The sequence below is a fragment of the Hibiscus syriacus genome, unplaced genomic scaffold, assembly GCF_006381635.1.
Source record: "Hibiscus syriacus cultivar Baekdansim isolate YM2019G1 unplaced genomic scaffold, ASM638163v2 tig00111215_pilon, whole genome shotgun sequence".
Lineage (NCBI taxonomy): Eukaryota > Viridiplantae > Streptophyta > Magnoliopsida > Malvales > Malvaceae > Hibiscus > Hibiscus syriacus.
This window is the reverse complement of record NW_024063023.1, coordinates 248,967-315,035: the sequence shown is the minus strand read 5'-3', so window position 1 is coordinate 315,035 and position 66,069 is coordinate 248,967. Positions and strand designations below refer to the sequence as shown.

Here is a 66,069-nt window from a genome sequence, read left to right as displayed (position 1 = left end):
AAACAAAGTTTAATAATTCTACACCAAAAAATATTTTACTAGTAATATTCTTTTGGGTTTGAACTCGAGGGTTCGTACGTTTTAAAGTATAAAATTGGGTTTAATTGCAGAAAACGTCCCTAAATTATAACCTAAATTTAATCCACACTTTCAGCAACCTATAGCTATCATTTCAGGCATTAAATGTTAGTTGAACTTATTTATGTACAACTTGGATATGATAGGTTAAAAATACTTAACTAAAAAATAGACAAATTATCTTTCTTGACAAGTTAACATCCAAGCGACTCAAGTGATAGTATTAGGGATTGACATTTGATTCGAACTCCACAAGTTCTAACATGATCCGATAGAATTATATTTATTAATTCGGGTTTGGGTCGGATAGGTAAGGTGAAAAATATTTAATATGATCCAAACCATGAATAATATATCAACTATATAATTAGGGATATTATTATAATCATTCTTTGTGTTTTTTTCAATTAATTTTACCTATAAAAGTAAGAATTTTTATATATCTATTTGTATCTAGTCAGATCATGTGAGTTTTTATTCTCAAAAATTGAGTTGAATTTCGGATATAATGAAACTTTCCTAAACATATATTAGATCAAGTGACAGGTAAAAGAATGTTATACTTGATAAAGTTCAAGTAATACAAAAACCCGACTTGACCCATTATCATCCTCGCGTAACATACTATTATTTGTAGTTTAAACCATATGTTTAAATAAAGGGTAAAGTATACAAATGGTCATCTGATTACAGACATGCTTGTTGATCCTCGTACTATTAAAAGTTAAAAATTGATCATTTGACTATCCCTATGTTCTAAACTCTCCTTTTTCGTTAACAATTTGACAGTCGTCTGAGCTGGACATTAACCTGATGACTGAGATATGATAAAATATGATCCCATAACCGTTTGAATTGTATATTGTGTATTAACTCTCCATTTACATTATGCTGTACAGCCAGTGCATAAAACATTATGTCATCGAGTTAGTGCTTGAAAGCAAAGAAACTACCAGTAGACATCATTACAATATAATTTTATTATATCTCAATCATCATGTTGACGTCCAGCTCAAATGACTGTCAGTTTTTAAAGGAAAATGATAGTTTGGAATATATTGACTATTTTGAACTTCTAATAGCCGAAAGACTCAATAAAATAATATATAATTAAGAGACCATTATAACCTTTAATAGTTGGAGCCTCAACAAAATAGTGTATTATAATCAGATGACGAACATTTGTGTACTTTACCCTTAAACATATCATATGGTACATTTGAATCGGCATTTAACACCCAAACTAAAGGTGAGAAGAAACCATTAATGGTAAAATCAAAATCACCCCCCCCCCCAAAGATTATTTTCTCAATTCCGACCCCTAATAGAATTTTCTAGCTTTGTCTCTAACGGCGAGGCTAACAGAAGGATTAAATTTATAAGATATTTATACTTAAGGGTTCAATAAAAGATTCGAAATTCAAGGACAAATTTAGAATTTATGCTATAGTTTGAGGACATACAATTAGATTATCCATATTATTTTGTATAAAAAATTCCTGATCGGCACGAAACAACTAAAAAAACAGGTTATTATTACAGGACACTGCTTGTTGAGTCCTCGTACTATTAAAAGTTAAAAATTGATCATTTGACTATCCCTATGTTCTAAACTCTCCTTTTTCGTTAACAATTTGACAGTCGTCTGAGCTGGACATTAACCTGATGACTGAGATATGATAAAATATGATCCCATAACCGTTTGAATTGTATATTGTGTATTAACTCTCCATTTACATTATGCTGTACAGCCAGTGCATAAAACATTATGTCATCGAGTTAGTGCTTGAAAGCAAAGAAACTACCAGTAGACATCATTACAATATAATTTTATTATATCTCAATCATCATGTTGACGTCCAGCTCAAATGACTGTCAGTTTTTTAAAGGAAAATGATAGTTTGGAATATATTGACTATTTTGTAACTTCTAATAGCCGAAAGACTCAATAAAATAATATATTATAATTAAGAGACCATTTATAACCTTTAATAGTTGGAGCCTCAACAAAATAGTGTATTATAATCAGATGACGAACATTTGTGTACTTTACCCTAAAATATCATATGGTACATTTGAATCGGCATTTACACCCCAAACTAAAGGTGAGAAGAAACCATTAATGGTAAAATCAAAATCACCCCCCCCCCCAAAGATTATTTTCTCATTCCGACCCCTAATAGAATTTCTAGCTTTGTCTCTAACGGCGAGGCTAACGAAGGATTAAATTTATAAGATATTTATACTAAGGGTTCAATAAAGATTCGAAATTCAAGGACAAATTTAGAATTTATGCTATAGTTTGAGGACATACAATTAGATTATCCATATTATTTGTATAAAAAATTCCTGATCGGCACGAAACAACTAAAAAAACAGGTTATTATTACCGTTTCCTCAACAAACCAAACCTAGAACCCTAAAGACAAAAATATTCTGGAAAAACAACGAAAAAATAAACATTATAAATCTACCCTAAGCTATAAAAACAGGCTGTTTATTATAGCCATTAATGGGCTAAGTCCTCCTTGTGAGATCGACGGATCCTCCATGATACACGGCGGAGGTCACTGAGTCATCCGTGGTTGTTTTTTTCAACGTTTAACTCGATAAGAAAAATAGATGAAACATCACTGTTCCACTTAATTAACATCATAAATAAACACAGTGGCATGTTGCAGGGAATTTATGTTACCACCCAACAACAACAAATCTTCCTGTCCCTATGGGTTTTTCTTACATGTTTTTGGGGTTTCTTTGCTTTGTCACAGGGGGTTTTAAGGACAGGCATAAGGGGTTGATTTAGGGTTTCCATGGCAATGGCAGAGATCACATGGGGGGAATGATCTGTGTCTGGTTTTTTTCAAGTTGCTTTTTGAAGAATTCATTAATGGCGGATTTGCTCTTTTGGGAACTGAACTGCATGTCTTGAGAAACTGGATCTTCGGTGCTGGATTATTGCAATGTCTTAATTTGTCGATATTGTGAGGACCATTTGACAAGAAGTCGACTAAATTACTTCCATATCCATATTGAGGTACAGTTTGATTTGATTCGAATCTAAAATACTCGACATACTTTTTCATCGTATTATGATATTATATATTTTTACGATGTTTTGTTAAAAAAATTAACAGAAATATTGACGTAATATTCGTTTAATAATAATGTGTTATTATTTTATAGTAATATGTTAACATTATTGTTAATATTTGGTTTAATGGTTACTTTTGTTCCTATAATAGACCTAATTTATTATTTTTTCCCTATTATATTTGCGCATCAATTTAGGTTATATAATTGTATCATCTTAAACCTCAAAACCCTAAATCTAAATTTCTAAACTCTTACTTAAAACCCTAAACAATAGTAAATAACTTAAACATTGATGCAATTAAACAACTTCGAGAACTAGGGGCGAAAATGATAAATTGAGTCTACTACAGGGGTAAAAGTAGCCCTACAGTCTTTGTTTTTTAACAGTTTGTGACCAAAATGAAACCATTACATAAGTTAAAGTATGATTTTGAAACAAAAAATAATCAAGTGACCAAAACGTTATAAAAATGATAATTGAGGTACTAATATATAGTTTACCCTATTTTAAGTAAGGATGTCAGTTAGGTGCGACGGATGTGTGGCGCTTTCCGTATCCATCTCATCACGCGACTTGCTGCGACTGTAAAATTCAAAATTATCCTCATCTCACGATCTGTAAGACTAAAAGCCCAATAGGCAGCCTAAGTGTAATGGCTATTCAAATATTCGGGTCGGTGATTTTTCGGCCCGTGTCTCGACCCGGATGTTGCGGGTACCCGGTACTTGGTTTTTTTTTTATTTTCAAATTATTAATTTAAAAAATATACACAAATTTAAATGTTCGAAATTTCAAATTACATACTCTAACATCCAAACATAAAATTTAAAAGTTGAAAATACAAAATCTAATAATCTATAATATTATATATATATATATATATATATATATATATATATATATATATATATATAATAAATAAAAACTAACCGGGTATTCGGCTAACCGGGTTCTCGGAAAAACACAATTTTGTGACCGGACCCGACCCATCTTTAAGAAAATTACCCAATCTTTTAATGTTTGGGTCGACGAATCAAGTCAATCGAGTCGGATATTTTTACACACTCCTAATTAAATGTATATATTTTTATCTACTACTAATAGGGGTAGTAAGATGAGGCGATATCTTAAAATAATTTTCAAGAAATCAAAATTTGATATTATGAATAGAAAGTTAAATTGAAAGAATTGTTTCATAATAGTTTTTTACAACATTCATTTTGAATTTAAAAGTTTGAAATTTTATTTAATAAACATTCTCAATTCGAATCGAATTGGTTATTAAAAATCATTTAATGACACTTTCATGACACAATTTTTTTTTATTAATCTGGGATAAATATAAGGTATAATTTGTTCAATGATAACTCGGGTCCTCAAGACAGTATATGTTGAAATAATTTCGATTTCAAATTTATTTTGGAGTTAAAATAAATAAATAAAATCATTTAACATTTCAATTTTAGTACATTTCAATTTGAAGAGTTTAGTGAACGTGGAGGACCACATAGCGTAAACTTGGAGGTAATTTTGTCTTCCACTTAATCTAACATTTCAATTTGATCCTACAAATTTTCATATCTTTTAATTGGATCTTTATAATCCGTACGAATCAATAAGACGAATTTACGTGTAATTTTTTCGGTAAATTCCATGTTTAGTATTTAGACTATCAGTTTTAGTTTGTTTTAGTACATAAACTTTTAATTTTTCAAAATCAAACATAAAATTTAGTTTTTGTTTTATTTTAGTATCTGTTCAAAGTTTAACGTTAAGTTTTTTTTTTTTTAAATGAAAGTTTATGTACTAAAACGGATCAAAATTGATAGTGTAGGTACTAAACATGTTAAGTTTTTAACGGATGATACTTAAATGAAATAAAAGCTAAACGATATGTATGGTTTGGAAAAAAATAAAGTTTAACTATTAAAATATACCAAAATTGATGATTTTTATACTAAATACGTAGTTTATCCAATATTTTTGGTAAACTTTATGAATGACTACCTAGTTATAGGGTTGGTGTCAATATGATTATTATTTTCAAAAGCTCATTAATATAATTACTTAACTATTTAATTAATTTCAATATAGCCACTTGTCATTAATATTTGACGGAAGAGTTGATGTAACAATTAATAAAATTGGTATAATTATATACATTGTCCTCAATAGTTACATATTCTATCAATTTAGTCTTAGTTTTAATTTAATTAAAAAAACAAACTATCCATCCATGCTTGAGGTCCTTGGTTCAATTCCCCTCATTTTTTTATCTTCAACCAAACAATGATACGTGTCGGTATTAAATGTGTCAAAATAACATATTGACGCGTAATATTTCACTGTTAGATGGTTTATATTTTTGAATTAAATTAAAAATAAGGCTGAATTTGATAGAATATGTAACTGTTGATGACTAAATATATAATTATATTAATTTTATAAATTATCACGTTAACACTTTCGATAAATATGAACGATAAATGATTATATTAAAACTAATTAAATAGTTAAATGATTGTCGAAAATAGAAGGAATCCATAATTAATAAGAATGATCGGATCAGACGCAGTAGTTTTCAAAAGGGTTAGGTCAGCAACCCATGCCTGCCAGCCCAAACAATATACGTGGCACAATCTCATTGGCTACAATCCTGCCCTAACTTTTATTATTATTTTTTCGTACGACTCTAATGAGTCTATTTCCACGTCGTTCGTTGTATAATTAAAACATTACTTTTAAGTCATACTTCTAATCTTATCCCTACACGTGTACGATGAGATTTTTACTTCACGTGGTTAGGTCCTTTTTTGTAATAATTTTTTCTTTGGGGATTTTATAATTCGTTGTCGAGAAACCATTGGTAGCTTTTAAATTCTTGCAATCAATTCCTTTTTTTTATGCCAAAAACACAAATGAAAGTTGAAAAATACTATGATTAATTGTTAGGGTAAACTATAATATTACTCACTAAACTTCAGTTTGTGTATCGATTTTAGCATTAAATTTTAAAATATTTCGTCTTTAATATTAAATTTTAGTTTTTGTTTCAATGAGGGCATTAGATCGTTAAATCATTAATGGAGTGACAACGTGGTTGTTTCTTTCAGATTTTCTGCAAAAGTAAAAGAAAGATTGCGTTGATGTTATCGGTTAACCCATGCCCATCGTTAACCGTCATCAATTGTGAGAAATCCCCAAACCTTAAAAATATGGTAATGTTTTTTCGCGTTTAATTTCGTAAATTTTAAAGAGATTTTGAAGAAAAAAAACTAAATCGGTAAAGTGGTAGGAGTATAGACTAATGAGATGACTTTATCTTTGCTTACGATGGACCCAAGAGATATCGAAGAATGATAATTTTTGCGACAATCAAATGATGAAAAACTTCAAAATTTGTTGAAAAGGATTATACAAAAGAATAGCTTCCACATCGATATATGTCAACTTCCACGTTAGCACCAAACTATCACGTCATTCGGTTGTTAATGGCTTAACAATTCAATGCTCTAATCGAAATAAATATTAAAGTTCAATTCTAAAATTGAAGTGTTTTTTAAAAAAAACATTGTTTAAAATTTAAATCGATATACAACCTAAAATTTAGTAACTAATGGTACAATTTACCCTAGTCATTAATATATCAGTGGCAAAGTTTTATTTACATATCCAGACCCTCCAACTTTGCTGGAGCTTTTTCCTAGGTCTTGTAATATGGAGGTAGACAAGTTAATTAAGGAGGGGATTGGTTGATTGTTTCAGGCATTTGGTTGTACTGTTTTCTGTTGTATTCCATGAAATGTTTAGCCGTTAAGTCTTCATTGTTGTTGCTAAATTGGTTAATAGCTCAGCCAAAATTTATACTGTGTTAGTAGCTTAGTTGGTTTAGGCTAAGCTAGTTATGTTGTATAAGGTTGTCTTCGGTTCTTTTTTGGTTTTTTGGTTATGTTGGGGGTGTTTATCTGGTTGTATCTTATGTAATTTCTTTTGGTTAATGAAATATTTAGGCACTCTTTTCCTCATTCCGCTGATTAAGAAGTTTTTCTACAAGCTCCTTTAATCAAGAAGGGGGTTTTTAACGAGGCATTCAATTCCTGTAAAAAAAACAAAGTTTTATTTACACGCAATTTTAATAGTTATTTATTTAAAATTTACCCTAGCATAGTCTACCATACATAACGTTGTTTACCCAAATAATAAAGTACAAGGGAGCAATTGTGAAAATTCGAAAAGTGTAGGGGATGTAGTGGGAAATTATGCTTCGTGTTCAAATTGCGAATAAGGACAGTAGATTATAAAATTCTTCAAATCAAGCCTGTCCTTATACGTGGCACCATTTCACTGGTTGTTATCCTGCTCGTGGATCCGTAACTTACTTAAATATAAAAGTATACATGAAGTCCTTGTACTTTTTAAAAAACTAATGTAATCTTGATTTATTTTTCTCTTAATGTGGTCCTTCATCTCAAAGAAAATTCAATACGATTCTTTGACCAACATTTTGTCGTTGACCAATAAATCCGTTAATTCATGTTGACGCAGATGCTTTCTCAAACCTGCTACAAAGAGAATATTGCTTGTTGTTGTTAGTACAAAAAAAATAATCAGTTTTTGATTGCATGGGCAGAAAAAGAATAATACAATTAGTTTTTTTTTGAGTTTTTAGTTTTTTCAAGTGGGCTTTTATCTAATCGACTCGTGAATCTAATTTTATTAGGTTTATATTTTAATGAATTTGATATCGTGAATTTGTTAAAAAATAATATATTTTAAGTTTTAAAAGTGTCTCATTCAAATTAACTTATTAAAAAAATATAATAAATAATAATATTTATATTTTTTCTTACTCGTATTTTTTATATCTATCAAAATAAATTTATCAAATCTATAAATCACTTTTTGAGATATAATTTTATCATCTCTCTTATTTTATATATGACTAATTTTATCTCTTAAAAATGTATATTTTATTAACATTGGGACATAGTTAATGGGACGGAAAGAGTATAATTTCTGAATGAGGAGTTTAGTTGATTTAGGTGTTGTATTAAAAGGATGAGGGCTGATTTTGAAATTTAGGAAAGTATTGGGGAGGTAATTGGAAATTAAGCTACGTGTTCAAATTGCAGAGAAGGACGGCAAATTATAAAATTCTTCACAGTGCAATGCTAGGAACGTGTTAAAGCGAGAAGCACGGGGTGCGTTGTGCACCGTCCGATACTGATCAGCTAAAGACACGTGTCGAATATCTGGGGTGAAAATCAAGGCTTCAGATATTATGCTGGGAGTTAATCGAGTGAGGAACCCTCGACATGTGGTCCCACAATTATTCATTCTGTTTACGTAGCTAAAATCTTATTAAATGCCTCCCTGTTTTAGATTTGTTTCCCTTATTCGCTATCGTATTACACGATCTCGCCACGTGTTTATATCTTAAAAAATTTATTTTGTTTTATAAATTTATTAAAACATAAGATAAAATGACATTAGATGTCCTTGTACTTTTTGAGAAAAATATAATGTGACATTCGTATTATTTTCTCTCAATGTAGACTTCTAACTCAGAAAATAAATTTAATATAGTCATTTGATCAACATTTTTTTATTATTAACTATTATGATATTGACATGACGGTCTACGGTGCTGATGTGATTGTAATTCATATGTTGTGATTGAGTTATCAATTTAGCTATTTGTCATGTTATACATCACATTATCAACTACAATAGACTGTCATGCTAGTATAGTAAACTGTCATGTCAATACAATGAAATGTTACATCATCACCGTAAGAGTCATAAACAAAAAATTAGTCAAAGGATTAAATTAAATTTATTTTTTAAGTCGGAGGGTTACATTGAGAAAAAATAATAGAATAGTTATATTGTTTTTATTAACAATACAGGGACCTATAATTGATTTTTACCGAAAAATAAATAAAAAGCAATAAACAGAAAAACAAAGCGGGGTCGTCCCCACGGAACCACATGCGTGTCAGTAAAGTAAGGTCCTTCAACTGCTCGTGTCTCCCAATCATTGGCCCACGTTACCCCACTCCCACCTTCCAAGGCCACCACCACGTGTCATTATTTCAACAGATCCGATAAAACGGACGGTGGAAGATCGACTTCTCCAAATTCACTAAATCGTCGTCACACCAACTGTACGTGTCAGGTCCATCCTGCCCGACAGCGACGGGCAGCCTGCCCGTACTCCGATTGTGGCCCCTAGGTGCATATTAGAGTTCTCCGAATCTCTCACTACAAAAGGTCTATTATCCGCCATTTTCATGGGTCCTTTCATTTCCAATTCAAATCTCTATAAAGAGAAAAAAATCTCTCGATTTTGAAACAAAATTTGTTAAAAAAATCTCTGAAATGGCCGGAGTTTGCTGTGGAGTAGTTGCCGAGAGTGAATCGGCCGCCGCGGTCGATCAAACCTCGAAATCTTCTCGTCGCCGGAGAATGGACATTCTTCCATTTAAATTAATCTCCGACGCCGCCGCTTCAATGCAATCGGAGAACAGTAGAAAACGTCAGAAGCTGGATCTCGATCTCGTACTCCCGGTTTCTCCTCCTCGTGACAGTCGTTACGCGATTGAAAACTCGGATGCTAACGAGCTTAACGGAGATCATGAAATTAATGGAAGCTTAAATTGTAATGGAATAGTAGGTTTAGAGAACGGAACGGAGCTGACGAAGTTCGGTTTGACTTCTGTTTGTGGAAGGCGGCGGGATATGGAAGACGCCGCTTCGATTCATCCGTCGTTGTGTAAACTCAGCTGTGAAGCTGAAATCTCGTCGGATATTCACTTTTTCGGCGTGTTCGACGGCCATGGCTGCTCTCATGTACTGAACGAAACGAAACTCATTTTGACTTGAAATTATTACGTAAAATTTGAATCTAGTTTTAATTATATTGGGATTTCTGTCATCTTTTTAGGTTGCGATGAAGTGTAGAGATCGGTTTCATGAGATTGTTAAAGAAGAAATCGAAGCTTGCGGCGGAGGAAAGACGGTGGACTGGAAGCTAACGATGGAGCGAAGCTTTGACAAGATGGATAAGGAAGTTCAAGAATCGATGGTTGTAGCCGAAGAGAATTCGAACTGCCGATGCGAACTCCAAACTCCTCAGTGCGACGCCGTTGGATCCACTGCCGTCGTAGCTCTTGTCACGCCGGATTACATAATCATTGCCAACTGCGGTGATTCCCGCGCCGTCTTGTGCCGAAACGGCACCGCTCAACCCCTCTCCGACGATCACAAGGTATTAAATTATTTTATTAATTTAAGCTTAAAACATTAAATTAAAAAAAACCATAAATCAATCATAAATTTAATTTTTGATATTTTCAATTTTCGCAGCCGGATCGACCCGACGAGCTGCTCCGAATCGAAGAAGCCGGTGGCCGAGTTATTTACTGGGATGGCCCTCGAGTTCTTGGTGTATTAGCCATGTCTAGAGCAATTGGTAATTTTCAAAAAATTAATTAATAATTAATCAACTAATTTCCTTTTAATTTTTAATTTTTAATATAATTTTGTTCTGTTTTTAATTATTAGGCGATAATTACTTAAAGCCGTTCGTCATACCGGAACCGGAGGTGACAATAACGGAGAGAACTAGCGAAGATGAATGTTTAATATTGGGAAGCGACGGCTTGTGGGACGTGGTGACAAACGAAACAGCTTGTGGGGTGGCGCGTATGTGTTTACGCGTTCAAAAGCCAGCGTCGCCACCGATGTTACCGTATAGTGATACGGCGGTTCGCGGTAGCGGCTTAGCCGAGAGTTCCGACAAGGCGTGTTGGGATGCCTCCATTTTGTTAACCAAGTTGGCCCTGGCTAGACATAGCACAGATAATGTCAGCGTTGTCGTTGTTGATTTGAAGAAAAATCAATAACTATAAATAAAAATTTTAATAAATAAATAATTAGGATTTTAGAGACTAATTTTTTAACTGACAAAAATTTGTTAAGTGAAAGGAAATAGTGTATTTTCCCCTTTATTTTTCTTCTCAATTTGATGGAAATTATAAGATATTTTTTGCAAAAACTATATATTATTAAAATATTTTGGTTGGTTTTTTTGACTATTTTATAGATAAGATCGTACTGGATACAGTTAATTTGTGTTTGATTAGCTTTAAATCGGGATGAGTAATAGTTGGTTGGATCGGAAATTTTATATTAGTCATCTAATTCGAAAAAATATATATATTTTATTCAATTTGAATTTGATTTAATTTTTAAGATAAAAACTAAATTAAATTTAATTAGATTAAAAATAATAAAAAAATATTATTTTTTATTGAAAAATAATAATGATTTAATTAAAAAATAATATATATAAAATTATTATAGTAATTATTTTTAAATATGTAAGATAAAATTATATTTTTTGGATCAGATTGAGTTGAATATTTTTTATCTTAAATCTGTATCTGATTTAACTCGAATATTATATTTAAAAAAATTAATTTAAATCTATTTCTTTTTAAAATCCACCTAATTTAATCGGATCGAAACTCGTAAAGTTAGAGTCTCATGCTATCTATAGCTTTAAATGTCATTCAACGACAATGGGAGTCCATTTTTGACGAAATTAAGCTTTAATTAAATTTAATTAAATCATTTATTGTACTTTTAAAATACTACTATGTTTAGTTATTTGAATTCGACCTTTTTTAATTCTATACGCATCAAATCCCAAAAAGACCACATTAATAAGGTGTTCACCCAATATTATTTTTAAATATATATTTAATTTAATTATTAATATTTGATCTATGGGATGATTTGTTTCACCCCCAAACTGTCCTTAATTACCCAAACTTTTTCAACAATTCAATTCCATCCTAAATTATATGTATATACTAATCACATCTCGTGTTAAAACATTGTTAGGCGAAACCATATTATATATGTTTGAAAAAAATAGAATTTATGTTATATTATAATTGAAAGTGATTACACATTTATATGAAATTGAGAATGAAAATGGAATATTTAGAAGTTTGGGAACTAATGTAAAATAAGGGTTATAGTTTGGGGATGAAATTAAAATATTCCAAACTTTAAGGATTAATTTAAAAAAGTTAGTTCAAGAATGAAATTAAAATATTCAAAAGTTTAAGGACTAATGGAGAATTATAATTATAATTTAGGGATATGTAATGCAATCGACTCTAATGAATCTCTCTCAAACAAATATTTGATCTGAATTTAATAAATTTACTCGATTTGATCTAGAATGTTAATATTTTTATATTTAAGTTTGAGTTGGATTAAACTAATTTTCTAAAATAAAATATGATATTATTTTATATTCGAGTAGATTAAATCAATTTTTTTTAAAATAATATAGAATATATTTGAATTAAAATAAACATATTTAATTTAATAATTAATCTCTATATATTTAAGAGTAATTATAATACCTCTGTCAATATTTTATAGTTATATTAAATAAAAATAAAAATAAATTCATAGAGTTTCGTTACTTAATATTATTGTAATTAAATAAATAATTATAAAACAGTAATATTGAAATTATATCCAAAATATAAAATATCTTAATATTATGGTATAATATAATTAGATGACCCACTCACATGGCTTGTACGATTGCCGAGACGTATCCTTGGTCGGCCACTTACTTTTTTTTCTTAATTTTTAATTTAGTTTTTTAAATAATTTTGAAATCTCAATAATTTTACAATAAATATTATTTGATACATAAAAAGTTAAAATTTCTTAATTTCACAAATTTAATTATTTTATCGTCAAACATCTTATTTATTTAAAAGTAAAATATACAAATAACCATCCATTGTATGATATTATTTTATTGAATTTATCGATCATTAAAATTTATAAAATGATCAATCGATTATAAGATATTGCTTTATTAAATCCCTCAATTATTAAAAGTTAGAAAATGATCACCGATTATTCATTATGTTTCAAACTCGTCATTTTTCGTTAAAAAAAAATAACGGCAATATGAGTTTGATGTTATTTTGTTGTCTGAGATATGATAGTCGTTTGAGATTCTATGACCATATTTTATCATATCTCATACAACATATTCACATCCAACCCAAAATGCCATCAATTTTTTAAAAGAAAATGACAAATTTATAGCATAATGAATAATCAGCTGACTTTTAACAGTAAGAGAATCAACAAATCAACATCATATAGTCGGGATCATTTTATAACTTTTAATAGTCAAAGGACTCAATAAAGCAAGACTCTATAATTGGAGACCATCTCTATACAACAACAACAACAACAACAACAACAACAACAACAACAACAACAACAAAATCATATTCCTATATGTAATGGGGTTAGGGGAGGTAGGGTAGTAGGCTGTCCCCAACGCCAGGTTGAGAGCAACTTCCGTGGAAGACCTCCGGCAGTAAAAAAAATTTAAAAATAAAGATAAAATACAATGCATGTATAAATAAAGAAATAAATAAATAAATACATAGTTGAACAGTCTTCATATGCAGTCTTCATATTCGCGTCTATAATGGGAAGTTATTCCTGCAAATAAATCCCTTCATACAAATCTCTGAAAATGGAGACCATCTCTATACTTTACCCTAAAAAGTAATTAAAATTACACGTTAATTAATTAAAATTATTTACGGAAATAAAAATATTATTAATATAACAAAACAACATCATATAATTAGGGATCATTTTATAACTTTTAACAATCGAGATATTTAATAAAACAACACGAGAACACCTATCGTCGAAGATCATTTGTATAGTTTTCCCTAAAATATAATTAAAAACACTTGATTATTAATTAAAATTATTTTTAAAAAATATTATTAATATATTAAATAATTATCATTAAACAAAACTGAAATTGATATTAAAATCACCAAAAAAAAATAAATCAAAAATATTATTTAAAATCTAAAACTAGAGTTTAACAAAACTTTTTTTCCTAATTAATCTAGGGTGTTTACCCTACAATCATTGGTGTTCGAATCCAAAACATCTAGGGATAACAACTATGGGCGGATCATCATGGGGCCCAAGGGAAGCCTTGACCCTCGCCAATTATTTTTTTAAGTATTCATTAATATTAAATATATATATTTTGCAAAATAAATAAAGAAAATTTTATTCAATCGCCTTGTTTAAAAAATTGTATTTATGAAAAATAAAAATACTTTAACCTCCGCTATAATAAATTTCTGACTCTACCCTGATAACAACTATAATTTACAAGGAATAATACTTAAAACTTAAAATCAAATATATAATTGAAAAATATATATTTGAAAATTGAAATAGATGGAAGGAATGCTAATATTGTAGAGACAACATTTTTGTGGTTAGTTATCTGGTACGACAACCTAATATAAGCCTAAAAAAAGGCGTTACCAGAAACGTTCATATTTTTTGAACATTTCTGGTAGAACGTTACTTAAAATGTTATTTTTTCCAACAAAAATGTTAGTTTCGTTACCTAAAATGAATATTTCTGATATTAACATTTTCGGTAAAAAAAATAACATTTTAGGTAGCGTCCAATATTAATATTTTCGATAGAAAAAATAACATTTTAGGTAACGTTCTACCAAAAATATTAAAAAATATTAACATTTTCGGTAGCACATTTCCTTAACTTTATATTAGGTTGTATTTCCTCGTACATTTTTTTTTACAATTCAAATATGCTGCATTTGAGTGAGGAATCTTAGACAACATAAATAGACTAAACGATGATGCATGCGAATTATTGTGGGGGGGAATATTTTGTAGAATCTAATCCAAATATCTGCAGTATCAAATTCCTTCAATAATATTATTTCCTGTCAATTTTTGTTGCCAACTAATCAAGTGTATGACATTTTTTTGTTATAGATTTTTTTTTTAAATAATTTATAATGAAGAGAAAAAAAATAAAATATTTTCATCCAATGAATACTGAATCTATAATCTAAAGAGATATGAGAGGTGTCAACGAAGAGTTTTTAACCATATGTTCGAGAAATTGTCAACTTTTATTATAGATTTTTGGGTAAGTTACGCGTTTAGCATTTAAATTATCAGTTTTAATATTTAAACTTTCATTTTTTAAAAAATATATATAAAGTTTCGTTTTTATTTCATTTTAGTACATCTGTTCAAAATTTAACGTTGAGCTCTGAAAAAAAATTGAAGTTTAGGTATTAAAATGGACCAAAATCGATAGTTTAGGCGCTAAAGGCGTTAAGTTTTTAACAATGAGGTACTAAAATGAAATAAAAATTAAAAATTAACTATGGGTTTGAAAAAATGGAAACTTTAGGTGTTAAAAAGTATTAAAATTGATAGTTTATGTACTAAATACGTTAGATTATTTGAAATTATGTATTCAAAATATTTAAACATGTAATATTCTTTTTAGAATACCAAGAAAATCTGAATGCGTGATTGGATTTGTAAATTAAGTGAATGTTTAAATAAAATTAAAAGTTGATTACAAAGTGATATCTGTTATAAATACTTTTAACTATTTGACAATGAATGTTCAATCACTTTGCCGTAGTTGTTGGTGCTCGAACTCGTAATATTTAGGAACAACAACGATTCCTTTAACTACTGATATGATTAAAGTGGTGATTTTTTAAATATCGATGATCACTTACCGTAGTTGTTGGTGCTCGAACTCGTAATATTTAGGAACAACAACGATTCCTTTAACTACTGATATGATTAAAGTGGTGATTTTTTAAATATCGATGATCACTTAAGTTCTTTATCAACTGTAAATGAGGCATGTCCCAAAACATGTGAATGTCATGTGTTATTATTAAAACGAGGCCCTTGAATTATTTTATAATAAAAATTAAATTGTCAAATTTGAAATTACTAGGAATCTATAAGGTTTCTTTTATCAAAATTCATCATGAAAAATGATTAAAGATATTGTCAAAATCCTCGTTTACAACTTTTTCTGGTATTTTCTCGAGAATCAGATGAAAAGTTTATTTTTTCTTTCGAATATAAATATCTTTAAGGCACAAATATTATACATAGACGGACCTAAATGGCATTCACGTGTAAGACTCCTAAATTTTGGGCTCTTGTGACGGATCACATTCTACACTTCTTATTGGACGGTCCTACTCTAAATCTTATTTCAATTCTACCCGGAGAAGAGAGGAAGAAAGATTATAGAGAGAAAAGAAAGTGTTTTACTAAGATCAAATCAATTTAATTGTCTTAAATAGTTGAGGTTAGGTCAGATCAAATTTGATTTTAGTATAAAATAAATCGATCGAGGATAATATTATAATTATTCCTTATATACTCGGATTAATTACAATAATATCGTTTTAAGTATTTTTTAATTAGAACCTTATTTTAACTAATAACATGATTTTTTATAAAATTTTATGTCGAGTCAGGTCGGCACATCAACAAAGATATTTTTCAAAATATTTTTCTTTATACTATTTCAATAAATAATAAAAAAATGACATTACTAATACAAAATTACTCAAATTATTCCATCAAAATAAAGTAAAAAATTATTATAAAACTAAATATCAAATAAATTAAAACTAAAGTAGACAATTAAGAATTTTAATAAATTCAATCAACTTCACTTTTTTCTTCTTACAAAAGCCCAATATTTCTCAAGAAAAAAGCCCATGGAAACTAGACAAAATAAAATAAATCCAAGGAAGACCAAAAGGTCAACCAAAGTGTGTTTTTGGGGTAAACTACACAGTTGGTCTGTAATGTTTGGGGTAGCTTTTCTTTCCCTACTGATGTCTCAAAAGTTACAAATCGATCACCAACGTTATCAATTGATAACAAACTGATCATTCAACGTTAACATACGTTAAGAGGTATGACGAAAAACATAGCTGAAACTTTAAGTGCTTACCATAAAATAAACTGGTCACTCAACTAATTCCACGTAAGCACTATCATGCCATGTATGTTTCCCGTCACACCTCTTAACGTCTTTTAACATTATCGATTGGTAGCAAACTAGTCACCCAGCTAATTCCATGTAAACACTTAACGTGCCAGTTATGTTTTCTGTCACGCCTCTTAATGTCTTTTAATGCTGAGTAACCAGTTTGTTACCAATCGATAATATTAGTGACTGCTTTGTAACTTTTGAAACATCAGTGGGATAAAAGAAAGATACCCAAACATTAGTTACCAACTATGTATTTTACACTTTTTTTCTCTTGTCATCGTCAATTATCATCTTTTTTTCCCTCAAGGGTTACCCACTTGACTATCTGTTTCTGTCTTTGTTCCCTCTTTTTCCTCGCCCCTTTCCTCCTAAATTCCGAATCATTCTTTTATTCCATAAAGGTAAATAAAGATAAAGATTACCCCTTCCACAAGTATATCAACTAAAATAAAAATAAAAGAAAACCCTACTCCCCCCTCTTATTTCTTTAGAACTGTAATGTACCCAGCAAAAATAAGATTGGTATCGTTGTTTTTATGAAGGGCAATGTGAAATTTTTCTGGGTTTCTTCTTTTACATATGCCTATTGTATTTTTAATGGTGCAGTGTCTCCAAAATCCGAGGGCAGAAGGGAGTTGACCTTTATTGTTCTTTCAAGGTAAATTATGCTTAAATGCCTTTTTATTGTTTGTTTAAATGCCTGAGAGAATATTTACATTTATTGGAGTTTCTTTGGGCTGTTACTTGTTGAGTGAAGTGGACAGAATAAAGGTTTGCTCCTTTTTTTTAGAATATTTTTTTTCCTTTTTGTTGATATGATTTATGAATTTTGGGTTTCTAAAAGGGGCAAATTTGTGTTATATAAGTGATATTTATATAGAAAACGAAGATGAATTCGTATAGACAAGTAGAGTCAACTCTCAAGGAAATACTTGAAGTGATCAAGCCCTTGCAAGAAGACTGGGTTACACGGTTTAAAATCATCGATGAATTGCGCGAAATCGTTCAATCTATAGAAAGTTTAAGAGGTAATTTTTATGTTACCTTATTGAATGGTTGTTCCCGGTTCTTCATTTTGATTGATCCATGTAAACTTTCAATAGAGATGGATATGAAAATGCTAAATAATGCTTTACGTGACGAATTAAGAAACGATTTCGAATGTTGCAAACCATAGCAAACTGGAAAGATTTTTGTATGCAGGCTTAAAATTTTATATTTTGGCCTTCCATAAATGGCCTGATTTAGTTTGGTTTTCAGAAACAATTGTTTGACATTTTACCCTCATGATAGAACGATTAAATCAGAGTTTTTAGCTGATTATGGCATTGGGGATTTGAAGCTTTTGGTAATTAACATTTGTGTAAATGACTTAATCGGTGGATACAGGTGCAACCGTGGAGCCATTTGGATCCTTTGTGTCTAATCTCTTTACGCGGTGGGGAGACTTAGATATATCTGTTGAGTTATCTTATGGTTCATGTATTTCATCTGCCGGAAAGAAGCATAAACAGACAATACTCAATGAATTGCTTAAAGCTTTAAGAAAGAAAGGTAATTTTCATATTTTCATGTTCTTGTTATAACATATAATAGGGGAGTAAAGAAAGCTTTTTTTTGGCAAATTAATATTATTCATCTTTGATTGTTTGCTATAAATAATGCCTAATTAGTTATGATATAACATTTATTTCAGGTGGATGGTTAAGTATACAATTTATTCCCAGTGCAAGAGTTCCCATTTTGAAAAGCATCAGCAAATGGCAGAACATCTCTTGTGATATTTCAATCGATAATCTGCAGGGCCAAATAAAGTCAAAATTCTTGTTTTGGCTCTGTGAGATAGATGGTCGATTTCGTGACATGATTTTACTGGTAACTCTCGTTAAAAGCCAACACTTTCCATTGTTGATAGGACTGCATCTCTCGTTTCTTATTCTTGCTGTTACCGATTCGTGCAGGTGAAGGAATGGGCCAAGGCTAACGGTATTAATAATCCGAAGTCCGGGACTTTTAACTCATATTCCCTCAGTTTGCTAGTCATTTTCCATTTTCAGGTGGCTTTTATTATTCATTCTATTATAGGAGAAGTTGTAGAAGGGCTTGTTTTATTTAATTCATCCATATGTTGTTTGGGTGGAGTAGATTGTATCTGTTATTCTACTTTTCATTTCTCTTGAATTACATGTGTTTGACATGCATCAAATTTGAGTACATACCCATATTAGATGCTCACATATTTGTTTATCATTTCATATATTTTGTTTTTCTTGCAGACTTGTGTACCTCCAATTTTACCTCCATTAAAAGATATATACCCAACAAATGTTGTCGATGATCTTACGGGTGAGTCTTAGCTAAGCCAAAAACTATAGAGAATGTGTAACCCAAATATTCTTTTCCAAAAATTCTACTTAATTTTTTTTGTTTATTCCCTGTTTCGGAATAGGATTTCAAATGAAAGTTTTGATTCTTCAATTGTTGGACCTTGGTTGTGTTTGATTAAAGCTGAGTCGGACATTTTATATTTTTCGTTAATATTAAAATGTTAAACATGTTTAGAGGATATATTCCTGATACAAAAGCTTCTCTGCGATTGTAGGTACCAAAGATGACGCAGAGAGACGTATTGCACAAATATGTTCGTCTAACATTGTCAAGTTTAGATCATGCAGGACCATAAACCGGAGTTCTTTGTCTGAGCTGTTCATTTCCTTCATTGCCAAGGTATCGTCTATTGTTAATGTCGAAGGTCAAAATGTTCTTTAACATGTAGTATGACAATATGCTTCGAAAATTAGTACTCTTTGGGAGCACCATGTAGGCTTTATTTATGTTTAATCCTTAAATATTTCTTCAGTTTTCAGACATTAATTTGAGGGCGTCGGAATTGGGAATCTGTCCATTTACAGGACAATGGGAGTACATAGAAAACAATATGAGATGGTTGCCCCGGACGTATGCAATATTTGTAATATTCTCTCCCTCTTTTTGTGTTATATTTTTTAAATTCTTCATGGCTCAGACACCAAAAACTATAATAGTCTTTTTTATGTTTGTTTTAGGTTGAAGATCCTTTCGAACAACCAGAAAATTCTGCTAGGGCCGTCAGTCAGAGACAATTGATAAAGATAGCTGAAGTATTTCAGATGACCCGTCATATGCTAATCTCAGCTAATTTGACCCGAAGTACACTCCTCCCTATATTGGTTGGACCACAGATATCCCGATTTTTTGTAAACCATTCGGCTAGTTACTCAAGTAGCAACGGCAGCCACTATCTGAATCCATATCCACATCCACATCCACATCGATCAGTGCAATCACCTTTGCAAATGCAGCAGCAGCACCGGCAGCCGCTGTACGAGAAATCAAGGCCCTCAACCTCACAAATGCAGCATCAAGCTCCAAAAGTGGTGTCCCCCGCATCGAACATGCAATCTCAATTTTGGAAAAACAAGGGTGTCGAATGGACTGGGGCCGAACCATCAATTTCAAAAAAGGACCCCTTTGGTCTCACAAGTTCAATTGCAAGTGCAACCTCAATTTCAGAAGTCAAGGACTGAAGGTTATAGTGTAAATCCCGGCGGTCAGAGGCCATTGCAGGTACAATATATTAATGGAGGGCAGATATGGAGGCCAAAATCTGATAAATAGAGGGTCTTTAAAGCTTTTTGAATTCACTGTTGTTCATGTGTAATTGGAACATATTGTATTCTGTGTGTGTAAGCATGCGAATTCAGGATCGAGACGTGTGTTAATATCCGTCGAAGAAATTATGTATGTAATGTTAAACTTGGCTAAATTATTAGACTTGACCCGATTCTTGGAAAATGGTAGAGTATGTTCACACTAGCATGAGAGAGCGAAAGTGACCATATCCAATGATATTCGATAAGAGTTTTATCATATTCAGTGTGATCATTAATCAAGGAAATGTAATATGTTAATTGATAATATTTGATTGGATTTGATATTGTTTCCTTAGAACCGAACCGGTTAATGAATCGGTCATGCTATCGATTCACCGGTCCGACCGGTCGGAAGAACCGGACGACGTCATAATTATTTTAAAAATTAAATAAAAATACCAAAAATATTTAATAAAAAATAATTTTGTATATCACAAGTCATATTCAAAGTAAATCATAACATATACGAGTTAAAAATCATAAAATCAAGTGAAACAAAATGATTCAAATTAACTACAATATAATATTTAAGGTAAAATATATTAAATAATAAATATAATTATATAACTATAATTAAAAAATAAATTTGGGGCTAAATGATATTGTTTGGTTTAATTTTTTTTTTTAAAAACAATTTCACATGGCTAAAAAACATAGAAGAACATCCCAAAAGTCTAAAGAGTAAAAATATGAGAACAAAACAATCTCACATGGCTAAGAAACATAGAAGAGCATCCCAACTAACTTCTATAAATAATAGAGGTAATTTGACATTCAAAATCATGGAGACTTTTGGTGAGCATAGAGTGACTATTCTTTCACTTCAATCAAGCTCGAATTTTAGGCTTCAATCGAGCTTCTAAATTTTTTTTGAGTTCAAGCCTTTTCAAGTTCAAGTTTCAATATTATATTTCGAGTTCGAGTTGAACTTGATAATTTTTAGTTCGTGAGTTTGAGTCGAGTTGAGCTTACTTTTAAAGTTTGAGTCGAGCTCAGCAATACTCGAGTTCGACTTGGTTCGTTTAACAAACAACGTCGTTTGGTTTAATTTAAAAAAAAAAAACAAAATTGGCGGTTTTTTTCGGGGTTTTCAGTCGGTCCGGTTCGAACGGTTCAAAGGTTCTGGCCAGTTCACTAGTAGCGGTTCAACCGATTTAGTTTGAACCAGACTAGATAACGATTTCCGATTGAACCGGCCGATCATGTCCGGTTTTCAAAACAATGCTTAGAACATTTAAGATTTATCTTAATCGTTCATGTAAATTCATCTAGACCGTCCATTGTAATGAGACTAAATTATAAATGGAGACCTTCCCCCACCTCGTTTCTTTACATTAGGTTTGTGAATACCATTGACAGTATTCACTCAATTTTCTCTTGTTTCTCCGTCAGACCATTATTTGATATTTTAATGGCATGAGACGAATATAGAAATTAGATCCCTAATAATAATTATTGAAAAAAGTGAATCATAAAAACAAGCAAAGCTAAATAAATTTACTTGTAAAAATGATTTTTCATTATGTTTAATAAATTATCTAATAATTACATTAAATTTTAAATAGAAAACAATAATTTTTTTATTAAACACCAAATTATTTACACAAAATAAGCATGATCCTCTTTTAAATATGCTAAAGTATTGATTCCCAATTATGACCGTTTATGTTGAAGGCGTATAGACTTTGTTAATCTTTTAATTTTTCTTTAGTTTTCAGACTTGAATTTGAAGGAACAAACAAACTCTCGGGTAACAATATTTGTAATATTCTCTCCCTCGCTTCGTTTAATATTTTTAAAATTCATGATTTAGATTACTTTTTATAATAGTACTTTTATGTTTGATTTAGATTGAAGACTCGTTCTAAAAAACTGAAAATTCCGCTAGAGTCGTCAGTCAGAAACAACTAACGAGGATAACTAAAGCATTCCAGACGACCCTTCGGATGCTAATTGTTGGTAATGCTCAATCCCACATAGTGTTGAAAACACTATTGGAAATAGGTATTTAAGGTTTGGATTCTCCACTTCGTTGTTGAGTGAAAGAGAACAAGCGGAACTCTCGTGCACCGTCGCCGCCGCCGTCCGTAACGACTTGGCACGTGGTCATGGTCGTGGTCGTACGTGCCTTTGAAACATCCGCGCTGATACTATATTTTTAAAGAAAATTCTTTTGAAATTTCTCTTTGAAAGTTTAAATTCAAATGAAAATGTGAAAGATGTATCTAGACTGATAACCTGAACTATTTTTGAGTCAGGTTCATCTAGGCGTTTTAGTAGTTTCTAGCCTATAAATAGAGAGTTGATTTCAACTTCTCATCTCACTCTCTCAATAGATTTTCCGCTTAGAAGTGCAATACTACCAACAGTCCATTATGGTTTCGGGTGTACGCAATTTGGAGCGACCGTGTTAACCTCGGGGGACTGTAGAACTAAGTTTTGATATAACAATTAAGGCAAAATGTTTTTGGACTTGAATTGAATTTATTCAAAGTTTTTCAAAGATTTCAAAAATAATTCAAAGTCCATTTTAAAATTGGAATTGAGCAAAAATTGATTTTTGTACAAGTAGTACCGATATTGTTCTTTTCAGTATCGATACCACATGAATGGTACCGATACTATTCTTATGGTATCGATACCATAGGCAAAGGTAGTATCGAAACCATCAAGGTAGTATCGATACTACCATGAAGGCTCAGATTCCAGAATGCAAAAATGATACCGATACCATGAAAGGGTATCGATACCACAAGGCTCCAATAGCTAGTAACAACTAGTTAATTTGAATTTAACAAATGTAGTATCAATACCCCATAGTGGAGTACCAATACTTCTAGTTCTGGACAACCTTACTTTGCATAAAATTAATCCCCAACGGCTAGATACAACTTTAAACTCATTTCAAGGTATAAAAACAAGCTGAGGACACTTGAAGAAGAAGAAGGAGAACACCTATCCAAGCAATCAAACACAAGAGAAGATTTTTTCAATCTTATTTTCCTTTCTCTTGTAAATATTTTTGTTCTTGTGAGCTTAATTCTTGTAAACACCTATCTTAGAGAGGTTTTCTTGTTTATATTTCCTTTCATTGTAAAAGGGTTTTGGTTTTAGCTTAGCCTACTAAAAGCTAGGGAGAGGTTCTAGTTTAGCCCGTGAAAAACTAGGGAGTTTGTAAAGGTTATCTCTTTGTCTTGTAAAAAGAAAGAACAAATTAGTGAATTTGTTAGAAAATCCTTGGTGAGGAGCTAGGGTAGTGGATGTAGACTTGGCTGAGAAGTCGAACCACTATAAATCGCTGTGCAAATTTTCTATCTTTCAATCTCCTTACTCGTTAAACACAAGAACCAACTCGGCCCATCTAGGTGAATCCTTTTGGTTGTCGATTCGAGCTTCCGCAAATCCCAACAGGGACGATCCATCTATTGAAGCGATTACACACATCGGGGCGAATTCGTTTCGAAGGCAGTGGTTTTACCATGACACGATTTACAAATTTATTTCTTTTAAATTACTATATACTTTTCCTTTCAATGCTAATGGTGTGATTTTGCACTCCTTATTTCTTACAATTTAGAAAATAATTTTGTATACTACAAATATGACATCACTTTTGAGCAAGTTGATTCTCGATCTTTCCAAGCTCGATGCACTTGATGGAAATAATTATATAAGGTGGTCCCAACGAATCCTGATATTCTTCGAGCAGCTTGACCTCGATTACATGCTGCTCAAGCCACCACCTACCATGCTGTCAACCCCAGCTGCCAGTAATGATACGGATGTGGTTCTGAATGATGTTGCCTTACCAACTGTTACCGCTGCTCTCGCTAACTACGAGAAATACAAGAAGGATAACAAAACGGTGCGAGGACACCTGCCAAATAAATTATTTGATATGTTCCTTAGAGAAAGGAATGCCAAGGCAATTTGGGAGACTCTGGAGAAAAAGTATGGTGCAGATGATGCGGTCATCAAAAAGTACGTTGTCGGCGAATGACTTAAGTTCCAGATGACAAATGACAAGTCGATAATGGATCAAGTTCATGACTATGAGAACTTGGTCACTAACATCATTGCTGAAGGGATACAAATGTGTGAGGTACTTCAAGCCAATGTTCTCATCGAGAATCTGTCCAAGTCCTGGTCCGAGTACCGCAATTCTCTTAAGCATAAGAAGATAGATATTTCGCTTGAAGAGCTGGTGGACCATATGAAGATTGAAGAAACCAATCGATTAAAAGATAATGTTACTAATTATCTGAGTAATTTATATGTTAGATCTAACTTGGTTGAGTCTAGATTCAAGAAGATCATGAAACGAGGAAATTAAGACAAAAAGACAAAACCTCATAAGGCTACCAACTTCAAGAAGTCTGGAAAGACCAAACCTAAAGGAAAGACGCTCAAGTGTTATGTTTGCGGTTTAGTCGACCACAAAGCTTATCAATGCTTACAACGCTCAGACTGCCAGAATGACAATAAGCCACAGATGCACGTTGTATAAAAAAATGATGACATCATTACTTTGGTGGTCTTAGAAGTTAATTTGGTGGAAAATAGTTCAAAATGGGAGTTGACACTGGCGCTTCGAAGCACTTTTGCACAAGGAAGGATCTTTTCACCAAGTTCGAGGATGGGAACATAGGTGAACATGTGTACATGGGGAACTCTAGCAGCTTTGAAGTACTAGGAAAATGCAAGGTTTTACTCAAACTGACTTCTGGTAAAACTCTGGCCTTAAATAATGTTATGTATGTACCTGCCTTGTGTAGAAATTGGATAAGTGGTGAGCTTCTAAATAAGGCAGACATTAAGTTAGTTTTTGAGGTAGATAAACTTGTATTTTCCCGAAATGGTGATTATGTTGGGAAATGTAATTTAAACGGTGGTTTATTTGTCATAGAAACTCAATTTAATGAAAATAAAGCTACCACTTGTGCTTATATTATTGAATCCGTTTATATGTGGCATGCTAGATTAGGACACGTTAATATTCATGCTTTAAAGAAATTGATGAATATGAATGTTCTGCCTAAACTATACATAACTAGCTTTAACAAATGTGAAATTTATGTAGAAGCTAAGCATTTTAAACCTCACTTTAAGACTGTTTCTAATAGAAAGACTGATATGTTAGAACTCATTCACACCGATCTAGCAGATTTTAGAAACACTGAAAGTAAAGGGGAAAACACTACTACATAATTTTTTTAGATGATTATTCAAGATATACAAAAGTTTATTTCCTAAGAACAAAAGATGAGGCTGAAATCTTCTTTGTTATTTATAAGGCAGCAGTTGAAAATCAGTTAGATAGGAGAATTAAACGGGTTAGATAAGATAGAGGTGGTGATTAGGGATCTAATTTCTTAAAAGATATTTGTGAAAAGAAGACATAATTCATGAAACTTCAGCCCCTATTTTCCTCAACAAAATGGTATAGTCGAAAGTACAAATAGAACTTTAAAAGAGATGCTGAATTCTTTACTAATAAGTTCTGGATTATCTGATAACATGTGGGGGGAAGTCATTCTTCAGCCCCTAAAACTGTTGATGCATTATTTATAGGGTATGCTACGAAGAGTGTTGCATACAGATTCATGTTTTTACAAGATTATTCCATTTGTGAGTCAAAATATGTTATTTTCTTTGAAAATACTTTTCCTTTAAAGAAACTGAGAATAAATATCGAAACACAAATAGAAAATATTGCATCCACTTCTTCTAGTAATTTTGCTAGGTCTTCTGAACAAATTGTTTTTGAGCCTAGAAGAAGTAAAAGACAAAGAGTTGAAACCTCTTGTGGACCATACTTTATTACTTCCTTTATTTCTGAGATAAATGATTTAGACTCCATTTCAGTTCCTATAGCTCAAATTTTTATGTTAGGTGATGATCCTAAAACTTTTGAAGAAGCTATAAGATCTATCGATGCTAGTTTATGGAAAAACACTATTAATGATGAACTAGATTCGATAATGTCTAATTATACTTGGGAATTTGTTGACTTGCCTAGGGGATTCAAACCAATCTGCAACAAATGAGTCTTCCGGAAAAAACTGATGTCAGATGGTTCGATTCAACGGTACAAGGCAAGGTTAGTCGTCAAAGGGTTCACTCAAAGGTTTGGTTTAGACTACTTTGATACATACTATCCCGCTAAGAAAATCTCAACGATCCATGCATTATTTGCGCTATCCTCTATTCATAAGTTGCAGGTACATCAAATGGATGTTAAGACTGTATTTCTGAATGGGGATCTAGATGAGGAATTTACATGGAGCAGCAACTAGGTTTTGAAGCACCTGGTATGAAAGACAAAGTCTGTAGACTTAAAAAATCACTCTATGGACTTAAGCATGCTCCTAAACAGTGGTATAAGAAATTAAATAATGAAACAAAGTCTATTTAATATAGAATTACATTTGAATGGGTTGTTCATAGCCCTAATATATCCATTATCAATCGATATATGCATTTTTATTACAAGCCAACTAAAATGATTAAGTATTAAGATTTTCTTGCCGAAAAATTTGAGCAACCATAATACCTTTTTCTGAGGTTTAAATTGCTTCATGAAGTTTTTCTAGGAGCCAATTTATTACAATAACACTTTTTTGTGTTCTCCATCATGCATAAAATTCGTCGAGAAGGACTAACGATGGTTGGAGAATCATGTATGTCTATTAGAGAATTTCTACTAAACACAAAACATTCAATATTTTATCCTACATACATCAAAATGTGGATTTCAACATACTTTCAACAATGTTTATTACTAGAAACCCAAATAAAAACAAAAAATTCACTCTAACAGAAACCCAAAGAAAAATTCATTTCAAACTAAGTTATACAACAATGTTCAACGATTATGAACAGTGGCGGAACTTGATGACAGATTTTGGGGGCAACGTAAAATTTTAAAAAGTTTAGATATTTAAATTAATTATTAAAAAATTTGAAGGGTTTAGTTTACAATTTTTTTTAAGAGAAAATAACCTCAGTGACCAAAAATCCCATATAATATACGATTTTAACCAACTTTTTCCGGATTTGCCAAAATGACCAACAAAATCGCAATGCGATCGCTAATTCGCAACGCGATCTCCATTATCGCAAATTCGTGTTGCATTTTCGCAATGCGATAGTTGAAAATCGCGTTGCGATGGTCTACAGTGTCGTTGCGATTTTCCCAATTCGCAATGCGAATAAGTAAATCGCAACGCGAATTGGGAAAATCGCAATGTGAATAAGTAAATCGCAACGCGAATTGGGAAAATCGCAATGCGATACTGACTATCGCAATGCGATAATACAAAATCGCAACGAGATACATACTTTCGCAACGCGATACTGACTTTCGCAACGCGATTCTGACTTTCGCAACGCGATAATACATAATCGCAATGCGATTTTCAAAGCGCCATTAGTATCCTGGCCAAGTATTTTATTTTTAAATTCCAAACACGAATATTAATATATTGGAACACTGAACCGTCCACAGTATATCCCGTAATCGCAACTCATAACCTAAAACCTAAAATCACAACTCAGTCCCATCTCCATCTCTCACTCTCTCACCCATCTCCGACGAAATCCGTCCCCATCTCCGACGAAATCCGTCTATCTCCATCTCTCAGAGCCACCCTCACAATCAGAAATGGAAAATCAACCAAATCAACCAACGAGGGTTAGTTTTTTTAATTATTTTCTTTTTGAAATTTTTGCATTATTATTAGGTTTTTCATATTGAAATTGATGATAAGTTTACTGGTAATTTCAATAATAGATTAACCATTTCACTTAGATTGCTTATTAAATCAACCGAGAATCGTAACGCGAAATGCAAATCGCAACGCGATTTTAGTTTCGCATTGCGATTATCTCGTTGCAATAGTCAAATTCGCGTTGCGATAGTCATTTTCGTGTTGCGATTTTCATTTTCAGAAACTATTCTTCTTCTGCAAATTGAAACTTGAATGAATTGCATTACTTCAACCAAAAAACAAAGACAAATACGAAATTCACAGTGTTGCAAATTTAAGTTTGAAGAATAAACTACTACTCTTTATGTTTATTATTGTTTTTGGTATATCTTCACAGTGTAGTTTTTGGTATATCTAATTTAGTATGTTTATTGTTTTTGTAGAACTTTTATTCGGCTCAATTGACCTTGAGAAATAAAGTCAGCCTGGCCAAAACAATTGCGTCGAAGCTTTCACCTGCACAAAGAAAAATATTTGAGGATACATGCTTCGGGCCATGGCTGAAAGTACAACATCCCGGTGGAGATGCGATGTTGACACACCTGTTTCTTCAAACCATGACTAGCGATCTACCAGAGACTATACAACGTCGTGATGAAGAGATATGGTTTGATTTTCCACCGGCGTATACGTGTTTTGGGCGGGAGGAGTTTTGCTTAATCACCGGTCTACGCTTCGGACACGATGATGTAGGTCGGTACACTAGACACATTACCCGCCCATCATGGCTATCACGGGTTTTTCCTGAGCTGGAGAGGATGAGTCTACACGTAGAGGACCTGACAAGATTGTTAAATAATAAAGATGGTTTTACTCGGATGGATGATGTCGACGTTGTCCGAGTATGCCTTCTAATTCTTTTGCATGTCGGCTTTTTAGGCAGAGAGGCCAGACAACCTATTCCAAATGATCTAATCAAATTGGTAGAAGACCTAAATGCGTGGAACCTGTTTCTGTGGGGCTCGTATTTATGGAAAGCTACATGGAATAAGTTATCGTCTGCCTTGGATGATCGAAAAAGTTTGCATGGCGATGGTTCCAAATACACTTTGACAGGCTTTATTTGGGCCTTTAAGGTAAGAATTTTTATATGATGTTTCCAAAATTATAAGTAATTATTTAACAATTACTAATGTTTGTTATTATATTGTTTGTAGATTTGGATATTTGAGGCATTTCCCGCCATGAAGACATATACAATAAAAACTTCAAATGATATTCCCAGGGCTATTTCCTGGAAGAGGAAACGGACCTTGCAATGGGAAGATTTACTACGGTATACGACAATAAATAATGTAAGTTAACATAAATACTACCATATGTTTATAAACAAGTTATTACTAGTACACGTTTAACTTTGTTTGAGCTTTTATATTGTTAGGAGGCCAACACTCCTCTACAGAGGCTGACACCCACGGAAGCTGAGCTTGCCACTGATTGGTGGCAAGCTAGTAAGCGTTTTTTTGATGGAACGGTTGATGAGCAGCCTCCACTTCGGGAGCCATCACCTCGCCCAGAGCTATCACCTCACCCAGAGCCATCATCTGATCGACCCGGCTATACACCTCCACAACGACAGCCATCACCTATTATGTCACATCATCGAGCCTCTTCTCCACCATCACCACAAGATAGGCGACCGGCAAAGATGCCACGACGTTTATCTCCCTGTTCTCCACCTCCACCTCAATGGGATGAGTTAGGGGAGTTACGTGATGAGGTCAATGCCTTGCGTGAGGAGGTCGGTACTTTACGCAAAGACGATGGTGCATGGCGTGTTGAGGTGTCTACATTACGCGGTGAGGTAGCCGCTCTACGTGAGATGGTAGCATCGTTGCAGAATGAGGTTCATACTCTACGCAACGAGGTAAGTTTAAGATTTTTCATACTCGTAATTTATTCGGTTGCTGCCAATACTGCTAAACTGTTTTTGTTAGTATTTGTTTTTGGTTTTATTTTTGCCTTTTGGTTGAAGTAATGCAATCCATTCAAGTTTCAATTTACAGAAGAAGAATAGTTTACTTTCGCAACACGAAAATGACTATCGCAACGCGGAAATGGCTATCGCAATGCGAAATAAAAATCGCAACGACAAAATCGCAACGCGAAATGAAATCGCAACGACAAAATCGCAACGCGAAATGAAAATCGCAATGCGATTTGTGTTTCGCGTTGCGATTTTGTCGTTGCGATTTTCATTTCGCATTGCGATAGCCATTTCTGCGTTGCGATAGTTATTTCGCGTTGCGATATTAAGTTTCGTGTTGCGAAAGTAAACTATTCTTCTTCTGGAATGTTTATATATGTTGTCCTTTTAAATGTTTATATAAGTGCTTACTTCTGGAATGTTATCTGAGCATTTTGTGAACTATGATAAAATAATGATTTGGGTGAATACAATGCTAGTTTGAAACATATTTGTCTTTGTTTAATATCATGTCTGTTTATTTACTGATTTATGTATTAATTTTTTTAGCGGCCCGATAAGGTGGATGCTTTACGTCGGGTTTTCCTTGCACGACGGAGTTCACGCATCAGACGGCGTGGACGTGCTATTACGTCTCCGTTCACCCCAATGGTGCGAAGACTCCGCAAGAAGAAGCCCGACTCACCGGTCATCCCTCAATAGTCCCCTTCAATCGTTCAAGAGGCCCCTATTCTCCCTCAAGATTCCCCCCCACCGTTCAAGAGGCCACTGTCATCGTTGAAGAGGTCCCTCCCACCATTCCAGAGCCTGATTCACATGGGGTAATATATCGAAGTATTGAGAAACCCCCACCGGTTCCGGACATGATGGATGAGAGTTGGCTCTCGTATGAGTTACCGGCTAGTACCCTTCCGGTATCTGAAGTGGAGAGGAGACAACTACCGGAAACAATTGTGGATAATACCCTTTGGGCTAAGACCACAGTTGATTTTTATCTACATGAGCGGAGCCAAGGGTGTTACACTGACATCAGCAAACTCAACGATGAAATGTTTTTGTTGCTTGATCGGTCTTGGTGGGGTGTGCTATTAGGGGTTGAAGACAGTGGCTATTTGGATGGGGAGGTAAGTCTTATATTTGTCTTATATATGATTTTGATTAATTTGTTTAAAAATTAATGTAATTCACTAATATATGTATTTTTTTGTAAAACAGCATATCGATGCGTGGGTGTCACGTCTACTAATAATAAGGAAGCTTAGGAAAAATAAAAAAAATTCGCTATATACAATAATGCCGACGGCTTTTCACGCAGTTCACTTGAAGAGTCAACGAGATGAATCATTTTTGTTGGGCAATGGACAAGCTAAACTTTATCCTGCATGGTGGGATGTCGATAAGGTTAGTGTTTATTTTTTAAATTTTTTAAAGGTGTTCATAAATAAGTGCGCAAATAAATGAATTATTACTTATGATCGCAGATGTTTATCCCTGTTTTGGAACATCGTCACTGGCTTCTCGTCCAACTTCAACTCCCATCCCTGAAGATAATAGTGTATGACAACATGATCAATTACATATCACTATCTGATTTGAGAGATATTTTCAAGGGATGGAGCTCTCATTTGGCTAAATTCTTGGATGAGATTAAGTATTGGAGTCATTATGGACACAAGAAGCCAAAGAAGTTCAATGTCACAGTTGTCAGAGACGAGACCGCGCCACAGCAATCGCCGGGAGCCAGAGGGGATTGTGGTCCTCTCGTATGCCTTTGCTTGGCACGTTTGACGACGGGAAGCACAGAGTTTTTACCTCCCACCGATAGAGATAGAGCTGCAGTAGGCTTGTGGTTTTGGCATTATATGGCTAGAGCAATATATTCGAGACGCTGCCTACCTTCATCCGCGTTATGAAAGTGTCCATTGTTAATTGGTAAGTCAAATGCAAGTTTTGTTAACATATATACTCCTTTTGGTTTGAAAATGTTTGGTTAAGTACCTATAATTCAATAATTTGTTGTTTGTAGGTTTTAGATGTGTAGGAAGTCTTGTTTGAGCAAATGTTTGGTTTCTGCAAGTTAATCCTTAAGTGAGCTGCGTGAAATGGATGTACGGGGTCACAAAGTTGTTGATTCATTGATTCAATAATTGATGAAGAAATAAGAATTATTATTATTTTTTGATTGTTTAATTGATTTGTAAAAGATGATTTGTAAATGTTGATTTGTTTAATTGATGTGTACATAATTTGTGTTGAAATGTAATAGTTGATTTGTTGATTTTAATCTGCTTTATGTTGAAGGCAAAACAGACTATCGCAACGCGAAATGGCTATCGCAACGAGAAAATCGCAATGCGAAATGAAAATCGCAACGAGAAAATCGCAATGCGATTTTCATTTCGCATTGCGATTTTCTCGTTGCGATATCCATTTTCGCGTTGCGATAGCCATTTTCGCGTTGTGATAGTCAAATGAATGTCTAATAAGTGATAACAACTGAACATATCATAGCAATGTTCAAACTCAAGTTACTAATACATGCCTAACTGAAAATGTTAAAAGTGCATACATAAAATACACATAATGCAAGTTTTGTTAACATATATACTCCTTTTGGTTTTAAAATGTTTGGTTAAGTACCTAGAATTCAATAATTGTTAAAAGTTTATGCATGTTAATCCTCGTTGCCTTTTTCATTTCGCATTGCGATTCTATCGTTGCGATTTGCATTTCGCATTGCGATGGTCAAATGATTGCCTTTCGCAACGCGATTCTGACTTTCGCAACGAGATAATACAAAATCGCAATGCGAGTTTCAAAGTTCGCAACAGGTTTTAGTTTCGCAAGCCAAATTTTGTGTGTATATATATACGCAGCAGCAACAACTCATAACCTAAATCCCTAAATCGCAACTCATTCCATCTCCATCTATCACTCTCTCCGGCGACATCTGTTCCTATATCCAACGACATCCTTCCCCATCCGGCAACAGGTCTTAGTTTCGCATCTCGTTTGTTTAGTTACAACCATGAAATCATCTAATGTTGATCATGTTTGGATAGATTTGTGTTTTGGAGGGTCATGGGAGAATGTTCATGGTGTTTTACAATATATGCCTTTACCCATGAATCTTCAACTAAAACTGTCATTAAAGAAGTTAACTTATGAAACCCTAATGTTACGTGGTTCAAAGAAATTGAATTTAGAGCCCCTAAGTGGATTTAGGCTATCTTATCAGAGAAATGGTAAAGTTTATTTGTTAACCGACAATGAAGATGTTGAACGATTCATTGCTTACATTAATATTTCAAGTGATGATGTTACATTGTATGTTGTTGAACCTAGAAGTAGTATTATTGGGTCAGTAGCGGGTAGTAATAAACTAAGTGGGTCTCAAAACCCACAACCTTTCTCTAATCCAAATCCAAATCAACTTTCAGCACCAAATTCCGGTTTTCGTATTGACCAATTCGACGATGATGAGCCAAGAGAAAAAATTGTGAGTACTAGTCAGTATTCGAAATTTGATCTTGGTCAATACCCGGACTTTGATATTAGTCAATACACGGATTTTGATGATGTTTCAGAAGAAGAAACAGACCCTGCATGTAATGATTTTGATATTGGTCAATACCCGAATTTTGATGATGAAACACCCGTTGCCGAGGAAGATGTTGTTGATGATAATGAGGAGGAAGTTACGACTGTGAATGAACATGTTAAACATCCATTCTGTAATTCATATAATCCTGAAGAAGAAAAAGAAGAAGAAAAAGTCCCCGAAGAAAAGAAAATGCCACGGGAGTATAACTGGAATATGCCAGAATTACTTCAGTTACCGGAAGAAGAGTTGGCAAAGAAAGCAGTTGATTGTTACACAAAAGTTATTCGTATCAAGAAAGATGATTGTTTTGATACAAAGGAAGACTTGAAGATAGCTTTGTATACGAAATGTGTGGAAGATGGCTATCAACTAAAAGTTAACAAATCAAGCAAAGATCGTTTCGAAACAAGGTGTACGATTGACAAAAACTGTACGTGGCGTATGAATGCAAAGAGGATAAAAGATTGCGCAATGTTTCAAGTTAGGACTTTTATTGATAAACATACATGTTCAAGAACCCAAGTTTTTCCTCACCATAGACAGGCAAACAAAAAGGTGTTGGGTGGTTTTCTGGCTGAGTTAATGTTTTTGAATGGCAGGGTATATCGGGGACATGAAATTATGACTGACATGAATGCTCGGTTCAAGATTAGCATATCATATTCTCAAGCTTGGAGAGCCAAATGTTATGCCTTGGAATTGTTGAGGGGGTCGCCAGAAGCATCGTTTGCCCAACTGCCGGCTTATTGTCACAATTTAAAGCTGAAAAATCCTGGGTCGGTAACTCATATCAAAACAGATAGAGATGGACGCATTTAGTTGCTGTTTATCGCCATTGGTGCTGCGGTTAGTAAATCAATATAATTCTGTTGACTCATTTCTGTTAGTTACATGCATTTCACATTTAAATGATTATATTTCTTGTGTATATTATTTTGTAGATTCGTTCGTTTATTACTTGCAATGCGCCCAGTTATTATAGTTGACGGAGCACATTTGAAAGGTCGATACCTTGGAGTAAACTTATTAGCAGTAGCCATGGATGCTAACAATGGGATATTGCCAATAGCTTACGGGGTTGGCAAATCTGAAACCTCTGATTCATGGACATGGTTTATGGGGCATCTTAGGGATTGCATAGGTCCTATTAGCAATCTGACAATCATATCCGATAGGGCAAACTCAATTGACAACGCTGTTAGAAGGTGTTTCCCAGATGTGTTTTTCATGGACTTTGTGGTGTACATTTGTATAGAAATCTAAAATCAAGGTCTGCTGGTATAAAAAAGCACAAATGGACATACTGGAAGGCTGTAAAGGCTTATCGGGAAGTGGATTTCAATAAGCATATAAACTGTTTAAGACGTGTTTTGCCTCAGTGTGCTCAAACACTAGAAGATGTCGGGTTTGAAAGATGGTTAAGAGTACATCAACTTGGAGCAAGATATGGTTTCATGACGTCTAATAGTGCAGAATCAATTAACGCTCTAAGTCGTCATTCCCAAAAAATTACCCATTACTATGTTAATGGAGTTTTTTCGAGCCTCTATTCAACAGTGGTACTATAAGAAAAGAAACCATGCAGGTATTATTTCTTTGAATTCGTAACTTATCATATATTTTACTAAGTATTATTTATTTAAATTTACAGAAACATTGGAACATCGTGTTACACCATGGACTGAAAAAAAGATAACGAAACGTGTTGTGAAGTCAACGTCATGGAGAGTTGAACCATGTTCAAACACTTTGTTTGAAGTACTGGATAATAACTTAAATGGGCTTGTCGATCTAAATGCAAGGACGTGTAGTTGTATGAAATGGCAAACATCTGGTTATCCGTGTGGCCATGTTATAAAAGTTGCTCTTCATCTAAACCAAGATGATTCAAGCACATACGCTATGGATTGCTACACTACAGAAGTATATCGACAGACTTATGCCGAGATTGTCTACCCTATTTCACATCCTTCTGAGTGGGACATATCAGATGACTTACAAACAGTTTTGCCACCAGCCATGGACAGAAGGCTACCTGGCCGACCAAAAAGTCACGATCGTATACCGTCTAAGGGTGAAGAGAATAAGAGATCGACATGTAGTCGGTGCAAGGAAAGTGGTTATACAAGGTTGACATGTGGATCACCAGTGCCATCACAATCATCTTTTCCTCTACCAAAATATGGATCATCATCAAAATCCAAAGCTCATATGGTGTCAAGAAAAAGGCAATCAAAATCGCAATCATCTTTAAAATCCCAATCACAACTGGCTTCACCTTTTGGGACTGTTAACTTAGGTGATTTTTAAATGCAAACGTTGTATTATGTAGATTTTATGTGTGGACTTTTAACATTTTCAGTTAGGCATGTATTAGTAACTTGAGTTTGAAAATTGCTATGATCTGTTCAGTTGTTATCACTTAATAGGCAATCATCTTAATGTCTATCGCAACGCGGAAATTACTATCGCAATGTGAAATGAAAATCGCAACGAGAGAATAACAATGCGAAATGAAAATCGCAACGCTAATTTCGCAATGCGAAATGAAAATCGCAACGAGGGAATCGCAATGCGAAATAAAAATCGCAACGCGAATTTAATTTCGCGTTGCGATTTTCATTTTCGCGTTGCGATTCTCTCGTTGCGATTTTCATTTCGCATTGCGATAGTACTTTTGCCTTCAACATAATGCAGATTGAAATCAACAAAATCAACCATTACATTTCAATCAATTAAACAAGCACAAATAAGAATTATGTTAACATCAATTAAACAAATCAACTTTTACAAATCACCTTTTACAAATCAATTAAACAATCAAAAAATAAGCAATAATTATTAGAGAAAATAACACTTCTACTATTGAATCAACTTTTGCAGTCATACATCATTTTCACGCAGCTCACTTCTGAGATTAACCTGCATAAACCAAACATTTGCTCAAACAACACTTTCTACACATCTAAAACCTACAAACAGCAAATTATTGAATTCTAGGTACTTAACCAAACATTTTCAAACCACAAGCCTATAAACATACCAATTGTTTATGGACATTTTTATAATGCGGATGCAGGTAGGTAGCGTCTCGTATATATCAATCTAGCCATATAATGTCGAAACCACAAGCCTACTGCAGCTCTATCTATATCGGTGGGAGGTAGATACTTTATACTTCCTGTGATCAAACGGTCCAACGCCAAGCATACGAGAGGACCACAATCCCCTCTGGGTCCTTTCGTTTGTTGTGGTGCGGTCTCGTCTCTGTTAACTGTAATATTGAGCTTCTTTGGCTTCTTGTTTCCAGAACGAGTCCAATAATTTATCGCATCCAAGAATTTAGCCAAATAAGAGCTCCATCCCTTAATAATATCTCTTAAATCAGCCAATGATATGTAATTTATCATGTTGTCATATACTATTGCCTTAAGGGATGGGATCTGAAGCTCGACGAGAAGCCAATGGTTACGTTCCAAAACAGGGATAAACACCTGCAATCATAAGTAATAATTCATTCATTTGCGCACTTATTTATGAATACCTTTAAACTTAATCTAAAATAAACACTAACCTTATCGACCTCCCACCATACAGGATAAAGTTTAACTTGTCCATTGCCCAACGCAAATGATTCATCTCGTTGATTCTTCAAGTGAACGGCGTTAAAAGACGTCGGCATAATTGTATATCGTGTATTTATTTTATTTTCCTTAAGTTTCCTAATTATTAGAAGACGTGACACCCACGCATCGATATGTTGTTTTACAAAAAAAGACATATATTAGTAACTTACATAAATTTACAAAAAATAATCAAATGAAAATATAAGAAAAATATAAGACTTACCCCTCCATCGAAATAGCCATTGTCTTCGACCCCTAATAATACGCCCCACCAAGACCGATCAAGCAACAAATAGATATCATCATTGAGCTTGCATATGTCAGTGAAACACCCCTGGCTTCGCTCATGTAGATAAAAATCAACTGCAGTCTTAGCCCAAAGGGTGTTATCCAGAATTGTGTCCGGTAGTTGGTTTCCTCTCCTCTTCAGATACCGGTATGGTACTGGCCGGTAACTCATATGAGAGCCAACTTGAATCCATCATGTCCGGCACGTCAGAGGGTTTCTCAAGAATCCTTCATATGACGCCATGTGAATCGGGCTCTTGAATGGTGGGAGGGACCTCTTCAACGATGACAGTGGCCTCTTGAACGGTGGGAGGGGACTCTCGAGGAATGATAGGGGCCTCTTCAACGATAAGAGTGGACTCTTGAGGGATGACAGGCGAGTCGGGCTTCTTCTTGCGATGTCTTCGCACTATTGGGGTATACGGAGACTTAATAGCACGTGCACGCCGTCTGATGCGTGAACTCTGTCGTGCAAGAAAAAACCCGACGTAAAGCATCCACCTTATCGGTCCGCTAAATAATTAAATACAAATATCAGTAAATAAACAGACATGATATTTAAACAGTGAAAACAAAGATAAATATATTTCAAACTTTCAACCAAAAGACAAAACAAAGACAAATACTAACTTCACAGTGTTAAAGTAAAAAGTTTAGTAGTTTTGGCAGCAACCGAATAAATTTACTAAGCAATCTAAGTGAAATGGTTAATTTAAGTGAAATTACGAGTAAATTTATCATCAAGTTAAATATGGAAAATCTTAAACTTACCTCGTTGCGTAGAGTATGAACCTCATTCTGCAACGATACTACCATCTCACGTAGAGCGGCAACCTCACCACGTAAAGTAGACACCTCCACACGCCATGCACCATCGTTATCAAGTACAGTACCGATCTCCTCACGCAAGGCATTGACCTCATCACGTAACTCCCTTGACTCATCCCGTGGAGGTGGAGAATAGGGAGATAGAAGTCGTGGCATCTTTGCCGGTCGCCTATCATGAGGTGATGGTGGAGAAGAGGCTCGATGATGTGACGGGATAGGTGATGGCTCTCGTTGTAGAGGTGTATAGTCGGGTCGATCAGGTGATGGCTCTAGGTGAGGTGATGGCTCTCGAAGTGGAGGAAGTGAAGGTTGCTCATCATTTGTGCCATCAAGAAAATGCTGACTAGCTTGCCACCAATCAGTGGCAAGCTCAGCCTCCATGGGTGTCAGTCTCATTAATGGAATGTTGGCCTCCTAAAAATATAAAATCTCAAACAAAGTTAAACGTCTACTATTAATAACTTGTTTATATATGATAGTATTTGTGTTAACTTACATTATTTATTGTCGCATATGGTATTAAGTCTTCCCAATCCAACAGACGTTTCCTCTTCCAGGAAATAGCCCTGGGAATATCATTTGAAGTTTTTATTGCATATGTCTTCATGGCGGGAAAGGCCTCGAATATCCAAATCTACAAACAATATAATAACAAACATTAGTAATTGTTAAATAATTAATTATAATTTTGAAAACATTATATAGAAATTCTTACCTTAAAGGCCCAAACAAAGCCTGACAAAGTGTATTTCGACCCATCGCCCCACAAACTTTTGCGGTCATCAAAGGCAGACGACAACTTAGTCCAGGTAGCTTTCCATATATACGAACCCCACAGAAACAGATTCCATGCATTTAGGTCCTCTACCAATAATATTAGCTCCTGAGGAATAGGTTGTCTGGCCTCTCTGCCTAAAAAGTCGGCATACAAAAGTAGTAGAAGGCATACTCGGACAACATCGACGTCATTCATCCGAGTAAAACCATCTTTCTTATTAAACAATTTCTTCATGTCGTCGACGTGTAAGTTCGGCTTCTCTATTGACTCATCAGGAAAAACCCTGGATAACCATGATGGGCGGGTGATATGACGAGTGTACCGGCCTACATCATCGTGTCCGAATCGTAGACCAGTGATTAAGCAGAACTCCTTCCGCCCAAAACAAGTATACGCGCGGTGGAAAATGAAACCATATCTCTTCCTCACCACGTTGTATACTGTCGGGTAGATCGCTAGTCATGGTCTGAAGCTACAAATGGGTCAAACTAGCATCTCCACCCGGATGCTGTACTCTCAGCCATGGCCCGAAGCAGGTTTCTTCAAACAATTTTCTTTGTGCAGGTGAAAGCTTCGAAGCAATTGTAGTGGCTATGCTAACTTTATTCCTTATTGTCAATGAAGCCGAAAAAAATTTCTACAAAAAAACAATAAACATACCAAGTTAGATATACCAAAAACTACACTGTCAAGATATACCAAAAACAAAACAATAAACATAAATAGTAGTTTATTCTTGAAACTAAAATTTGCAACACTGTTTTTGTCTTTTGGTTGAAATGAAAATCGCAACGAGATAATGAGAATCGCAATGCGGAAATGACTATCACAACGATAGAATCGCAACGAGAGAATCGCAACGCGAAATGACTATCGCGACCAGACAATCGCAACGCGAAATGAAAATCGCAACCGCGAAATAAAAATCGCAACGCGAAATGAAAATCGCAATGCGATTTTTGTTTCGCGTTGCGTTTTTTATTTCGCGTTGCGATAGTTATTTCCGCGTTGCGATTTTCATTCTCGAAACTATTCTTCTTCTGCATTACTTCAACCAAAAGACAAAACAAAGACAAATACTAACTTCACAGGCTAAACAGTTTAGCAGTATTGGCAGCAATCGAATGAATTTAATAAGAAATCTAAGTGAAATGATTAATCTATTATTGAAATTACCAGTAAACTTATCATCAATCTCAATATGAAAAACCTAAAATAATACAAAAAATTCAAAAATAAAAATAAAAAAAAAAACTAACCCTCGGAGGTTGATTTTCCATTTCTGAATGATTGTGAGGGATTTTTGACTGTGAATGGTTGTGAGGGATTTCGCCGGCGATGGGGACGGAAATCTTCGGAGATGGGGACGGATTTCGCCGTAGAGAGTGAGAGATGGAGATGGGACTGAGTGTTGTGATTTTGGGTTTGAGGTTATGAGTTGCGATTACTGTGGACGGTTCAGTTTCCGATTTATTAAGAAAAAATTCGTGTTTGGAATTTGAAAAAAAAATACGTGTTAATACGAATGACACTATGTAAATCGCGTTGCGAAAGTCAGAATCGCGTTGCGAAAGTCGGTATCTCGTTGCGATTTTGTATTATCGCATTGCGATAGTAAGTATCGCATTACGATAGTCAGTATCGCATTGCGATTTTTCCAATTCGCGTTGCGATTTACTTATTCGCATTGCGAATTGGGAAAATCGCAACGACACTGTATACCATCGCAACGTGATTTCCAACTATCGCAACGCGAAATGCAACGCGAATTTACGATAATGGAGATCGCGTTGCGAATTAGCGATCACATTACGATTTTGTTGGTCATTTTGGCAAATCCGGAAAAAGTTGATTAAAATCGTATATTATATGGGATTTTTGGTCACTGAGGTTATTTTCTCTTTTTTTTAAAAAATGAGGTCTATCTAGACTTAATGATAAATTTTAAAAAAATTTGAGAGAAATTTAATTAAAAACATTCAAAAAAAATTAAACCTAATCCAAATTTTTAATTTTGTGGGCTAGATTAATTTTTTTGAAAATTTTAAGGGCCAAAATTATAATTTTTCAAATTTTTGCGTTCCACCTCTGATTATCAACAACCCATTCAAATGTACTTCTATAATAAATAAGGTATGAACATTTAATGTCGAAAGGTTGTGAATTATCTTCGAACAAATATTGTTTTTACTTTCTCCAAATTCATGAAAAATTTCAATAAAAAAAACTGAGATTACTCAAAAAAAGGATGCATGCTTCAATCTTTCTAAGCCATGTTCAAAATAAAAATATTTTTGATCAACTAAAAATCTTAGTGAATTGAAAATGATAATAGAAAATTTGCATTCACATAGACAATTACAAACTGCAAGTAACCATAATACAAAATACTAATAATTATATCATAATTGGATTATATTCGAATTTTAGATAAAAATAAATCTGCACATAATCTACGTGTAATAAGACTTAAACCGGAATAAAATCTTAAACTGAAAGCTCACAAATGGTATCAAAACCTATATATGTCCCTTATGTCACAAAAACTCAAACTCGAGATCTTAAAGTTTGAACCTTCGAACTAGACCTATGAAGGAAGTGTATCTAGGCTTATTACCAGGCTCCATTTCAGCTGAAGATATCAAATATCTGGCTTGACTGAACACCATCTATAAGAACCTCAAAAGTGTCCGATGTCCTCCTCCGGTCCACCGTGTACGATGTTAGAGCTTCAAAATCGATGACCCCTCTTTTATTCTGGAAACAACCCTTTGCAAGACTCTCATTAGCCTGTCTAATTACATCTTCGATTTGCATTAGTTAACACCGAAAGGTGGTGCAACTTCGAGTCCCTGGTTCTACTGGTTCAACTGCGAAGCAAGCGCTTATCACATGCCAAGATCCTGTAACTTGCATGAGGACCCTCGGATGTATCGCGTAAAGCTGGATGCCAACCCATGGCTTTTGCAATATCTTTAAGTTCATCCATAACGTCGATAGAATCGCGGATGTATACTCGCCCACCAGGACGCAATATCCGGTCCATTTCAAGCATGATGGTAGACATATTACATCTGATGTACAAGTAGAAAGTTATCAAATTATCAATAGACCCAACCACTTAAACATGATGTATTAATACTTTGCCCTGTGAATGAAACTTCCAAACTGTTCCCATAGTGACAATGAACCTAGCCGATACACGCTTACCCGTACTTGGATAATAATTTTTAAATAAAAAAGGGAACTTCACCTTTGATAAGTGCCAAAGTGGTGAATAAAATCTTCTATTTTCAGCAAAAAACAATCTCAACACAATCGGTAGTTATATAGTTCATTAGGTGTCCTATTCAAAATAAACTAATTCATAAGATGTACCTTTTCCTCTCAATTGAGAAGAGGCCAGCTGCATGCAAAAAGTCATAGGTCCTCGGGTACGTATCAAATGGCTCACACCTGGAAAATTATAGACGGTTTATATAACTTGGATCGAGCAGGTGTGCGTTTGTTAAACGCAAAACATTTTAAAACAAGGTTTTATTTGAAGGTGTAAATAACTTTTCCGAGATCCGAAGTAATGATATTTTGGTCACAAGATCCTTACTAATGTAAAATATAATAGATGGAAGTAAAGGCATTACTAATCCGATCCAATTCAAACTGATCAACTATGGAGAGTTTCTTAATTGAATTGTGGCGAAGAAAAAGTACCAGTCATGCATGACCCCTATTAATCCACGATCATATATAACAGGCAAGGTATTGGGGCCACTAACAGGGACCACATTGAGAACCCAAGCATCAAGTTGGTTGTCGATCAATGCTGCAGCAAATCTGCACAAAAATACATAAAATATTGATTTTTTAAAATACCGAAACATCTTAGTTGTAAAGTACGAGACAAGGTTTAATAAAATACCCTCCAAAGCCAGCTCTCATGTCCATTACATTCCTTAGATTGAACTTCTTCCAATGTAGGGAACGGACATAACTTGCAACTATTTCATTCCAGTATTTCGATTCTGCCTTGAAGTGTTCTTTTCTAGCTATGTAGGAGTCAATACGTATGCTCTGCAGCCTGTCAGGTGGAGTTTGCAAACGAGCAGGCCAAGGGGCAACATTCGCACCGTATCCATTCTCAGGAAGTCGACTAATGCATGCCTTTAGATCAACATACCTAACATATCATGCAAATATCCTGTGACTAACTCTAAACTACTTGCATTAAACAGCAAAAGATTTTAAACTGGCACCCTTGAGAATGAAAGACCTAAATGATAACCAAGAAGACTTAACTATAAGGACAAGAATGAGTGTTGCAGAATTCCTAACCAAGAAGACTAACTATAAGGACAAGAATGAGTGTTGCAGAATTCCAAATAGCTTTAGAAATTAATCCTCAGAGACTGACGAAGTTAAAATAATATGCAAGTGAAGAAAATATTGTTCAATTGATGGAAGCCATAAAAAAATCAGCATAGAGAAGTGAAATCATGCCAATGGTCAGTTTCATACAGCTGTTAGTAAAACTTTCAATGGTCAAAAGGACCATAGGCAAAACTCCAACACAGTTTCCGAAAAGCAATTATATGCACAGATTCCTTCAAGCAGAAGACAGTTTCTCGTTTTATATGGGACATACACTAAAAGAAACATACACCAGCTAGTGCACAGTAAGATGCATAAAACAAGTATCTAAAACGCCAAGCATTCAATTATATGATTGCCGATGCTCAAAGCATCCTCATATGCAGGAAAGGACATGTATAACTAAAAATCAGCCATTCCAGTTCGATTATACAGTCACATTTATGAATTGTCTTTTCAAAATAAAAAGAGTTTGAACATACCAAACATTATCTGGGTCATCATTTGGATCACACAAAGGAGGAATAGTTCCCTCTTCACGGCTTAAATAACAGCTATTATTAAAAGGCTTCTGCCATATTGCAATGTACCCTTCCTTCTTTACAAGATTCCAGCAGAGGCGAGTAGTAAGGTTAAGCATCTCTGGAAACAAAGGAGATCAAAAAATAATCATGAATTGAAAATCTAATACATAATTACTTACAAACTGCCGCACAACACATTTCACCAAATGAGCACAAGCTAAACAGTATAAATGGTAAACCGGGATAAAAAGAAAATATCAGTATAATTTAAAGTTCAAATTGCAAATCCACAAAGAGTATAGTAGATATCACATTTCATCACATGCTTAACATGAATCTAGGTCCATCATTCCTACCTTCCCACTGTTCCTCAAGGGCTTGTTCGTGCTTGTAAACAGGCTGCGCTGCCCAAGCAAAATAACCACCGGCTCTGAGCATTCTATTCACCTCAAGGAGCAAAATTCCATCTTCATTACAAAGCATAGAAGGATAAATCAGAAGATATCCCAGAAGTTGATTAAAAGAAACATGAAGTGTTATTCTATAAATATCTAATGAAGGATAATGTTTTAAAATATAAACAAGTTTTTACTTTAAAAAAAAGGCAGAAAAAGAAAGTTTATGGGAAAAGAGAGGAAATTGGAATTGCAGAACTTCCTTAATGGAGAAGAGCAACAGAAATAGAATGAGAATATAGGGTAGCCAGATCCCAAAGTCAGTGCAAAAATGATATTTGAAATAGAACAAGAACATTTTATCAGATCTAAAATATTTTCCTTACTTTGCTTTGCAACCAAAAAAATGACTAGATAAAACGTGAGTAAAAGGTATACCATGGCAACTACATAAAACAGAACAAAAAAGTTTACCATCGCGAGTCCAGTTGATACGACATCTAGAACAATGTATCAAATCAAAGGCTTGACTGGGGTATAATAAACGACGAGTTGCAAATGCAGCTACCATTGCAGGCACTCCACGTTCAAGAGCAAATTGGATCTGGTTTTCATGGACATCTTTAGGAGCTATTGACATGGCTATAGCATTCCGTGATAGCAAATAAGCACCAAAACTTGCCACACCACATCCAACATCCAAAACAAGACGAATATGATGACCAAATGTAATCTCAGGAACCATCTGGATATTCAGGTTAGAACCTGTTTGTCAGAAACAAAATCCAGACATTTTCATGCATACATAATAGATTTTAAAATTTTCATAACCTTAGACATTTGATCCAGGTACTGGTCTGCCCCATGTATGAATTGTGTCCCACCTCCAGGAAACTTGAACTTATCCTTCCCTTTTCTGGAAATCCAATTCTGACCACCTTTGTCATCTACCAGACGCGAATGCGGGACATTACCGAACCATACCTATCCATTGAAGCAGTATATCCTATTAGAAAACTACATATGCTACTTGCAAATAAGTGAACGAATAAACAAATCAAACTGTAACAAAAGCAACTTCAAGTAGCAAAAGGTTCTTGAAAAAACATGATGACGTGGGTAGTAAAAACAATATTAATCAAAAGAAGTAAGGCTGAACAAACGAGTAAGAAAGAAGATGGAACTCGAGAAAAACTTAGGTTTAACGAAACCTCTAGTTTTCTTCTAATTCAAAGAAACAATAATGATAATTTGTGGCTGTAATATTTTTACAACTTATTATAATAGGCTTACAAAAATAATTTAATCCTAGCCCTGGATTTAAAACATAACGGAAACTTATAATCCTAGCATCCAAAATATCTCTAATATTTAATAAAACTGAAATAAATAAATATTATAAAATTATAAGCTCATGCATCACACAAGATGGAAAAAGAAGGGTAAAAAGGAAAAAGAAAACACTCAAAAGTATAGTTTCCTTTAATCCCTCAGCAACAAAGGGGGAAAAAATCAAAACCAGCACAATTATCAACCAAAATTCATATCTCTCTATCAAGTTCTTTTTCTTAGTAAATGAACTTAATTCAACACCAAAAAAAAAGCTTTAGTATCACTTCTCAAACATTACATATCTCAATTCTCCCTAGGATATATCACCCGTGGAGATCTAAAGATACCAAATCTGTTTTTTAGTACTTCAACGCATGAAATAATTTAACAAAAAAAAATGAATAGAAAAAGAAACAATTTAACAAATAAATCATTCAACGGTGCTTAGTAAACATTCGAAGTCCGAAAAAGCTAACAAATGAACTCACAGCCTGTTGTTTCTAATTAAGTAATTATGAACTCGTGAATCTAACTCAGCTATATAGACTGCATGCAGAACTAAAGCATTGTCAAAGTACAGTCAAAGTAGAGACAAAGTAGTTAAATATACTAAAAATAAAAATACACAAAGCATATGATATTGCATTTCATTCTGCATCATATCTTTAAAAATTAATCAAAATATCTCACCTCATCGCGGCTCCTAGGCCACGGGATCGGCGGCCGGTACCCTTTCGGAGGCGGAACCAAGCAATTCAATCCTTTCCCTTTCTCCGGACAGTGCCGTTCAAATCTCTCTCCGTTCTTAGTAGACTTAAGCCTCTTGATCGCTTCCACATTATCCAAACAAGGTATAAACTCTCTCATACTCTCGTCACAAAGCCCAAACTTCTTAACCCTGAATGTAGACTTGGCATCTCCCTTATTGGTTTCCGTCTCAATCTCCGTTCCGTTTCCCCAATTCTCCACCAAATCCGGATCGAACTCTCCGATCTCAAACTCATCTGACATCGTACCATTCTCATCCACGATCCCGTAACTCTTTATCTCCGGTGGAGGCGGGGGAGGAGGCGGAGCTGCCTTCAAAGCCGACACCGATTGCCGCTCATTACTTATGACCGGCTCAGCTGATTCCGAGCTGGTTTCGACTTCTGTGGCATTAATGAGAACGGAAACATTTAATTCTTTATTGAAATTGGGAGAAATAGCGACGGAAGGCACAGACGACGTCGCGGAGGAAGGCGATTGGCGGGAAAAGAAGACGAGCTGACGGGAACCGTCGGACCAGTGTTTGCCTAAGTAAAAGAATGAGACGGAGATGAAAACGAAGGCTGCGAATTTGATCGCCGTTTGGCTCTTGAGGAAATCGGCATTGCCAGGAAGCTTCATTGTTTGAAAAACAAAGGCGACGGCGGCGGTGGAGGATTTGCGGTGATCTGGAATTCTGGATCGTCGATTTTGAATCTACAGTGGCATCTTCGTGATTTTCTTTGGAGTTGAAAGAAGAGCCCAGAGTCTGTGAAGTAACGAATCGGAACTATAATTTGATGAATGTGTCTTTTGCTAACCTCACCCGGCTTGCGAATGGATATTTTGTCCCCCTCCTTATCTTATTATGGTTTAATTATGGATATAGTCCCTCTATAATTGTGAATATACTCCCTTAACACTTGTAAACAACCCTACCAAGTCACTATTGATAACAATCGAGAAGCTTAGAGTGGTTATGCACTATTTGATCCAATCAATCATCGCATTTAGGAAGCCCACAAAACACCCATAAAATAAATCATCATTCCTTTATTTACACCTAGAAAATAGGTGAAGATTCACCTTGGAAAAATGAGATTGATGAATTTTATTGGTTGGGATCACGGATGACGTTGAGTCGGGTCCATCAAATAATTTTTCCATTACATGATTTAAACATTAAGTATTCGAAACATGAAATTAGTTTGACCTAGATACCTTGAAAACTTTAATTTTTTTTAATAATATAAATGTGATTGCGAGTAATATTTGTTATAAAATATTCTCAACCATTTAATAATGAAAGCTCAAACATCTTTACAGTCTCTAATACTTAAAGCTAAAACATTTAGGAATAATAACTATCGCTCTAACCACTGAAATAATTAAATAGGTGCTCAAAACTTTAAATTTTAAACTAAATTGTTATCACCTAAAATTAACTCGACCGACCCATTGATCAATCTATTTGTAACTTTTTATCCTAAATAAGAATCTTGTTCCATGTGCTTTGCTAGTCCAATAGTTGAAGGCCCAACATGTTCCCAATGTTTATCCCATGTGATCCAATCCACATCAACTAATTGATCCTTGAGGTAGGCCAATCTCATACAATGATTGGGCCTCACTTCTCCATCACATGATCATTTGTGCCCAATGATAAGCCCATCATTTTCAGACACATGATCGGTGGAGGGGCCCAATTGAAATCATCAAGCGAAAGCAATCAGAAGGTCACCATCATGGTCACCATGTTTCATTCTTAATTGTGACCCTTAAAAACATGAGGTTTAAGCTAATGGAAGGTTTGGGAAATGTTTTATTGAGTGACACTCATGGTTAATGGTTTAACACGAAAGCCATTAGTGAACCAATAATTGACCTTAAATAGAACATAAAGTCATGTAACAACATAGGTTTAAAAGAAAGTTGGGGTGGTGGCCAAAATCTGCACTTTAGACGGTTTACTGCAACTGTTGACATAACCAGGAAGTTGATAATCTTTCTAGTTTGTTCTCGGGGTCGCCCACTCGACTCGGAGGATGAGATTGTCATAACCATATCCATTCAGCTTGTTAATAGCTCTTTGGGCATCCTCTCGGTTCACAAAGTTGACGAAACCAAACCCTCTACTTGTGCCCGTCTTCTGATCCATAGCAACATACACACGAGTCACAGCACCGAATGGTCGGAAAAGTTCATGCAAGTCGGGCTCCCGGGTGTCCTCAGATAAGTTGGTTACCCTAACGGAGTTCTCATCATTCCTGCGTCTCATATCTGATCCGGTGGTTCTCTCAGCACCAGCTCTCATGCTTGGTGGAACGTAAGCTCCCTTTCCAGCTCCGGGAGCAGCCACTGAGGTCTCTGATGCTGCAGGTTTCTCGACAAAGGTTTCGACTGGAGTAGCAAGATCCTTGTAAGGACATTTGGAAGTCCAGTGATCACCTTTCTTACCACATGTACGGCACACCATGAGAACCGCACCTCCCTTGCTAAGTTGAGCCAAACTGTCCCCTGCAGCCTTCATTTCTTCCTGTTTGGTACCTATAAACAATTGTGTCGTAGACACATGCATTTGTACAAAAACGTCACAACGGGAGCATGCCATAAAAAAAACCTTCAAGACCTATGCTGAAAAAACACACAATTTAGAAAACAAGCGTTTCTTGGATGTTGTTAATGGCCTCGGAATGAAGCCAATAAATTGGTTTAACCATTCAACAATCGAATACCGATTTAAAAAAGATGCAAACAGTTTCCCCATGATCATTCCGCATTAAACAACCACCATTTGATTAAAACATGATTGGCAGAACCAATCCACCATTCTCAAATGAAACACAAAACCAGAAAAAAAAAAGTGATTACAAATTTAGGTGAAATTTCGGTATAAACCACTGGTCGGAAGACTGGGAAATGTACTCGAATGTAGTTAATGGCTCCAAAAGTGAAAAAAAATAAACATATTTCACTGTAAAAAAAGGCCACAAACAACAGCTATAGGTGGCTTACTGACCATTCACACAAACAAACAGCAACAATAGCTGATATGTGATTGGCTAATTGACCACCATAACCAAATTAATCAAATCATGCTCATTTAAGTGATACTGAGACCAATACCTTGAAACAATCCATATAAAGATGCAGTCAAATGCAAATGAAGAGAAATTTAACAACAATCAAATGCAGATTAGGAGAAATTTAACAATAACCAATCATCATAATCTAAAACTTTCAAATGATATATATATTCAATTTCATCAAATCTAAAACAATCACAAAAAAGTCTTAATAAAAAGGGGTAATTGGAATCTAACGAGTGCTCGGGGTGTTCAAGAAGAATCTCTTCAGTGGAAACAATCCATATAAAGATGCAATCAAATGCAAATTAAGTAAAATTTAACAGCAATCAAAACCACATAAGAGAAGATTAACAAGAACCTATCATCCTAATCTAAAACTTTCAAATTTATATATCCAATTTCATCAAATCGAAACCAAATCACATAAAATAAGACATTTTAGTGAAAAAAAAGGTAATTAGAATCGAACCAGGAGCTCTGGGACGTTCAAGAAGGATCTCTTCAGTGGAAACCATAGTGAGCCGACTCCCAACATCTTCACGCACCGCATCGCCGAACTTCTCCCAATTCCTCCTCTCCAAAGCCCGCTTACTCAAACGGGCCTTGGCCAGCTTTCGGACTCGGGTCGTCGTCGTGATTTTGACCTTATTACCCTCTTCGTTGAACTTGTATTCGATCACCTTTTTGATCCCGTTCTCATCGGGGCCGATAACTTCCTTGGGCGGCAACAAGAAGTCGAGATCGTCGTCTTCCTCTAGCTCTCCCCATCGGAGCTTGCTGGGCTCGGTTTTGTCGATCGCCATCATTAGGGTTTCGAGAGAACTTGGAGGGTGGCGCTTGTAGCTATTGAGATATTATTTAGACGATGTGGAGAAAGAGGGCTTTTGGCTTACTTTATATGCTTGTTACGACGTCGTCTTATTTTACCTCTAGAACAATTTTTATGGGTAAAATATACATTTAATACCTAAACTATTAATTTTGATCTATTTTAATACCTATAATTTTAAATTTTTCAAAATATACCTAACGTTATTTTAAATACGATTTAGATACTCTACTGTAACTTGTTCGTAGTTTTTATGCATGTATTTTTAATAATATTCTGTGAAACATGTTGTTTGATTGCATAACATTATATTTTGATAAGCATGATATCTTCGTCCGCATCACTCGTCAGGACCCATCTCCTTCTCATCATAATCCACCCCGCCATATTCTTCAGGTTCATTATCGTCCCATTCTAGCCTCTCATTATCGTCCCATCTCTCTTCTGCTACAAAAAGGGTAGAACAAACAAGGTCACTCGAGAAGTAATCACCTTAAACGATTGGTACTAAATTCTAATAAAAACAAAATTCTCTCAACAATCAAATCCTCGTAGAGATAATAATTGTCAACCTTGTAAATTATCGGACAAGGAAAACTCTATGTAATACCAAATATGAGGAGGAGGAGGAGGGGGTTTAACGACAATTAAGTGACACGTCAGCAAAAATTAACGGGAGATAATGGCGAAACCTTATCGAAACGAATTAAAAGTTCGATTATTGTATTACAAGTTTCAAAAGTTAGGTGACCAAAATACAAGCGCCTTAAAAGTTTAAGGACTATTTGTATACTTTACCCTATATTTAATACCAGGATAGCAGAGTCAAGAGGTGGAATTGGGCAAATAATCCAGGTGGGTGGATTATTTGGTCCAATAGAAAAGTATAATTATAATAATACTCCTCTATATATTATCTCAACCTTTAATTTTTCCCACCCAATAGCCCTAAAAGAAGTTTAAAACTAATTTTTTTTTACAAAATCTAATTAGATTTCAGATTGAATGAAGTCGCTTTAAATATGGTTCAAGTCAAATTTTGGATAGAAAATAAATTTTATTGGGTTGAGTCTGATTGACCGAAACCTGCTCTAACCTAACCCGTTTATTTGATTTTTAGGATAATTTCTTCATATTTAATGCCAGGATAGCAGAGTCAAGATGGTAAGGTGTTATTATTATTATTATTATTATTATTATTATTATTATTATTATTATTATTATTATGAATTAATTGATAATTGAGTCAACCTAGGAAATTAGGTCAACTATCATTGCTTGGAAGAAGTGGGTAACGATGGGAAATTAAGCCTAAAAAACTCCTTATTCTTCAACAACACCCCTCTCAATTTTGATTATACATGAAAGATACATGAACACATTGAAGTAGGTTTATACAATTATTTCGACTTAATTTAGATCGAAGATTTTTTATCTTAAATTCAATATCGACTTGATTTGGTCTTACTCTTTATTAAACTCGACTCGACACAAACTCTATTAGAAAAACAATCTCATAAGATTAAATACGAATCCGTCAGACTTGGGTCAAAATACCAATTATACATAAAACAATTATAATATAGTTATTAAGATGATAATTACACTTTCATACAATTATACATTAGAATTCAGACATACCCTAAAATATATCACGAATTAAATTAAATAATATAAAATACTCAACATATTATATAGTACATTATATATTTAAAGTGATTATAATTTATATATTAAATTTACCAAATTAATTATAAATTTGATAATAGATAACTAAATGACCCAAAAGCGAATTTACCAAATAAGTTTCTTTAGGTAATATATGTTCAAAGACAACTCTCAAGTCTTAACCAATTGATATTGAACGCTCATACCTTCGATATTCTTAATACTCGAACTCAAAACTCCAAAAAATAACAATAATCTTTTTATCACCGAGGTGTATTTGTTCGTGCAGTTTCTTTAGGTTTGAATAAAGAGAGCTACACAACTTAGAAATGTTAGGCCGACCAATTTCTTAAGGAGAAAATAACCTCAGTGACCAAAAATGTCTTATAATATACGATTTTAACCAACTTTTTTTGGATTTGCCAAAATGACCAACTAAATCGCAATGCGATTGATAATTCGTAACGCGATCTCCGGTATCGCAAATCAGTTTCCAGATTCGCAACGCGAACTTCAACTATCGCAAAGCGAACTTCGACTATCTCATTGCATTTTACATATTCGCATTGCGATAGTCCAAGTTCGCGTTGCGATAGTCGAAGTTCACGTTGCGATTTTCCAAATTCGTTGCGATAGTCGAAGTTCGCATTACGATTTATTCCAAATTCGTTGCGATTTATTCCAAATTCGTTGCGATAGTCGAAATTCGCGTTGCGATTTATTCCAAATTCGTTGCGATAGTCCAAGTTCGCGTTGCGATAGTCGAAGTTCGCGTTGCGATTTATTCCAAGTTCGTTGCGATAGTCGAAGTTCGCGTTGCGATTTATTTCAAATTCGTTGCGATAGTCCAAGTTCGCGTTGCGATTTTCCAAATTCGTTGTGATAGTCGAAGTTCGCGTTGCGATTTATTCCAAATTCGTTGCGATTTATTCCAAATTCGTTGCGATAGTCTAAGTTCGCGTTGCGATTTATTCCAAGTTCGTTGCGATAGTCGAAGTTCGCAACACGAACTTGGAATAAATCGCAACACGAACTTCGACTATCGCAACGAATTTGGAATAAATCGCAACGAATTTGGAATAAATCGCAACGCGAACTTCGACTATCGCAACGCGAACTTGGACTATCGCAATGCGATAGTCGAAGTTCGCGTTGCGAATCTGGAAATTGATTTGCGATACCGGAGATCGCGCTGCGAATTATCGATCGCATTACGATTTAGTTGGTCATTTTGACAAATCTAAAAAAAATTGGTTAGAATCATATATTATAAGACATTTTTGGCCACTTAGGTTATTTCTCTTTCTTAAGTCATTTCTTTCTGACTTGAAAAGTTGTCAAAGGCAGTCTACAAACAAAACTAGGCCAATTGGCCAAAACTAATAAAAGTAAGGGTAAACTACCCTCTTGGTCACCCAACCATTAGGGTGTTTCTATTTTGCCACCAAACTACTTTTCAGTGAAGGCACAAAGTTAAGAAAATCGATCAATCAAGTTACCGGTCTTAACTTCGATTTAATTCAATTAATTTAATTATATATATTTAAAAAATTTATCAATTTAGTCCACAACATGCCGTCGTCAACCCCTATATTTTGTCAACACTATTTATTGGTCTGGTTTATTTTTTCCATTTGTCAATTTAGTCCATAAATCTTCCGCTCCAAATTTTGTGTGTGCGTGTGTTTTTTTTTTCTATATTCTCCGAAACCCTTCCTATTATCTCATGGATAATTTCCAAAAGAAAGATTCATTTGTCATATTTTAAATTGAGATTGAATTATAGAATATATAAATAATATATATTTAATGTGTATTATAAAAAATTTAAAAAAGAAATTGCGTTAAATGGTTAATTGTAGTGTTTTAATTGAATTTTTAAATTAAGTGACCCAAAATAGAAACACCCCAATAGTTGGATGATAGATAGGGTAGTTTACTCTAAAAAATCATGTCAATACGACAATAGCGTTAAATTACTTGACATTGGTCCAAGAACCGAAACTTCCAGTGTTGTATTTGTTCAGACAACTGTTAACTAACTAATTAATTAATTAAGGAAATCAATTACTTTAAGGGTAAATTACACGTTTAGCATTAAACTATCAGTTTTAGTTTGTTTTAGTATTTAAACTTTTAATTTTTCAAAATCATACCTAATATTTAGTTTTTGTTTCATTTTAATATCCCACCGTTAAAAACTTAACGGACAGGCTAACGGGGTAAAACTCTGGTAGACAGACGACCAATCCGAGTAGTGGATAACGACAGAATGACGAGTCAACCAACATAATCCAGTTTCAAGTCCATCTGATGGTCGATGATGGAGATCGGAGAATGAAGAAGTCGAAGAGTCTGCATTGATTTGGGAAGATTGAGGTATTTTCCGGTGAAACGGAGGCTGAAATCACGTTCAGGGATCGTAAAGGTGCAAGCTAGAAAGTTTGTGCTTCATCGACCGACGGATGCGACGACCAATGACTGTAGACATGATGACATGTGAAACCCATCTGCTAAGTTTTTAACGACGGTTACTAAAATGAAATAAAAACTAAACATTAAGTATAATATTTTAGAAATTAAAAGTTTAAATACTAAAACAAATCAAACTTGATAGTTTATGTACTAAATATGTAATTTACCCTTGATTTAAATACTACAAATATTGCCCACGGATTTGGCTTCGATTTTGAATGTTCTCGTGAGGTGGGCCGTGTTGGTGTGCGTAGATGACCTCGTTGGAGCTGAGTCACATTTTAATATTAATGAAATAAAAGTCTGATTCGAATCAAATCGAATCGAATAACTTTTAATCGTAGATGACTGTTCTATCTAAATTTAATAGGTTTTGATCATATCTAATCTTATAAGTTCGATATTTTTTTAATAAATAGAATTAAGATCAGATCAAGTTTTGTAAAGGATCGAACTTAAGTAAGATTAGAGTCTAAAGATGAAAATCTTTGACTCGTTCATATTCGACATAATAATATAATTATTATTTTTATATATTTAATAATGATTTTTAAAAATAATCTTCTTTTTAATTTTTTTTTTCAATTTGATCTCTGTTTTATCAATAAAATACATAACAATCATGAAATTATATTTAAATAATTATTTTTATCGTTTAACTTTTAAATGTTATAAAATACTCCTTAAATTTATTAAAATATTTCAAAACAATCATTAAACTTCGTCAAAATTATTATCAAAATTTTATACTTAACTATAACGTCACAATGATTGTCTTATAATATTTCTATAAATTTGATAACTTTATAATATTTCAAAGTTTAGTGATAAAAATAAGGATAAATTATGCATTTAATACTTAGACTATTAATTTTGGTCTATTTTAATACTTAGACTTTCAATTTTTCCAAAGTCATAACTAACATTTAGTTTTTTTTTATTTTAATATCCCAGTAAAAACTTAACATTTTGTTTTGAAAAGAAACGAAAGTTTAAGTATTAAAACGGATCGAAATTGATAGTTTATGTACTAAACGTGTTAAAATTTTAATAACGAAGTACGAAAATAAAAATTAAACATTAGTTATAATTATAAAAAATTTAAAAATTAAAATGGATAAAAATTAATCGTTTAGATAAACGCGTAATTCATCATAAAAATAATTATTTGAATACCAAAAAGAAACTTCACGTTACTTGTCTTCAGCGCATTCTCGCCTTCGTATAAAATTACCGCTCTCCTTTCTCATAAACAACGTCCTCTTCATCTCTTAGCTGCCAACTCAGCTAGCGACGAAAAACAGAAACTGTCACTGAACGAAACCAAAAGTTATTCAACTCGTCGAAGTCGACTCACTTCCCCGCCCTTTTTCTTAGTAGTTGCCTGGAATCGGGCTCGAGTTTCGCAGTTTGAACTCGGTTCGTGCTTGGATCTGGTAAGGCTTTAAGGTAATCACTGAATTCTGATCGTTTCGAGATTCGTACGGAATCGTCTTGAATGTTTCAGTGGAGTTGATAAAGCGACTTGCCGTTCGTTTTTTGTTGTTGTTTCGATTTCGTTGCGGTTAGCACGTTTTCGGTGAGAATTTTGAGGTTTGGTTTGGTTTGCAGTGTTGTATTTTGTTTGATCTGGTTGTTTACATGGTTGAATTTAAGAAGAACAACAGGGAATTTAAGTTAATATCCTTAATCTCGTTATTGTTTAGCCAGAGTTTTAAAGTTATGCTTACTCATCATTTTAGCTTTGTTTAAGTTTTTTACTGAAGTTTTTCATTTCTTTTTGCTATGTTTGTTGTCAAATGCTTTGTAAATTGTCAAATTGAAATGTTTCTGGTTGAATTTTTTATTTAGGTGTGGTTTTTGTAGTGATTTTCTGTTTTCTATGCCTCCATTGTAGTGACTCTATGGCTCCATTTATTTTCCCTTGGAAAGGATTAAAAAGAAAGATTAAGAAAATATAAAGTAGCTTAAACCAATTGTCATTACTTGAGGCAGGGGTTACTCAATGGCTGGATTTCGTTCTAGATTCATGTCAATCAATGTGTTTGTTAAGAAGGAAAAAAAGAAAGAAAGTATTTGCTTCCTTTGTCTTCTTTTTTCCTCCCTAAGAAACCAGTGTGTCATAGTATTGCTTTTAGCTTTGAACATTATGTTTTGGCTTATAGCGTGTGTTTTAGTGTTTGGTTCTTTCCCCTTTCTTGTCATGTATAAGCAGAAGAGTTTTTGGGATTAAGCATTTCTCAAGTTGCTTTTCTATTTACAGGTAAAACAGAAGGTATATCGCAATGAAGGCACTTATTCTTGTTGGAGGGTTCGGAACACGTTTGAGGCCCTTGACTCTTAGTGTTCCTAAGCCGCTTGTCGAATTCGCTAATAAACCCATGATCCTGCATCAGGTATACTTTTGAACTATGATTGTTGTTTTCTCGAAGCAAGTTTGTTTATTTTGTGGAATAATGTTTAGTTGGATGTTTTGCAGATCGAGGCTCTCAGGGCTGTTGGTGTTACTGAAATTGTGTTGGCTATTAACTACCAACCTGAGGTACATTAGGGTTCTTCATGTGTAAAATTTAATGGAATGACCCGAAAGTTTAGTGGATTAAGTGTTCATAGGCTGACCGGTGGCCACTTTAATTTTGTAGGTGATGTTGAACTTCTTGAAGGAATTTGAAGCAAAACTCGGGATCACGATCACATGCTCTCAAGAGACGGAGCCGCTCGGCACTGCTGGTCCCCTTGCTTTGGCTAGGGACAAGCTTGTTGACGAGTCTGGTGAACCGTTTTTTGTCCTTAACAGTGATGTTATCAGTGAGTATCCATTCAAAGAAATGATTGAATTCCACAAAGCTCATGGAGGAGAAGCTTCCATAGTGGTAACCAAGGTAATAATTAAGCTCTTAAGAATTTTTTTGTTTTGAGTTTCAAGTTATTTTCTCCGGAGAGATTGTAATACTCGAGTTGAAATTAAATAGGTTGATGAGCCATCGAAATACGGTGTGGTGGTGATGGAAGAATCGACGGGTCAGGTGGACAAATTCGTGGAGAAACCGAAGTTGTTTGTTGGAAACAAAATCAATGCTGGGATTTATCTGCTGAACCCTTCGGTTCTTGATAGAATCGAACTGAGGCCGACCTCGATCGAGAAGAGGTCTTCCCGAAGATTGCAGCAGAGAAGAAGCTGTACGCAATGGTCCTTCCCGGGTTTTGGATGGACATTGGTCAGCCAAGGGACTACATTACTGGGCTGAGACTCTATCTAGACTCCCTGAGGAAGAAAGCTTCAACTAAGTTATCCACTGGTTCACACATTGTGGGAAATGTTTTGGTTCACGAGACCGCAAAAATCGGAGAAGGATGTTTGATCGGACCAGATGTAGCGATCGGTCCAGGCTGCGTTGTTGAGTCCGGAGTCAGACTCTCTCGCTGCACCGTGATGCGCGGAGTCCGCATCAAGAAGCACGCTTGCATATCCAGCAGCATCATCGGATGGCACTCCACCGTTGGCCAATGGGCTAGAGTAGAAAACATGACTATTCTCGGGGAAGACGTCCACGTATGTGACGAAATTTACAGCAACGGCGGGGTGGTTTTGCCTCACAAAGAGATCAAATCCAGCATTCTTAAGCCGGAGATCGTCATGTGACGACGACTTCCGTCTTCCAGGTAAAAATTAAGTAGTAAAGCATGTTTAGTCGGATTGCATTTTTGTTCATTCGAATCTTGATTTTAATTTATAATTTAAATTCAATTCAATCATAATTTAATATAGTAAAAACATAATTTAATTCAAAATATTACTATCAAGGTACGTTTGGTTCACGGAATGTAAGATTACCGACAGAAATAAGATTACCGGCTTGAATAAGATTACTGGGAATGTTGCATTTTTGTGTTTGGTTCGTTTAGCAGGAATGTAAGATTACAGTGTTTGGTTAAAGGAATAAAAGATTATTAGAATATATATTTTACTAAATTGTCATTATTATATATTTATTTTTTTAATAAGTTGAATTCTACTGTAATTTTATTATAATTAATTTATATAGTTTCTTTAAAAATTTTAAATTCATAAAATTTATATAATTTTTTTTACAAAATTGAAAAGATAAATAGATTTAATGAAAGGGTAAAATTTTATTTTAACATCTAAACTTCATATAAAATTTTAATTATGAATTTTTTTTTGTAAATCTAAAATAGTTTAAAGATAAATTTGTAATTTAACCTTCGTAGAATTTTTTTATTCAACGACAAAAGAATGATATTTTAAAAAAAAATTAAGGACATTTTATTCTAAAACGCCGGAAATGTAACAATATCTAAGAGAAAAGAGAATCACATTCCCGATAATAAGTCCCAAAAATACCACTATTGAAAATAAAAGATTACAAGAGGTTTGGAATGTTTGAAATTCAAATGAGGGAATGACATTTCATTCTCCTGTAATAAAAATTCCCCCCAAAAAAAATTAAGGATTACCAGTGTTTATTTATAATCCCAGTGTGATAAGATTTTATTGGTGGTAGGCAGCCAAAAGTAAAGTGAATAGGTACTGGGATAGTACATATACGGACCCCGGATGTTATACTTTGGTAAAATTTAATCTTAAAATTTTAAATGATTATCATATTTTAGTTAACATGTTAATGATTAGCTTAGATAACTTATAAATTTTTAACGAAAAATGATGAATTTAAAACATAATGAATAGTTAATAATCTTAACTTTTAATATTCGAGAAATTCAATAAAACAACACTCAAGTGGTGGATAAAGAGTGAGAAAATGGTTAGGTTAAAATGAGTTTCTTTAAATAAAATATTTATTTAAAATTTTAGTTTGATTAATATAATTATTATTTTAATATTATGAAAACTATGAGTTTGAATGGTCTACTAAATTCTAGATTTAATTGTTTTTTTTTAATTTCTTCCTATTTTAAATTTGGATAAATTATATGTTGATCCTTTTAAAATCTTGAATTTAATTATTTTTAGATCGTCCTGAATTGGAACCTAACTCGGATATAAATACTTTTTAAAACCCTTTGAAATTAGATAAACTTTAATCTACTATTTTATCTATTTAAATATTTTTTAAGTAGGTTTTAAATTTAAAATTAAATAAATTTGATCATTATTTTGTTTCTATTTATATTTATACCTCGATATTTCATCATGGTTTTGTCCTTGATCATAAACACAAAGTTTTCCTTGGTAAAAAAATTTAAACATAAAAATATGACAAGCAAATTTCATTGTACGGTCGTGTTTAGGGATGAACGTATGATTTTATATTAAGAAAGCAAACTTATATTCGGAGAACTTGGTGTTTTGTCTCTCCCATACTCGGACTCGGGTTTAAGTTTCGGACATGAATATGTTTAACTATTAATCACTTATGTCGTTCCGACTCTTCATTTTCTTTAAAATACTCGTGTCCGATATTCGTATCTATGATTTCGAACTCGAAATTTTTGTTTGCAGAGAGCTAGTAGTAGGTCATGGTACAACAGATTTCTATCACAGAACTGGCTTTATACCATGGCCTGTAAATGTCGATGTCAAACTTTCTAGGTTAATCGTTAAGAATATCAATCAAATATGAGGACGAAGACGATGAATCGAACTTCTGCCGAGTTTCAAATATGGCAATGGTCCATGGATGAAGAGTGTAAGAGGAAGTATGTTTCGTGTTTGACAAGTATATATAGTTCGGATTGACACGACACAACACGAGACAAGGTACGGACCTGGTATGATCCGATTGAAATCAAAATCCAACAACTTTTTAACACTGTCCACCTGTTCAGGCACTGTGAAAAATAACAAAATCAGTGAGCATAGGGAAACAAAAGTATGCTAAATGATAAAATCGGAAGCAGATAAACCTACGATCATATTCATAGTTCATTTAGTTGTTGAAATACTAGGCAATAGGGTGGCCGGTACCAGTCCTAGGGTTGATTGCTATTGACGGGTTCATCGTTCTTGAAATACTCGTGTTCGACATTTACAACACATACCCGACTACGAATATGGGATATGACCCTCCAAATATGTGAAAAAGCTTAGAGAAAATACCATGTCAGATTCGTAACCGTATCCGACACATACACCCGGCACATATCCGACTATGGATATAGGATACGACCCTCCAAATATGTGAAAAAGCTTAGAAAACACCACGTCGGATTCATAACCGTATCCGACACAAACACCCGAGTTCGAGTAACACCGGCATATAGCTCAGACCACTGACTTCTCTCCATGGACTTTACGAAATCGATTAACTATATTTACAGCCGACAAGAACAGGCAAAATGGTAAATGCACCATAACTTGTTCAAACATTTCTATTCAATAACAATTCTTTTTCGGTACATGGAAGCCATGTTTACTTGGGTTTACCTGAACTTTTGTTGTACCTCTCCATAATGCTGAGTCCGGATTTAGTCATTACCAGATGGTCTCCGGTAAATAGAATCTTAAGCGACTTATAAAGCAAGCAAACAGATCCCTGCAACAATTTAGAAAATGTAACTACGAGCTTTGTTCATCTTAAATCGTTTGAGAAACATTTGAGATATCCAGAGTTGAATTTGTTTAACTTTATTCGTTTATAGCGACTATTTGAAAATCTTCAAGAAATTGCATAAATCGAGATTAAGAACTCACTTCTGTGTGGCCTGGAGTGTGTATAAGCATAACGTCGTCTCCGAGGCTCCATGGACCGTTCCCCTCCAGCTTCATCTCGACATCGGCAGTACAAACTTCTACCTACAGAGATGATAATAAAATGCAAGTAGCATGTTAGCTTCAAATTCGCATTTATGGCCCGACTAGCGTTCAATATGAATTAATGTAGTGACAACCATTTATAGCCATTTTCTAGCCCTTATATATATATGAAAATGCATATCAGAGGTTAAGGATGATGAAGCTAACGTCTTCCGAGTGCAGAATCCGATCACAGCTAAACCGCTTTGACCACTTCCCATGATCTGCAACATCATCCCTGACCATAACAACATGGATCAGAAGCTTTTTTCCAAAAGATACAGAAATAAAGATATAAATTTATTATCATACTTGTGTGTTAGAAACATATAGCACACCCCGCCCAGCGTCTCGATCTTCCTCACAAGTTTCTCGGTGAATCTCGGGCTTCAGAGAATTAATTTAGCCATGTTAGTTCAACCTAACATGCTGATCCCCAACACGAGACCGTGTTAGATACGAGTATGTTAAAACTTTTTCGATTTATTCGAAGGTACTTGGAGGGTCATATCCCATACCCATGTCCGGGACTATATTGGACATAGGTGTTGTATACTTCGAGAAAAATGAAAAGTCGGAACAACACAGAACCGAGGTATGATATTTACCTATCTATAAGTATATTTCCGTCAGGATGAATGATCAAGAAGGAAGCAGCTCCATATGATTTCTCAGAATGATATCCACAGTGATAAACACCCTGAAAAGTAATCATATAGCCATGGTGATTAAGGCTGTTAATCCAATAAACATATAATACAAAAATCAGTCTTGAAAATACAGTAAAGGAATGGTATGAGTTACAGGAAGTTTCTCTTCGTCTACTGGGATGGGAAATGTGTTCTGAGCTTCGACGATATCGGGAGGAGGTTCTTCGGTACGGATCGAACTTGTTGGACAAGAAAGCAAGGCCTGAAAGTATCAACAGTCTATGATAATAAACCAGTTGCATGATAGTTGATACAAACATAAATGCAGAAAGGAATTCAACTGTTTCGATGCAGGGATGTAAATGAATATAGCTTGAATGAACAAGGTTGTGTCCGTGTTCGTGTCCGTTTGATTGTTTTTAAAGGCGTTCATATCCTCCGGTTCGTATTTGTTCAAATTTTTAATATCGTGTCCGTATTCATTTGTCAAATTTTAAAGGTATTCATGTTCCGTTCTTGTTTGTTTTAATTTTTAATAATGCGTTCGTGTTCATTCATTTATTGTTTGCAAAAATATTAGTTTAACATTTATAGACATGTTCGTTTAATGTTCACGAGCATATTCATCTGCAAGCTTAAAATCGGTAAAATTATGTCACAAGTGCTTCAGATTCATACTTTAAACTCTAATATTTAAGATGTGAAAAAATAAAACGTAAAAAGCATATAAACCAACCATTAAAAGAACTTGTTAATGAACATAAACGAAAGAGTCGATAAACGAGCTTGTTCGTGAACATAAACGAACTGAACACACATTTATTTGTGTTTGTTCGTTTATTGAATGAACATAAAAGTTTTGTTCATACTCGTTTTTTTAAACGAACGTTATACGAACAATTCACCGAACGTTTTGTTCATTTACAATCCCACGAATGCATATGAGAACCGGTAAAATGATACCTGGAGAGCCTTGAGCCGGTCCTCACCGGAAGTTGGCTGTTTATAAACTGCAGACATTTCAGCAACTCTTGTGAAGACTTGCTGACAACAAACAGAAATAAAGAACATTAAAGTAAGAATAAGATCATTAAGTAAAATTATAATTTAGACCTTTAAATTTTTTGAAAATTTTAATTTGACCTCGTAAAACTTTTAGAAATTTAAATTAAATTTTAAATTTTTTGAATTTTTAATTAAATCCCTCCCATAATTTTTAAAAAATATCATTAAACCTCAATTTTTTTCAAAAAAAATTGATTAGAACTTAATTTTTAGGGAAAAAAATAAACTAAACCCTTCAAAAATTTTAAAAATCTTAATTTAAACCCTTTAAAGTTTTTTAAAATTTTAAGTTAACCCACTGATCTCTCACATTTATGAACATAAACGAAAGAGTCGATAAACGAGCTTGTTCGTGAATATAAACCAACCATTAAAAGAACTTGTTAATGAACATAAACGAAAGAGTCGATAAACGAGCTTGTTCGTGAACATAAACGAACTGAACACACATTTATTTGTGTTTGTTCGTTTATTGAATGAACATAAAAGTTTTGTTCATACTCGTTTTTTTAAACGAACGTTATACGAACAGTTCACCGAATGTTTTGTTCATTTACAATCCCACGAATGCATATGAGAACCGGTAAAATGATACCTGGAGAGCCTTGAGCCGGTCCTCACCGGAAGTTGGCTGTTTATAAACTGCAGACATTTCACCAACTCTTGTGAAGACTTGCTGACAACAAACAGAAATAAAGAACATTAAAGTAAGAATAAGATCATTAAGTAAAATTATAATTTAGACCTTTAAATTTTTTGAAAATTTTAATTTGACCTCCTAAAACTTTTAGAAATTTAAATTAAATTTTAATTTTTTTTTGAATTTTTAATTAAATACCTCCCATAATTTTTAAAAAATATCATTAAACCTCAATTTTTTTCAAAAAAAAATTGATTAGACCTTAATTTTTAGGGAAAAAAATAAACTAAACCCTTCAAAAATTTTAAAAATCTTAATTTAAACCCTTTAAAGTTTTTTAAAATTTTAAGTTAACCCACCGATCTCTCACCAATTCTCGAACCGTATAAGCGAACATATTAGTAAATGCTAAACAAATTGAACACAAAAAACTTCAAAACTAATAAACTAAACAAACAAACACGAACACGAAAAATTGTTCATTCAAGCCCTGAGTAATTACCGGAGCCATCCATCGGCAAGTATCACAATCTATGCAGGTATGATCTGCAAAGCCAGATTAACAATCAACACCAGAATCAGCTTAATAACCCTTCAACAAATGAGCTCATCAAAGTAACAATTTACCACAAATTACAGCAATTTTCTGGGAAATCAATCAAATAAAGATGATTTACCTACAAAGAAATCTCCGTCGACATTCTGGGGTCGTCTCTGTCGGACCCATTTCCCAGTTTCCGATTCCACAGCCGGGCTTTGAACTGCTTTAACCGATGAATTTTTCGACTCCCTTAATTTCATTTGAGCCCTGCTTGATGAATTCTTGGGCTTAACAACAGAAGAAGGAAGAACTGAGCCAATACTCGTAAGATTGATAGCTTTGTTCGTGAAAACCATGGTGAACTTTCCCACGCTTTCTCTCTGTTTTTTTCTTTTTCAAGAAGAAAGAGAAAAGGTAGGGATTTATAGAAGTTGGAGAGTGTAGCTTGAGTAGTGAAATTGTGTTTGAAATGGTTTTTTTGACATAGCTGACACTAATTTTTTTAATATCTTTTTTTTGATATCGTTTGATTAATATTTTTTGAAGTAGAACCTATTCTTTCTGTTGAGCTGGCGAAAGACGCGTCCTCGGAGATGCGCCTTACTCGTGCTTTCCCTGAGTTGGATGTCACGTGTGGAAGACGCATCTCCGGGGACGCGCCTCTCGCCAGCTCGACTTTAATAATAAATATTTTATTTTTATTATTATTATAAATTAATAATATATTATGTAAAGTGTTTCGATTATAATGTAAGAATTATCAAATGTATTTTGTTAATGTGTGTTAAAGGTGGAGTGAATTATCTACATTAATATGATATAACAATATATGAAAACCAGTTTTAACTTTATTGTAGTTATAGGAAAAATGTATGAAATTATAATATTACACATATGGTTATATTATTATTTTTGATTTTGATTATCGATCTATTAATTTTATCAGTTAATTATTTAAATGTTATCAATCTAGTCATCTCATATCAATATTTAACGAAAATATTGATGCATAAGTTAATAAATTAGTATAATTACATATTAATCTTCAAGACTTACATATTTTATGAAATTAGTCTTATTGAAAATTTAATTTAATAAATTTAATCCTCCAATCAGAACATGAAATGTGTCATCGTATACATAAATTTTTAATAACTTTTAATTTGTTTAATTTAATATTTTTCTCTACTTAGAAGGTGGAATTATTATTATATTTTAAAAAAATTATAACTAATAATATTAATTATTATATTAAATAAATATATTAAAAATATTTATGTATTTAAAAGTTAAAAAAATTATTTAGGTGTACATACATTGACAAATT

At 33.9% G+C, this 66,069-nt stretch overlaps 5 protein-coding genes and 1 pseudogene across 5 annotated transcripts; 3 read left to right on the top strand and 3 right to left on the bottom strand.

Moving 5' to 3' along the window:
* Positions 1 to 9,541: 9,541 nt before the first annotated feature.
* On the top strand, positions 9,542 to 11,116 carry LOC120156349 (protein phosphatase 2C 37-like). Its single transcript, XM_039167671.1, has 4 exons — positions 9,542 to 10,027; positions 10,122 to 10,445; positions 10,544 to 10,649; positions 10,742 to 11,116. The coding sequence occupies exons 1-4, from the start codon at positions 9,557 to 9,559 to the stop codon at positions 11,080 to 11,082; spliced, it is 1,242 nt and encodes a 413-aa protein (XP_039023602.1). The 5' UTR covers positions 9,542 to 9,556; the 3' UTR covers positions 11,083 to 11,116.
* Positions 11,117 to 17,441: 6,325 nt separating this feature from the next.
* On the top strand, positions 17,442 to 20,950 carry LOC120156338 (protein HESO1-like). The gene is given in 10 exon segments (XM_039167663.1): positions 17,442 to 17,787; positions 17,995 to 18,157; positions 18,519 to 18,683; positions 18,826 to 19,004; positions 19,091 to 19,186; positions 19,406 to 19,475; positions 19,732 to 19,856; positions 19,990 to 20,100; positions 20,195 to 20,575; positions 20,577 to 20,950. Coding segments are annotated over 9 exon segments (1,476 nt in total). The 5' UTR covers positions 17,442 to 17,787; positions 17,995 to 18,018; the 3' UTR covers positions 20,787 to 20,950.
* A 21,449-nt stretch (positions 20,951 to 42,399) lies between these two features.
* On the bottom strand, positions 42,400 to 47,768 carry LOC120156339 (probable methyltransferase PMT11). Its single transcript, XM_039167664.1, has 9 exons — positions 46,951 to 47,768; positions 45,760 to 45,912; positions 45,403 to 45,673; positions 44,890 to 45,000; positions 44,492 to 44,651; positions 43,561 to 43,818; positions 43,353 to 43,475; positions 43,020 to 43,097; positions 42,400 to 42,715 (listed from the first exon to the last, which is right to left on the bottom strand). Exons 1-9 carry the CDS (start codon positions 47,647 to 47,649, stop codon positions 42,508 to 42,510), a joined length of 2,061 nt encoding a protein of 686 aa, XP_039023595.1. The 5' UTR covers positions 47,650 to 47,768; the 3' UTR covers positions 42,400 to 42,507.
* A 1,108-nt stretch (positions 47,769 to 48,876) lies between these two features.
* LOC120156341 (eukaryotic translation initiation factor 3 subunit G-like) lies at positions 48,877 to 50,973 on the bottom strand. The gene is made up of 2 exons (XM_039167665.1): positions 50,566 to 50,973; positions 48,877 to 49,554 (listed from the first exon to the last, which is right to left on the bottom strand). The coding sequence occupies exons 1-2, from the start codon at positions 50,900 to 50,902 to the stop codon at positions 49,016 to 49,018; spliced, it is 876 nt and encodes a 291-aa protein (XP_039023596.1). The 5' UTR covers positions 50,903 to 50,973; the 3' UTR covers positions 48,877 to 49,015.
* Positions 50,974 to 56,351: 5,378 nt separating this feature from the next.
* On the top strand, positions 56,352 to 58,775 carry LOC120156340 (annotated as a pseudogene).
* A 1,889-nt stretch (positions 58,776 to 60,664) lies between these two features.
* LOC120156362 lies at positions 60,665 to 65,164 on the bottom strand. The gene is made up of 10 exons (XM_039167678.1): positions 64,879 to 65,164; positions 64,704 to 64,747; positions 64,157 to 64,237; positions 62,651 to 62,758; positions 62,455 to 62,546; positions 62,159 to 62,233; positions 62,015 to 62,084; positions 61,745 to 61,846; positions 61,478 to 61,586; positions 60,665 to 60,882 (listed from the first exon to the last, which is right to left on the bottom strand). The coding sequence occupies exons 1-10, from the start codon at positions 65,096 to 65,098 to the stop codon at positions 60,665 to 60,667; spliced, it is 1,119 nt and encodes a 372-aa protein (XP_039023609.1). The 5' UTR covers positions 65,099 to 65,164.
* Between the last annotated feature and the right edge of the window lie 905 nt (positions 65,165 to 66,069).

Excerpts from the sequence above, each read along its gene's own strand:
- LOC120156341 (XM_039167665.1), bottom strand. The coding sequence starts at position 50,902 with ATGATGGCGATCGACAAAACCGAGCCCAGCAAGCTCCGATGGGGAGAG. Across the intron at positions 49,555-50,565 it reads TGAACGTCCCAGAGCTCCTG|GTACCAAACAGGAAGAAATG; the intron begins GTTCGATTCTAA and ends AATTGTTTATAG.
- LOC120156362 (XM_039167678.1), bottom strand. The coding sequence starts at position 65,098 with ATGGTTTTCACGAACAAAGCTATCAATCTTACGAGTATTGGCTCAGTT. Across the intron at positions 62,759-64,156 it reads ACCGGCTCAAGGCTCTCCAG|GCCTTGCTTTCTTGTCCAAC; the intron begins GTATCATTTTAC and ends TGATACTTTCAG. Across the intron at positions 62,085-62,158 it reads TATATGTTTCTAACACACAA|GGATGATGTTGCAGATCATG; the intron begins GTATGATAATAA and ends TGTTATGGTCAG.
- LOC120156349 (XM_039167671.1), top strand. The coding sequence starts at position 9,557 with ATGGCCGGAGTTTGCTGTGGAGTAGTTGCCGAGAGTGAATCGGCCGCC. Across the intron at positions 10,028-10,121 it reads ACGGCCATGGCTGCTCTCAT|GTTGCGATGAAGTGTAGAGA; the intron begins GTACTGAACGAA and ends TCATCTTTTTAG. Across the intron at positions 10,650-10,741 it reads AGCCATGTCTAGAGCAATTG|GCGATAATTACTTAAAGCCG; the intron begins GTAATTTTCAAA and ends TTTAATTATTAG.
- LOC120156339 (XM_039167664.1), bottom strand. The coding sequence starts at position 47,649 with ATGAAGCTTCCTGGCAATGCCGATTTCCTCAAGAGCCAAACGGCGATC. Across the intron at positions 45,913-46,950 it reads GGCCTAGGAGCCGCGATGAG|GTATGGTTCGGTAATGTCCC; the intron begins GTGAGATATTTT and ends TTCAATGGATAG. Across the intron at positions 43,476-43,560 it reads ATGAGAGCTGGCTTTGGAGG|ATTTGCTGCAGCATTGATCG; the intron begins GTATTTTATTAA and ends ATTTTTGTGCAG.